Raw genomic sequence first — 72089 nt, forward strand, 5'->3', positions numbered from 1 at the left:
TACTTATAGATAACAAATTTCGCTTGAGTTCGGGAACATACCTCACATTGTAAATAAGAAGTTCACGATCATCATACAATTTAAATCTGACCGTATCAATACCTTGAACCTTACTTGTTTTACACCAAGGAGAACTATTCCACCTTGCATAATCTTCAAAGTTTCAAAGTATTATATTCTTGGACACATGTGATAAGAGCAACCTGAGTCAATTATCCAACTATCTTTAATTTCCAAACTCAATACTACTAGTACATCGGCAACCTCATAACTTTCCTCACCCAAGGCAACTGCAACTAGAACATAATCTCCATTGATCTTTCTCTCAGGACAATCTCTTTTAAAGTGACTAATTTTCTGACAATTAAAACATTTTACCTTTGACTTGTCAGACCTCTTTGATTTAGACATCCATTTCTGCTCGCCTCCTCCTCTTGACACATTTAAGCCTTCACCGCTATCTTCAATCTTCAAATCTTTCGACTTTGAAAATTCTTTGGATTTCACCGCTGTCTGGACTTCATCCAAAGTAATAGTAACTTCCTTACCATAAAGAAGGGCATCCTTAAAGTGCTCAAAGGATTTGGGTAATGAACTCAAGAAGATCAAAGCCTTGTCTTCATCATCAATATTCACATCAATAATCTTGTGAAATTTTGTAAGCTGTTAAACTATGGATTTGTACCACACCATTCATAATGAATAGATTTGTGTTTCAGACATAACCTGTGAGGCAAAGACTTAGTCATATATAATAATTCAAGTTTTTCCCACATAGCAACCGCAGTTTTCTCCATGGCGACTTCTCTTAGAACTTTATCCCCGAGACACAATATAATGGCACTCTTGACCCTATCCACCATCTCGGTCTTCTGTAGTTGTGTAAGCCTTGCAGGCATCAATGCTTCACTCTTCAAAGCATTGATACACTTCTCTTGAATTAAAATTGCTTACATATTAATTTTCCACAACCCGAAGTCGTTGTTACCGAAAAATGTCTTGATCTCCCATCCAACCATGGTTCTCACTTGTAAACAATACCTTTTTGCTCCATGTTCACCGCACCAATTATTGTGAATCTTGTTGTGAATTACGACAAAATTCAATATCAGTTTGTGAGACAAAGAATAGTAGCAACCAAAATAAATGTTCTACAATAATAATAATTCGTACACAGTTAATATAATAGAATAAGGCGAGAAAAAGACCAAGGTTTGTTTATCCAGTTCGATCAAATGATCAACTCTAGGGAGAGAGTAGCTCCCCAATTCACTATACTCAGAAAGTTGTTACAAGATATTACATATGAGTTACAAGAAAATAGACTTCAAGATTCTCAATTTAAGAATCACTCAAACCCAAGGTGTTTAGAAGTATTTCCTGATTCCCTTAGATAACTCCAAAGGTTTTCCAAAAACCTTTGTCTTTCTAAATTTTCCCTTGAAATTCCCTAAATCCTTATTCTCTCTTGTTGATATAAGCTCTAAGATTGTCACATTATAATAACAGAAGAGATACATATTTATAATAGCCAAAATCCAACAAATCCATAAAAAATCCCAAAACATATCTCCTTAATTGTTAAAATAAAAGATATTATTATACTTTTATAATATCCATCAAATATTATAAATATCTTATAATATCTCTTAAACTATTATAAATATATATCTTATAATATTTTTTGGAATATTATGAATATCTTATAATATCTTTTTATATTAACTTATATGATCTCCAAATTATAAAATATTCTAAACATTAATAAATGAATCAATGAACCGAACCGATTGAACCCGATATTCATAAATCGCTCGAACAAGATTACTTTTCAGCTTTATGATTTTTGACAATCTCAAAATATATTTTCTTTCTCTTCATCAACAAAGGTTTTAAGACACACTTCAGCAAGTCAAGAATCATATTTTTAGTAGGGTTAAATGTACAAAGCCCCTCTGTAATATTAGCGAGTTTTGATTTTAGTCTCTGATAAAGTTTTTTTTTTAAAACCCCCCTTATAATATCCAGATTCTCTTAGATATACCCATGTTTGCCACATTGCAGAAAATATTCCCTCTAATGACTTGCATGGCAATCCATGTGACATTTTAAAATCCACGTGGATTTATATTTTATTTATTTATTTGTTTTTCAATTATTCAAATAAAGAAATGAAAAATGTATTCATTTAAAAAATTTGAGAGAGCCAAGTTTCTAACTTGGGAGCCCAAGGTTGTACTATGAACACCCACTCCGCTGGGTTGTAACACAATTGTGTTATACTGATTCAAATTAATTAATAATATTCAGTAAATGCTTTAGTTTATATTACTATTACTAAATGTATTAACTTCATGGATATCGGGTTCAATCGGTTCGGTTCATTGCTTCATGTAGAGTTGATTTACTAGCGATTTGGAGATGTACAAACTTTCAAGTTTCACCCATAACCCTAATGTCGTCGTCTCCTTTGATACCTGTCAAAGAACCTTATCATCAAGGCTCAATAGAATTGCGTTGTGGGTTTTCTCGATCATGGTCGTCTTTTCTTTTTCCGTTAATGCAACGTCCATAGTTGCCGCTCCCTTCAACGCTTCCAAGCAACTCTGCTGGACTAGTAGGACTTTCATCTTCAAGTGCCACAGATCGAGATTACAAGTGTTACAAGAATAACAAATAACACTCTCACCGTAAATCAGGATTTGTCGTATGCAATGATAAGAGACTAGTATGCTATTTATAATAAATCTAACATATTAAACTAATGAGCTTTTTCACAAATAATCATTACAAGTTAACTTAGGGTACAAACTAACTTAAACAATTGGACATAACAAACAGACCTAATTTAAAATACTAATAACCATAGCATTTCGATACCCACATACTAGAACACACCTCGACTACAGTATGTAGGTCTTAGATAACAACATGCGAACAAGCTTCGACATCATACATATTCTCTGTTGAACCAAAAACTACTCTTCAACCTAATAGAGTTTGATTCAATTCTCACATACACATAAAAAAATCATCAACCTAGTTAATAATAAAAGACATGATAACCAAATAGACTAGTTAAAAATACATTCAAATAACAGTCTTCCCAAAAAAAAAAATAGATTCGAATATACTTGTAGTATAACTAAAAAAGACAACAACTCGCATATTCAAAAATCAAAATGGCAATCAACTCTTTTCTTGTCTAAGTACAACAGAATACAGCCAAAAATCAAATGAAACAAAGACATGGGACTATGAAACCAGTGTCTAAGATATTGATGTACAATTGAACGGTGAAGGTTGAGTCACCAACAAACCAAACAATAAGAAGAAGACACAACATTCATGCAACTCATGTGCATCACATTCAATACTGTACTCTGTAGGAGCCAGCCAGCATAAGAATGTAGCATCATGCATTTGTTTGTTTCCTACAAAATGTTAAATCACATTCTTCCATGATAACCCTAAAAATGCCTAAATATGCCATGCATATTTCCCTCTCACTATCAACCTTATCTTACACCGATTTATGTCGCTTCATATAATAAAACCATATAGAAAAATTTGTATTTTATACCCTACACATAATCATTTCACCCCATAGTTTTTCATAAGGAAAATTAAAATTAAAATTTATTTACTTTCTATACCTTTTTGCTTATTTATTGGATTTTCTAAAAACTCAATATTTGAGTTTTTTTCGGAATTATAGAAAAAATCAACTAGCAAATTGTTTTTGACATTTTTTATTTTTTAATATAAAAGTAATTGATCTTTTACAGAGAGTTCAACCACTTATAAATAATATTGTATTTTATAGGTCTATGAGTATAACTTTTAAAATAATTAATTTTGCCATAAAAAAAAGTAGTGCAGTGTATTACTCGTTTATCTTCTATTTTATATACATTTTATTATAATGAAATAGAGTATATTAAGTGTTTGAAATGTGTATTTTTTATTCAAATATTAACACTCAAATTTTGGTTTCTCAAAAAAAAAACCTTGACATTCCAACAAACTCAACTTTAAATTTGTCGGTAGTACTTTATTACCAGAAAAATTATGAACAATGTAATGTTAAATTTGATTTTTATCTATATAAATTAACACTTAAAAATAAATAAAATATTTGTTTTTTTTACGAAAATAAAATATTTGTTAAAAACTACAAATAATTGAATTTACAATCGGTCGAACTCCTCTCAATCAAATCAAATGAAGATTAGATGAATACAGACAAATATAAAAAAAAATGTAGTTAATTTTTCTAAAGTCCACAAAATTTTACGAATATCATGGGAGTGGTAGCTTCTGTCAAAGTATATTGTAACTTAATTTGACCGACTCTTTTTCACAAGAGTTTTTTTTAGAGTTCGGCTTGAAGCATACTTGAGCTTTTATAGAATCAGCCCAATCAACCTTCAACAAACTTGAAGTTTTTACAGTGGACCAGTTCATAAACCTTCTAACAACAAACAAAGTCTTTACACAAGCTTAATTCCAGAACACTCACCATCCCAAAAAGATTTCAAGTTTGGCCTTTAAACCTTTAAATCCTTTACAAAGATATTTCACAAGAGAATCACACTCTTGAATAAAACAGATTAAACACAACACAAGTACAACTAAACTATTATAAGGACTTTTTGCCTTTTAGGACTATGACAATTTTAGGACTAATATTAATGTCTAAAACTTTCATGAAGACATAGTAGTTTAGATCGAAGTAATAAATGGTTAAAAATGCATATTATTTTGTTGTAGAAAAGCGTTTAGGTCACATTATTTCAGCTTAATTGAAATTTTTGTTTATGTATCGCGTCCACCCGATTTCACTTGGCCTATGTTGAACACATGAAGTAGTGCAGAAATTATAAGGAAAAAGGTTTGGATTGAAAGGCTGGCAAAACATTTGTATTGAATGTGAATCTCAAATAACAATGATATACCTAAATAAAGAAGAATTAATTTCATGGGACATCAGAAATAAACGATTTAACAACAAAAATCTTCAGCTAAACCTAGCATACACACATATATACCATGAAGGAAACATGTGCATAAACAAACTAGCCAATCATAGTAATGCAGTAGTATATTTATGGCATAATAAGTTCTCAAGTCCCTTAACTTAATTTAATGTTTTGCTTTGATCCCTTAACTAAAAAGCGTTAAAAAATAGTCCCTTAACTGACATTATGTTACTTGAAATGGTCCCTTTCGTTAGTTTTGCTGAAAAAACGTAAGTATTGATTACGTGGCATGACAGATAGGTAAATAGTAAAATATTGACCATGGATTCCACTAAGCATGAACAAAACTACATGTTACCTTTCATGGAAGATGAATCCATACCTAGAGCTGAAGCACTAAGGAACAATTTGGAATCAGAAGATGACAACACTGTCTCATCTTTTTCAAAAGAACAAAACTTTAAAATCCCACTAAGTTTCTTAAAATAGAATCTCTCACTAGTATTTTTTGTTATTTAACCAGTTTTTGATTTTTATAATACAAAAGAACATAAGAACAAAAGTAGGAAGTTTCAATGATATTTCTACAGATAATCAAACTAAGGAAAACATTCAAACACATCTCACTCTCCAAGACTCAGCAGATTCAATGATAACAACCAGAAACATTCGTCAAGTACTATTCTCAAAGACCAAACCACACATCAAGGACAAAAAATCTTTCCCAAAATGCAAGAAAATAGCACCTGAAATTCGAGTCCATGGATCAACAAGAATCAACAGACAACAACAATTAGAAACAAGCAACAAGTTCTTTCATTATTCAACCCTCTTCATCAACTACTAAAGTTAATGATATCAAAACCAAAACTAGGAGGTACACACTCTACAACCATAGAACCAGCGATGAATCTAATTCTAAGGGTTCCATCATCGCCGCCACCAGAGCCTCCAAAGTCGAAGAAACATAATATAAGTATATCACAACCATTCTAAACCGTACTGGAACATACATAACAACAATAACAAACCTTTAACATTTTCAATGGTTCTCTTTAACACATCCATTAGACCCTTCAATTTTTCACCATCTTGAACTCTACCCAACACCAAATTCCATCGTTTTAATTCCCAACAATAATAAAAACAACAACTTTACACAGAAAAATCATCTAGGTCCACGTTGTAAAAATAACTATTTGATTTAGTCGATGCGAGGTTTTAGAAGACATTGACGGGTTAATAGAAATGAAAGACGTGATGGATAAGATTAATAAAAAAAGGTGAAAATTTGGTGGCGAAGATTAAAGGGGAGCTATTAGATATGTTAGTGAATGAAACATTAATCGTTTTGGTGGGATATAATCGTTAAGAACGGCGTCATTTTGTGATGGTGATAGTAGAAGACAAGGAGACCTGAAACAGAGAGGGTGCACTCTCACTAAAACTTTGCCTTAATATCCTTTTTTTAATTTTAAATCAATATAAAATAAAAAAAAATTCAGGTCAGATGTTAAATGTCCAACAAAACAAAACTTAACATTTTTTCATGAAAAATTAACAGAATAGACCATTTCACGGAACTGAAATGTTAGTTAAGAGACTATTTTGTAACGTTTTTTAGTTAAGCGATCAAGGTAAAACATTAAATTAAGTAAAAGAATTAAGGAGTGATTTGATCTTCCAAACTTTAAATTCGCTTTATTTTCGAATTTTGGCTCTCGCTTGTGATATCCTCCTTTGATTCTCAATTTATTTATATTTTGTTTGTTTTTCCTCTCTTTGCTTTCAATTTCTTCTTTTTAATAGGCTAGGTCTAGCCCTGTTTTATACAATTTTTTTTTATATAAATTAGTGGTTGACTGCTAAATAAAAATCATTAAAGTTATCTCTAATTCATTTTTAATATTATATATTTTTGTTAATTTTTGAATTTTTATGATAAAATAAATCATGAAAGATTTCTAAACTTTGGTTGTTAAAAAATATCAATAGTATAACATATTATTATTTTTTCAAAATATTACTTGCAAGCTATTAATTTTTGGCACCTTTACATAAGATCCCTACTCTATATTTACATATAATTAAAATATTAATTAATTAGTTTTTAAAATACCATATAATTTCAGATATTTCAACAATTTTTATGATACACAAATATTAATATTAATATTAATATTAATGCTAGTAATGCGTGTATTGTGTGATATTGTAGTAACTCGTTGATTATTTTTATATTGACCAAGACAAAAATTAATAATACACTTTGTCATAAGATCAATGATATTTATTAATTAAATACATAAAGTATTGGTTGATAGGTGAGTTTTGATACATTATATAAATGCACAAAATGATCTTTTCGATTTGCCAAATGATAGTATTCTATTTATTTATATTAGTAATATTAAATATACTAGTGTTGTACTGAATGGGAAAGGCTAGGTATGGTGGACCACAAAGAATCATGAACACAAATAGAGGTAGATTCTTGTGGTGGGGGCAGTGAGCAGTAACAATTGTATATGGGACTGACTATGTATCACGAGAACCGTCCATTTATGCGTGTGTTTTGCCTCATTTGGAGGAGTCTCTATTGATGGGAATTAGTGGCGATTCTGAGCACATTTCAACACATGGTTTGATTTTTTGAAGAGTATGCAGAACTTAGGGGTGGCAAAACGGATGGTTCGTCGGTTCAACCCGCGCATCCGCTAAAAATTGGTGGGTTAGGTTGACATTTTAAATCCGCCGTCAGCCATAGTCCGTCCTGCCAAAATCCGCCACACGCCATAGCCCGCCCCGCCAAAGCCCGCCGCCCGCCATCTCCCGTCAAAATTCGCCGCCCGCCAAAATCTGCCACTCCGTCATAATCCGCTATTTTTTAAATTAACTCTACTAATTCTAATTCTTGATGGTTTTATTTTATATATTTATTTGTGAATATATGTAATATTTTTAAGTAAAATTTGGTAAAAAATATTTTATAAAAAATTGTTCTAAAAACTTTGTGAAAAATTCAATTAAAATGTAAAAAAATATATTGAAAAAAATGAAAAAATAATAAATAAAAAAATAGGCGGACAAACCCGCCAATCTGCTACCTTGGCGGGGCGGGCTAAGTTTTTATGCCCATTTCAATTTGTGGGCTTGTCCGCCCCGCTCTTTTTTTTGTTGGTAATATGACCCCGCCCCGTCCACTTTGCCACCCCTATCCAGGACCTAAGATATGTGGCATGAGAGAGGGATAAAAAGGCGAAGAGGTTGTCTGCTCCGTAAAAATTCTTACCATAATGGTAAATTTGTTGATAAAATTATAGATGAAATTTAAATTTAACATTTAATTTATCAAGACTAAAGATGAATAAGATAAATAGTAAAATAAATCGTGGTCCACCGCACCACGGCTCACATGTCATTCTTTTTGCTGTTTTTATACTTTCTGCAATTTTGGATTTTAAAAATTTCGAAATGTGATTTTCTTCTTTTCATTACTTAAGATTTTAAGGGATACTTCTACAATTTTTTCAGGTTAACTTTAAACCATATTGGTGTTTATTTACCCGTCAACCACATTGACTTTAAACCGTAGTGATGTCGTTTTACCCATCAACCACTTTGTTTTTCTATACCATGTTGAAATCATTATTCAACAACCTTGATCTTGTCACTTGCATCCAGTTTCTTTCGACCACTTTTTCTTGCTTAAGTATTCTAACAAGCTTTAAGTATGAGGTTTCAACCATATTTGACTTCACCTGCTTTCAAATGTCTTCCTAAAAATCTTTGTTTATGTGTTTTGCAACTCTTCAACCACATTTAAATCATATCTACCAAGGCGACAAAATTATATCTTTAAGATGATACAATATTCCTTCTTACTTTATCATGAGTCAAATGATAAACAAAAACCCCTATAATAGTTTTTTTACTACTACTAGTATCCATAACAGGAACCTCCACCTCAATCAAAGTATTTCTGCCATAGTTTTTGAAATTTTCATTTCTAATTCTTTAATTTTCCTCCAATTCCAAGACTCGTTGAATGTAATACATTTTTCAAATTGTAAAATTTAATCCTCTGGTTTCAACTTCTCACCTTTTGGATAGCCATAAAGATCTAATTCACAACCTCACCATTAATATGAATTAGTTTGATTTGATCAATAAACACAAATTTTGAGGACATTCAAAATCGAGTAGTTAGCAGGTTTCCTACTTCAAACCTCCACAAGTTTCTGGAAGTTTATTTATGTGTATGGACATATACCAACTAGGTAAGCCGCTTTGGCACTAACCTTACCCAGAAAATCAATGACAACTCAACGGTCAAATGCGCTTTTTATACCTTGTCTCTTGCAAACTCATTCAATTGTTCTAAAACAACCTCGAGACATCTATCATGTATTTATCTCAAACCACATAGCTTGGTCTTGATTCCAAAGTATTCATTAGCCGATAATGAATAAACAACAATGTAACCTTCTAAAATATAACCCACATATTTTAAAATCTTTAACCATGATCACTTCACCATGTGAAATCTTTAACTCCTCGTGTTCAACTCTAATGCAATAACCTAGATCATAAATATGTTAATGAATTAAAAAAAATTCTAACCAATGGAACATACCTCCCATTGTACGGGAGGAATTCACATTCATTAAAAAAAATCAAGTTTGACCATACCAACACCATGAACCTTGAAAGCTTTATTGTCGCCAAGGCTAGCTACTCCACCTTCCTCCAACGTCAAAGTCTCAAAGTATACTTTTCTTGATCACAAATGATAAGAACAACTTGAGTCCATGATCTAACTCTCGCTAGTCTCCAAACTCGATACCACTATTACACCAACACTTTCTTAACTATCATTCTCTAAGACAATAACAATCTGACAAGAATCTTCATTTTCCTCCTTCTGGAGACAATCCTTTATTAAGTGATCGAATTCTTTACAAATAAAGTATTTTAACCTTAAATTATCAAACCTCTTGAATTTGAAAATCCTTTTATGCTCCTTCTCTTAAGACACTCAACTTTAGACCTTTATAGACCTTTATCATCCGCCACCACAGTTTCATCATCCGTTGTAGACCTTTATGTTGCTTTCGACTTTCTACAACTTTAGCTTCTGACAGTTTCAAAATTTGATTTCTTTCTATTCATTATTTAAAGTTTTAAGACATACTTATAAAATTATTGATCGAGTGATTCTAATTTCATGACATATATATTTAGTATACCCTAGGACGTGTGTATGAGATGACTCATTTTAGACTAATGACTTGTTTCGTGTGAGATTAATCTTATTGAAGTCAAAACCGTACGATAAAAGTTAGCAGTTTTTTAATTCACTTTTCTTTTTAAAAACTCAATATTTAACCAAATAATCAACTAATCCGTAGATCAATTTCATCAATAATCTACTAGTAGGGGGACCCAATTAGACAAACCAAACTTTAATTCATCTCTAAGCATGTCACATTTATACTGATTAATTACTAAAAAGAATTATAATTATAGTAAAATGGAAACACTTTAAGTATGATGTTAACAAGATATATGAAACTCAATCAACCTATCCTATAATCATTAACTTTGTTTACAAATTTTGCAACATGACAAATAACTTCCACATACATCCAAACCCCGCCATCAAATGTCAGATGTAAGCATCCTTAAATTACATCATAAGAACCAGTAATTTTTTCTTACATAACATAAAACTACCAATACCCCTCTTTCTAACAACACTTATTATTTTTGACTGAAAGTTGTAACACTTTGTTACATTTTTACAACACATGGAAGCAAATATCAACCGCAAAAGTTCACATCAAATGAAAATGACATGTCTTGTTGTGTAATGAGAATCCCATTGCAACCTTGGACTTTTGTGAATGAATCATTTCATCAACTATGTTCCCAAAGGCAAACAAATATCAAATTAAAATAATATTTTTTTTTATGAATTTGAGGTTTCTGATTTCTGATTTTTCTCAATAAAGGCAACACCATTTCCTTCATCACTACTCAATAATTAGTTTTAGATTCACATTCTTCTCTTTATTTCTTTGGTTTTCACATTTTAGTTTACCTTAGCATTGATTCTCTCTTATTCTGTTGTGTGAGTTTGAACAAACTCAGAAAAAGCTTAGTTTTTTGAGGTTACTACAATGGCTTCTGGTTGTGTGAGCTTGAAAACCAACACCCATTTTCTAAATTCTAAAAAAGGTTCTTTTTTTGGAGAAAGAGTCAATGGAAGCTTGAAAAACAGTTCATGGGTCATAGCACAGAAGAAGATCAAACCTGCTGCTTTTTCTGCTATTCTTACTTCAGATGACCCCAAAGGTTCCCTGGTAAACGCAATTTCATTCTTGGTTTCAACTTTTGCTTCCAATTCTGAAAAAAAATTGATTTTTTTTAATCTTGTTTATGCTACATTTTTGTTTGGTGTATGATTATGATTATGAGTGTGTTTTTGAGTTTCAGAATTTGCAAGTGCCTTCATTTCTGAGACTAAGGGCTGATCCAAAGAATGTGATTTCCATTGTGTTGGGAGGAGGGCCTGGAACACATCTCTATCCCCTTACCAAACGAGCTGCAACACCTGCGGTGAGTGAGTTTTATGATGTGAATTGTTGTTTGGATTCTAACATTTTGGTGTTTTCTGATGTTTGTGATGATGGTTTGTTTGCTGTGTTTGTTTTGAAGGTTCCTGTTGGAGGATGCTATAGGCTTATAGATATTCCAATGAGTAACTGCATCAATAGTGGGATCAACAAGATATTTGTGCTGACTCAGTTCAACTCTGCTTCGTTAAATCGTCACATCGCTCGAACCTATTTCGGAAATGGTGTCAACTTTGGTGATGGATTTGTGGAGGTAATCATGCATCACCATCATGAAAATGGATGGAAATTAGTTTTCTGTTGCCTTTATTTTATTAAATATTCATGCAATAATTTTGGATGGAACAATCTTTGACGAGACTTTACTAATCTTTCGGCCTAACTCCATAGAGAAATACCGATCCGATGAAGGAGATTCTTGTTGATGAATTTCAAGTTTGTTTCTATTTATGATCCATGCAGACTAATTTAAATCCATCTAAATGTCCAAATAGGTTCTGGCGGCGACACAAACACCAGGAGAAGCTGGAAAGAAGTGGTTTCAAGGAACTGCGGATGCTGTGAGACAATTTACCTGGATATTTGAGGTAGACAAATGATTTTTGTTGTTGTTGTATATACATGTCGATAGGTAATAGATTATTTATTGTAATCGATTCTTTTGTTCTCATTTTTGAGCTTGTTGATAAGTAATAGATTCTTTGTCGTAGGATGCCAAGAATATAAACGTCGAGAATGTATTGATCTTGGCGGGAGATCATTTATACCGAATGGATTACATGGACCTTTTGCAGGTATACGGTGTTATTATTTTGAGTGGATTGTTTTTTCATTTGATGTTATAAAGTTTTCTGATATATCTATATATTGACAGAGTCACGTTGATAGAAATGCCGATATTACAGTTTCATGTGCCGCTGTTGGTGACAAGTGAGTATTATTATACTTTGTTTCATTCTAGAATGAGTGAATAAAAGAAACAACCAATTCAATAGAAACAAAATTAAAATTTTCATCGCCTGCTTTTCAGCCGTGCATCGGATTATGGATTGGTCAAGGTAGACGACAGAGGCAACATCATCCAATTTTCAGAAAAACCGAAAGGCCCTGATCTGAAAGCAATGGTAATTCCAAACATATAACATAATGTTTGCACCTTCTTTTTGAAGAGACAAAAAAATAAATTGATCATTCTCATTTTGCAGCAAGTTGATACTTCTCGTCTTGGCTTGTCACCACAAGATGCATCGAAGTCACCATATATTGCCTCTATGGGAGTTTATGTATTCAAGAAAGATGTTTTACTCAAGCTTCTGAAATGGAGGTATCCTACAGCTAATGACTTCGGTTCTGAAATCATTCCTTCAGCTATAAAAGAACACAATGTCCAAGTAAGAGGATTTCCAATACATTTGCTTACAAAAAATTTATCTGCAATCTATGACAATGGTAGCAATGAAAAAATCTATGCTTTTTTTGCAGGCATATTATTTCGGAGACTATTGGGAAGATATTGGAACGATAAAATCCTTCTATGATGCTAACCTCGCTCTTACTGAAGAGGTAAATTCAAGAAATCGTTAGTGTTCTTGTTCAGTTTAGTTGATTCAAACTAAAATCTGTTATATGTTACTCTCTCGCAGAGTCCAAAGTTTGAGTTTTATGATCCAAAGACACCGATTTTCACATCTCCAGGATTCCTACCACCAACAAAGTTTGACAACTCTCGAGTACGATAATCTATCTATCTTGTAATATGCTAATAACTCGTCGTAACATTATGTCTTTCTTATTCTGTCTGTGTTGCTTTGGTTTTGGTAGGTTGTGGATGCCATTATCTCCCATGGATGTTTCCTGAGAGATTGTACAATCCAACACTCCATTGTCGGTGAAAGATCGCGTTTAGATTATGGCGTTGAGCTTCAGGTAATTAAACTACCACCATATATATTCTAGACTCGTTAGATGGTTCCTCCTAACTAACAACAAAATCACTTTTTACAGGACACTGTAATGATGGGAGCGGACTATTACCAAACTGAATCCGAAATCGCTTCTCTACTTGCAGAAGGGAAGGTCCCGATTGGCATCGGAAGGAATACCAAAATCAAGTAATGGTCCTGATTAGCATTTTTGCGTAGCAAATCTATTTACTATTCTGAACTCTCATTGTTTGTTATTTATTATCTTTGTTAAAGGAACTGCATTATTGACAAAAATGCAAAGATCGGGAAAGATGTCGTCATCGCAAACAAAGACGTAAGCATAAATATAAGTTAGTAGTTTTCTTGTACATAATACATTTGTTCACGCTTGCTTATAAACTCGAATGTTTTATCTGTAGGGCGTTCAAGAAGCGGATAGATCGGAAGATGGTTTCTACATCCGATCAGGAATCACCATCATAATGGAGAAAGCGACGATAGAAGACGGAACTGTCATATAAACAATGGTTAGTAGTTATTTCACGAGCTGGTTTCGATAAAGCGCCGGAAGAAGCATTGCAAGGAACATTTCATCCCATGTTTTGGGATCGGTACGAAATGCTATGTTGAATAGAGAAAGCTGCATGTGTAAAATAGGAGCTCTCCCACTAGATGTAGAAATAGAAATGAATAAATGATGAAAGTGAAGATGCAGAAAAGTAAAATAAATTGAAGGGTTGAGTTTGTGAGCTATCAAGTTTCCATATTCTCTCCTTTGCAACTGTAAAAGACACCTTTTAAATTAGTGTATCAGTAAATTATTATTTTGAATGGTGGAAATAAGCATTCTAGTTACTTGTTTCTTCAAGTAACATAGACATATAATATTACTCGGCGAATTCAAAATGCATATTCTATATAAACTAATTTGGATTTCTAAGCTGCTTCTTGGAGTCGTTGGATCAAGATTGCACAGTACAGTTAAAATTAGAGTTGTCTGAGTTTGTTCCAACAACTCCAGATACGCACACCAGAACCAAGCCACGTGCCTATCTTAAGCCTTCGGATCCGATCCAACAGCTTCCCGCAATCCAAGTTGCGCCTATAGGAAGCGGTTTTCAACCACCAGTCATATATAAGCTCAATTACGTGCCATTATATGTACATTTTCATTCATCCTTGCAAGTTACACTTTTTCGACTTTACTAACATGTGCTTTAGAGTGTTAACCTTGCAAGTACATCCTACGCTCCAAGACTTACACCGCCGTATTAGAGAGCTTCTACAACTATCATCTGCACATCATCGATCTTTTTTCCACGCCTGAATGGCGGCACCGTTGTGGGAACTGTTTTTTGATTCTCGCAAAATTCCACGTCGAATTCTTTAGATCCTTTCTATTGCATCGCTACAACTGTTCTTGTCGATCGATCAGATCGGTGCGAATCTTCTCAACCAACAATGATCGCTTTGAAATCAACTAGATTGGCCGCTCATCGCAACACCAGTCATGTGACCAAAGCCGCCGAGGCAGTCCTTGCCTCCTCTTATTAGACATGATTCTTTTCTAGCTACTTCATTTAATCATTTATGGTTATTTATTAAGACATTGAAGCATTCTCTCATGATTACTATTTTTATAAAATAGACTACGCCTATGTTTGGCATTATTCAAAAGCCACGGTGTGAACGAACGGTAAGGAGAAGCTAACATTAGTAGCTTTGAAAAATCACGGTGCAAAGGACTCCAAACGTGAGGTGGCGGTGATTCACCTGCTTACCAAACACACACTACAAAACCTAAAATCTATTTGTGAGACTAGGTTTTTGGCTCCCTCCTCTTGCATGTGAATTTCTCCTTTTGTATGGGTACTATTAGTATCCATGAAAAGCATGTCATTTTCTCCTTTTGTATGCATCATTCAGTTCAACTGAATCTTTTTATGATTCATTTGTTTGTATTTTCGTTTGCTTGTATATCCATTTTTGTCATCCTATTGATACCTAACAATCCGTAAAAGAACGCAATTGTGTAGAATTGGAATATGCATCATATAAGGTACAGAGTCCTATATTGGCATAGTAAGTGTTACACATTATGGATGGGTCCTTTATTGCACCTCCACACTATTCATCAACTATGTTATGTATGATAATAATATTTCTGTTGAGCATACATTCTACTGAAACTTAGAAACCATAATTTCTTTAGGAACTTGGACTTCCACTTGAAAACCAAAATAGCATCCATCAATGCAAGTCCAAAACAAAGAAAATCCTAAAGCTATTGTCATGATTTATTTGATCTAAAGTTGGTAAATAATCATCAGGTATAAGAAGATGTTGCAATTGGAAATTAATAAAAAGTATCGCTTTATTATTTCTATACATTTACACGTATAATTAGAGTTGTCAAATAAGCCTTATATTGGAAAGTCCCATTTATTTGGCCCCATCAAAGCCCTAATAAATTAAGCCCTTATTATAAGAGACTTATTTTGGGGCCTAAAATGTTAGGCCCTTTAGATAATGCATTTTTTTTTGCCCCATTGAGAGGGCCCTATTTCATTCCAAAAACTTCTATAGACTAAAAAGAACTCTTTTTATCTTTCATTCCCGGGTGGCCCACTTTTTTACTTGTCGCACAAAATTCTATCTGCTAGGTGTTTAAGCTCATTTTAAAAAAATGCCTAAGCTCATTTTGAAAAAGTAATTTAATTAAGTAGTTATATTATATTTTTCTAGCAATTTTCATTGGCGCTGCGGTTTATCTTTTAGGTAAAAACGTTTATTTGTTCATGAAACAAACTTACTCTTGATTCGATAATACATTTGAGAAAAAAGTATTTGTTAGTTGAGAACGTGTATCTTTTTGGTTTTTATCCTGGACCAATTTAATTAATTAATTGATTATATTATATTTGACAAATATTAGAAAATGCGTATGTTTTCCAAAAATAATCCACTCTAATATTTTTTTATATTATTTAAAATTAATTAATTAAAAAACAATCCATTAAAATGACAATTCATTTTTGATTATTTAATTAAAAATGACAAGCACGCAATTTTTTACTGAGAAGTACGTAAGTTTATAGATTTTTTTTAAAATGGGAAGTTTTTTTGAAATTATATTATATTTTGTTAATTAAAAGTAAATAATATTAAATGAGTGGAGTAATTATTATTACATTAAATAAACAATGGGAAGTTTTTGAAAATAAATTTTTTTTTTCAATTTCTTTTTAAATTTTTTTTCCTAATTATGTTTTTTTAATTTTATTTGGGCCTTAGGGCCCCCTTTTGAATTTTGGGGTCTTCTAACTTTAGGCCCTATGTATTTGAGGGCTTACTATTGTTAAACTTTTTTAGGCCCTCTTAATATTGGGGCTGGGGCCCAAATTAATTGGCCCCTTAAATTGACACCTCTACGTATAATTTCCATGTACAAGTGTATCTATATCACTACAAAATTGAGTCCCATAGAAGTTCTACTAATTGTTGAGGATATTTAGAAGTGAGACTCTGATTTTAATAAGACGCCTAAACAAAAACTCAAGCCCTTCTTCAAGGTCTTGAATGCTTGACTCGGTTTTCTCTAAGTGGTTTTGCAAATCATTGATGCCTTCAAGTTTTCTAGTCTTGGTAAATATGAAAGACTGCAATGCTACATCCACTTGAGCAAATTCACTTTCATCTGTCAATTGTGAACAAGCAACTCTGTTGGACTGAATTAACTTGGAAATGGAACCCCATCTGTTTGACTTTGATTGTATAGTCCCTGAGATAAATTGCAGAATTCTTTGAAATGTAGATAGTGTAGCTACTTCAACATTTTGTAATAATTTAATCAAAGTCAGTGTTTGATGGTCTTTGTTTGTAGATAACATGTTGCAACTTTTGGTATTTCCCTTCAAATTTGTCAATGCTTTGGAGATGGCCTTTTTCACAACCTTTCTAGATGTCAAGAATTTCTTAGCCTCTGCAGTGACCTCCGATCCGCCTCCTCTTCTTCTTATGATGGATTGAAGTTCCCTTATGCACTCTTTTGTATGAATTACAGCATCTTTGGCAGCACTACACACATCTAATAGCCTTAAGGATCCATCCAATAGGTTATTTACCCAATTTTCTTGATGCTTATCATGTACAAGTGCATCTTGTGTTAGTGGAAGCTGAATCAAATTTTCAACACACTCGATCAAATCTCGCAAGCCATCAATCTTATGGAAAACTGACGATGAGGAGGAGGTTTCATCGGAAGACCTTTGTAAGGTTTCCAAATGTTGACTGCATTTAAGAATGAGGGGGTGTGGTCTAGATGGCAAGCTGATTGAGCGGCCATGGAAATTGGATTTTGTATTCATAGGAGATACTGCCATTTTTATTTTACTGCTAAAGAGAAGAAAAAGAGAAGCCTTTGTTTGAATGTTGAATTGAGTTATGGATCTGTATTTTTCCATTGGCATCTTCTCAATTTATATCAAAGGTGTCAGGCGACATAAGGAATCTCATCTTAATCACATATCAATGAGGCCAACTAATCCAGATTTGAATTTAGACATTATTGCAAAGATGTTAGAGCTTTGTCTCCTCCAAGGTATAATTCCAACTCATTTGCATTATTATAACATTTTCAATGCAAATGCTTTACCTAAAACGTGTTTTAATCATAAACATAACCATTTTCACGTGTGCAGTATTGTCAGGCATGTCTCTGTTGGAGGAACATGACTCACACCACACGTTTAAACATATGTTAACATGTGTTGAAATCCTTGATCAACTCACACACATGTACTAGATCAAAAAAGATCTGAACAAGTTATTTATAAATAGAACTGCTTGTCATCTTCCAGACACATGATCCACTTTCCATGTTCATACACTCCCATCACATGCAAGGTCCTTGGAGTTCAAAATTTGAGTTTTATTATAGATCCTTGACTTGAAATAGGGATGATATCCCATTTATATATGGCACATGCTCTCCCATCTCATGCAAGATTGACCAAATGTCATGCATTAGTTCTAAAAAAGAGGGGAGATGCTGGCACAAAAGGATGAAATTGATGACTTTAAAAAGCAGTATGCAATTCCAATTGTGGTAGCGACATGGAGGTTTTTGAAGTGAGTGTTAGGAATTTGTAAATCTACCTGGGCTTAAATCCATCATTCATCTTCGTCTTCATCCACTGCTCATCATCCTCATCTTCGTCTTCGTAATGAGGATGGATGAGTACAAGGATGGGCGATAGAAAGATCCTTAGAAGAGCCCGCTATCATAGCAAACATTTGTCTATGAAATTCTTCAAATTTCCTCTCCAACAACGTGGACCACTCATAATATATGAGAAAGTAAATTAAACACTAAAAAGTACATTATCATCAAACTACTAAAAAGGAAATTTTAAACCCAGCAGAAACAAACAAAACAAAAAGGGAACATGATCTTTAATATTTATCAACTACACCGTAATATTCAATTGTTTTTAACATTGCACAATTAAAAAAATCTATAATAAATATTATGCGGTTATGTGTCCATGTCAAATAAGCCTAAATATCTCAAAATGTATGTGAAAATAATATTCTGGAAGCAAACAGAAATGAGTAACATAGGAGAAGTCAATCTTGGAACTAGTCAAATCCAAATGTAAAACACATATAAGTTGAGCCACTTGAACCTCAGTAAACAACTTTTCTTAAGAATAAAGCATATAATGGGGAACAAACATGCAGGTTTATACATTACTATGATTCACAAGCAGCCAATAAATATTCAGCAGTGGCTTCAGAAGTGCAACTATCTACCATTTCATTTGGTGATCTAAAGGTCAAATTAGTGAATACGTGCGAATTGTAGTGTTTAAGTTATTGAAGATGATGACCAAAAAGCAGTGGCTTCAGAATTTTCCAATCTTTGTAGATTAAACTCAACTAGTCCTTTAGGGTTTATTCTACCACAACTACAATTTTCTATTCTCATAAAATACGGATAGCTGCTATAGTAGACGAGAATACAAGTAATGGTCCTAGTAGTTGATATATTCTAAATGAGAGTTGCTATGCTTACACCGTATGTATACACCGTATCAAATACACATGGCCGTATTATTATACTGTTACATTTAGTGTAAAAATAGCATTTCACATTCTAAATATATAGCAAATAACTAGAGGAGACAAAAAATCATAATTTTTAAGTTCAAATTCCACTAATTCTTGGCTACCACAGTAATGTTTGCTCAATGCTGCTTCCCAACATATCCATAAGATATAATAAAACTCAAACTGTGAACTTCAAGGGGCGTGCAGGTGATGGGAGTGCACGAACATGGATAGGGATCATGTGTCTGTAAGATGAGAAGTAGTTCTATTTATAAATAGCTTGTTAAGATCTGTTTTGATCATGTGGGTGGTGTGAGTCATGTTCCTCCAAGAGACATGCTGCAATTGTTGCATTAGGTATTATTATTATTATTATAACATTTGCATTGAAAATGTTATAATAATGCAAATGCAACAGAGTATTAGTTGGAGAGATTCCTTGGAGGAGACACATCTCTAACATTTATGTAGTAATGTTTGGATTCAAATCTTGATTAATTGGCCTCATTCATATGTGATTAAGATGAGATTCCATATGTCGCCTAACACCTATGATATATACTGAGAAGATGCCAATGAAAAATAACAGACTCAATTCCACATACAAATCAAGGCTTCTCTTTCTCTTCTTTTGAGAAAAAAATGGCAGCTTCTTACCCTTTGAACACAAAATCCCATTTCCATGCTCGCTCAATCAGCTTGCCATCTAGACCACACCCCTTATTTCTTAAATGCAGTGAACATTTGGAGACCTTATTAAAGTCTTCAAATGAAACTTTCTCCTCATCGTTACTTTTCCATAAGATCGATGGCTTGCGAGATTTGATTGAGTGTGTTGAAAATTTGATTCAGCTTCCACTCACACAAGATGCACTTGTCCATGATCATCAAGAAAATTGGGTAAATAACCTATTGGATGGATCCTTAAGGCTCTTAGATGTATGTAGTGCTGCAAAAGATGCTGTAATTCATACAAAAGAATGCACAAGAGAACTTCAATCCATCATAAGAAGAAGAGGAGACGGAGCGGACGTCACTGCAGAGGCTAAGAAATTCATGACATCTAGAAAAGTTGTGAAAAAGGCCATCTCCAAAGCCTTGACAAATTTGAAGGGAAATACCAAAAGTTGCAACATGTTATTTACTAACAAAGACCATCAAACATTGGCTTTGATTAAATTATTACAAGATGTTGAAGTAGCTACACTAACTACATTCCAGACAACACTGCAATTTATCTCAGGGACCACACCGTTAAAATCAAACAGTTGGGGCTCCATTTCCAAGCTAATACAGTCTAAAAGAGTTGCTTGCTCTCTAGTTGCAGATGAGAGTGAATTTACCCAAGTGGATGTAGCATTGCAATGTTTCCTATTTACCAAGACTGGAAAACTTGAAGCTATCAATGATCTACAAAACCATTTGTTAAAAGCAGAATGTTGCAGTCAGGACCTTGAAGAAGGACTTGAGTTTCTGTTTAGGCGTCTCATTAAAATCCGAGTCACACTTCTTAATACCCTCAATCATTAGTTGAATGTATACAAGGATCAAAATTTTGTAGTGATATAGATACACTTGTACATAGAAATTATATGTGTAAATGAATAGCAATAATAAAGGGATACTTTTTATTAATTTCCTATTGCAACATCTTCAGAAACCTGATGATTATTTACTAACTTGTACAGAAATTAAATCAAGACAATAGCTTTATGACATTGAAGCTCTTCTCTATGTTCAAAAAGCACAGCTTGACAAGTATCGACAAGAGGTAGTTTTCATGAATGCCTCTGCAAATTTGGCTCACACCATACTAAGTGAAAACTCAGGCAGTAATGATTCAAGTGAGGGTGGTTATCAACAATTTTCTGGTAGAGGACGTCAATTTTATGGTTGTGGTCGTGGTAAGTCCAATCTTGGCACTGGTAATCGTCCAACTTGTCAGCTCTACAACAAATATGGTCACTCAGTCATGGAATATTGACACAGCTTTGATGAATCCTTCGAGCCAACTCAAGTCAAGTAGCAATCAAACTCTTCTGGTGGTGCAGATCACATTCAAGGCAATGATAGTAAAAAAGTCAAGGAAATAACAATAATAATAATAATAAAGAACAAAGCTGATGGAAAAAAAAACAAGTAATCAAGGAAAAGAAATTTGAAGGACTCTTGATGAGATTCTAATGGATTGAATCGAGTCTTCGCAGAAGAGGTCTTGATGCATCAATTATCTGTAAATGATGCGTGAAATTAGTAAATGTTTCGCACGTGAGCTTACGGTGCCCTCTTCTAATTTCCCCCGTCTCTTTTACAGCGCCCTTCTATCTTTGAAATAGTTAAGCATATAATGAGTTTACATCTAAATGCAATTTGCAGATGACTTGTATACATGGCTACCGAATGCAAAATGTATATTCGAACCTTACTTCTCTTCAGCATCAATTATGTGCATAGGCAAATGAACTTTTTGGTTGGCGATGTAACGTCTTCTCCTTTTGTGGGTCTGGAACATTAGACTCATTGTTGGTTCCGATTTCCTCAAACTCTCTAATACTTCTTGGCTATTGTCCATAGCACACTTTATTCTATTCATAAATATACCAGTCATTCCAATCTCTGATCCCTCCCACCAAATATTTTGTGTTTACCTTCGTTCCCTTATTCTTTGTACATTTGTTCCATCAACCATTGGTTACTTTACCCGTTTGATGTTAAGATTAAGAATGTATCTTTACATGAGAATCTTTATGAAACCATATATATACATTGACATATTCCTCTTGGTTTTGGGTTTGACAAGAACTTCAAAAAAGTTGAGAAGCCAAACTCTTGTTCTAATTTATGGTGAACTCCATTATCTATATCTTCAATGCACGACTTTAACTTGTGCATATGAATTTGAAATTCTGAATAGAAGAAGCCTTGGAACTGATGAGAAACTACAACACTGCATCAACCTTTATAAATTCATTTGTTTCTGATTGTTGTGAATTACACTATATTCTTTTAGGACGCATCAACTTTGAAATTGCTAAGCACTGAAAAAAGTCTTATTGTGTTGGTTTTTTGAAGAAACTTTGAACTTACTTTTCATTGCTTTCAAATTTCCAAGAGCTGTTGCAATTGCTTTCCTTATTTTTCTTCTTATATGCCAAATATTTATCACCCTAAACTGTAGTTCCACTTTCCACATCTCTCTTCCTAAGAATAACTGACTGAAGTTCATGCAAAATACTTGTTGATTGCACCGTACAATCTTTACTGTATTATAAATCTCCAAGAGTCTCGTAGATCCATCTAATGGTTCATCAACCTGTTTCTCATGGCAATGCTTGTTGGGCGACTGTCATTGGAGCAGCTTATCATTGCTTTCTTGCAAATCCTACAGGCCATTCAGTGTTTAAGTTATTGAAGATGATGATGAAGAAGCTGTTGGTACGACCATGCAGAGAGCTTTGGGGTTTGTTTCTACCACAACTGCAATTTTCTCTTCTCATAAAATAAAATAGATATAGCAAATAGCTAGAGGAGACAAGTTCTACAACAGCAATGTTTGCTCAATGCTGCTTCCCAACTCATCCCCTAATATTAAACTTAGGAATCATATGAATATAGCATCTTCCATAAGATATATAATATAAAACTCTAATTGTGAACTTCAAGGGGCATGCATGTGATGGAAGTGCATGAACATGGATAGCAGATCATGTGTCTGTATGAGGAGGAGCATTTCTATTTATAAATGATTTGTTAAGATCTGTTTTGATCAATTACATGTTCATGAGTTGATCAAGGATTTCAACAGGTGTTAATATATGGATGGTGTGATTCATGTTCCTCCAACTCAGACATCCCTAATAATACTGCAGTTGTTGCTTTAGCATCACAGCACTTTAACACACATGAAAATAGTTATGTTCATAATTAAAACACATCTTAGGGGAAGCATTTGCATTGAAAATGTTATAATCATGCAAATAAGACAGAGTATGAGTTGGAGAGATTCCTTGGAGGAGACACAGCTCTAACATTTATGCAATAATGTCTCAATCCAAATCTGGATTAGTTGGCTTCATTGATATGTGGTTAAGATGAGATTCCTTTTGTCGCCTAACAACTTTGCTATAAATTGAGAAGATGCCAATGGAAAAATACAGATCCATAACTCAATTCAACATTCAAACAAAGGCTTCTCTTTTTCTTCTCTTTAGCAGTAAAAATGGCAGTATCTCCTATGAATACAAAATCCAATTTCCATGGCCGCTCAATCAGCTTGCCATCCAGACCACACCCCCTCATTCTTAAATGCAGTCAACATTTGGAAATCTTACGAAGGTCTTCCAATGAAACCTCTTCCTCATCGTCACTTTTCCATAAGATTGATGGCTTGCGAGACTTGATCGAGAGTGTTGAAAATTTGATTCAGCTTCCACTAACACAAGATGCACTTATCCATGAGCATCAAGAACATTGGGTTAATAACCTCTTGGATGGATCCTTAAGGATATTAGATGTGTGTAGTTCAGCCAAAGATGCTGTAATTCATACAAAAGAATGCACAAGGGAACTTCAATCCATCATAAGAAGAAGAGGAGGAGGAACGGAGGTCAGTGCAGAGGCTAAGAAATTCTTGACATCTAGAAAGATTGTGAAAAAGGCCATCTCCAAAGCCTTGACAAATTTGAAAGGAAATACCAAAAATTGCAACATGTTATCTACAAACAAAGACCATCAAACATTGTCTTTGATTAAATTATTACAAGATGTTGAAGTAGCTACACTTTCTACATTTCAAACAATTCTGCAATTTATCTCAGGGACTACACAATCAAAGTCAAACAACTGGGGTTCCATTTCCAAGCTAGTTCATCCCAAAAGAGTTGCTTGCTCACAATTGACAGATGAAAGTGAATTTGCTCAAGTGGATGTAGCATTGCAGTCTTTCATATTTACCAAGACTAGAAAAGTTGAAGGCATCAATGATCTGCAAAACCACTTGGAGAAAACCGAGTCATGCATTCAAGACCTTGAAGAAGGACTTGAGTTTCTGTTTAGGCGTCTTATCAAAATCAGAGTCTCACTTCTTAATATCCTTAACAGTTAGTAGAACTTTTATGGGAATCAAAATTTTGTACTGATATAGATACACTTGTACATGGAAATTATATATGTAAATATATAACAATAATAAAGCGATACTTTTTCTAAATTTCCCGTTCCAGTATCCTCTTAAACCCGATGATTATTTACTAACTTGTATACAGGGCCGGTCCAACCGATACGGAGGCCTAAGGCGAATTTTATATCGAAGGTTTTCATTTATTAATAATAATTTTGTTTTATAAAAACAATACTTTTACTTAAAAGTAAATATTTTACATTTTTAAATTACAAAATTATTTATTTATTAAATATGATAATCAATTTCTTTTATTATTTTAATTAAAATTTTAGATATTTTAATTTTAATTTTAAACTACCTGATTCAAATTTTGTAGACGACATTACTTTAAATAAAATACTAAACATTTTACAAGGAACACAAATATAAAAATATCATAAAAAATAAAACAATTAAATAAATATAAAGAATTTACATTAAAACTGAATAAAAAAATATTCGATAAATAAATTTTAATTGTTTTTCTGCAATGCTTTTTTCTTTCTATCCAAAAGAAAATTGGGGGCACAGACATATCTATGGTGAATTGATGGTGAGAATTTATACAAATTAATCAATAATATAATAATATGAGTAAATAAACAAGAAAACATTTTGTAGATAAATAGCAACACAATATGACTTCACTTGTTATATCTCCCTATTCACAAGACCTTAACAGTCGGGCTCATAATAAAGTGCAGTTAATTTCACTTCATTGTAAAGGAACAAATTAGTACTAATAGTAATGAAAATTGAATGTTATTAATTATTTTTAAACAAGATATCAAGTATAATAGGTAATAAAAAGAAATTTTTTGAGGCCCTAGGCCAATGCCTAGTTAGCCTACCCCTTAGACCGGGCCTGCTTGTATATATATCAAATCATGACAATAGCTTTATGATTTTCTTTGTTTTGGACTTCTATTAATTGATGCTATTTGGTTTTGTTAATTAAAATTTGTTGAACATACATATTGTATAAGGTGTGATAGGCCTAATATTCATGATAGAAGGATACTAAGTTACTAATTATATCGAAGCGTGGTTAGGATTGACTCCAATACTCTATGACTACTTTTTGTTATATCCATGATAGAGATGTGTTCTAGTGGAAGTCTATGTTTCTAAAGAATTTGATTTAAAAGGCCAACATATTTTCTACTAGAATATCTTCAGAGTTATGCTACTTGCAAGATATCAGATTCACCAAAGGAAAAATAGCCACCAACATTGACCAGAACCCGTGCGAGTGGAGAAAATTAAAACTCAAAATTTAGCCCATTGGATTTGTTATTTTGTTAGGTGTTCTAGTTAGTAGTTGATGTTACAGTTGATTGTTGAACCCGTGCTTTAGATATTTGATGTAACAATTGTGTGACTCAATAGAGATTATTATCATACTGTTTGACCAGCAGATTTCCATCACATTCAAAACTGAGTTAACCAAAGAACACTGGTCTCATTGTTTTGTTCAAACTGCCTGATGTTTCCTAATTTTTGAACCACTTGAGTAATTTTTGAACTGTTTTTGCTTGCTAAATATGAGAACATTCTAGCTATTATTAATAGATCTACAAGTAAGTAAATAATCATCCGGTTTAAGAGGATATTGCAACGGGAAAGTAAGAAAAAGTATTGGTTTATTATTGCTATACATTTACTCATATATCTTCATTTACAAGTGTATCTATATCACTACAAAATTTTGATCCTTGTATACATTCAACTAATTGTTGAGGGTATTTAGAAGTGAGACTCTGATTTTAATAAGACGCCTAAACAGAAACTCAAGCCCTTCTTCAAGGTCTTGAATGCATGACTCGGTTTTCTCTAAGTGGCTTTGTAAATCATTGATGCCTTCAACTTTTCTTGTCTTGGTAAATAGGAAAGACTGCAATGCTGCATCCACTTGAGCAAATTCACTCTCATCTGTCAATTGTGAACAAGCAACTCTGTTGGACTGAATTAGCTTGGAAATGGAACCCCATTTGTTTGACTTTGATTGTGTAGCTCCTGAGATAAACTGCAGGATTGTTTGAAATGTAGATAGTGTAGCTACTTCAATATCTTGTAATAGTTTAATCAAAGTCACTGTTTGATGGTCTTTGTTTGTAGATAACATGGTGCAATTTTTGGTATTTCCCTTCAAATTTGTCAAGGCTTTGGCGATGGCCTTTTTCACAACCTTTCTAGATGTCAAGAATTTCTTAGCCTCGGCAGTGACCTCCGCTCCGCCTCCTCTTCTTCTTATGATGGATTGAAGTTCCCTTGTGCACTCTTTTGTATGAATTACAGAATCTTTGGCTGCACTACAAACATCTAAGAGCCTTAAGGATCCATCCAAGAGGTTATTTACCCAATTTTCTTGTTTCTCATGGATAAGTGCATCTTGTGTTAGTGGCAGTTGAATCAAATTTTCAACATACTCGATCAAATCTCGCAAGCCATCGATCTTATGGCAAAGTAAGGATGATGAGGAAGTTTCATTTGAAGACTTTAATAAGGTCTCCAAATGATCATTGCATTTAAGAATGAGTGGGTGTGGTCTAGATGGCAAGCTGATTGAGCGACCGTGGAAATTGGATTTTGTGTTCAAATGGGAAGAAGCTGCCATTTTGTTTTTTTTAAGTGAAGAGAAAGAGAAACTTTGATTTGAATGTTGAATTGAGTATGTTATTTTCCATTGGCATCTTATCAATATATATCTTATCAACATATGGAATCTAATCTTATTTGCATATCAACGAGGCCAACTAATCGAGATTTGAATTCAGACATTATTGCATAAAAGTTAGAGCTGTGTCTCCTCCAAGGAATCTCTCCATATCATACTCCGTGCATTTGCATGATTATAAAATTTTCAACGCAAATGCTTCACCAAAAAACTGTGTTTTAATCATAAACATAATTATCTTCACGTGTGCAATACTGCTGTGATGCTAAAGCAACAACTGCAGTACTGTTAGGCATGTCTCGGTTGAAGGAACATGAATCGCACCAGCCATTTAAACCTATGTTTACATCTGTTGAAATCCTTGATCTACTCATACACATGTATTTCTCCTCATACCGACGCATAATCTGGTAACCATGTTCATTCATGCACTTCCATCACATGAATGCCCCTTGGAGTTCACAATGTGTTAATATTTGAGGTATGAGATGGGAAGCATTGAGCAAACACTTGTGGATTTAAAAATAAAATATATTCTTCTTGTCTCCTCTAGTCTTTTGTATATATAAACTACTATGACCCTCAACTTGTATTATTATAATCTCATCTATCTTTATTTTCTGTAAACAGAAAATAGCATTTGCTGTAGGAAAAAACCTCGAAATTTGCATACTTGTAGCTAGAGCTTATCCTCTCCTCCAGACCCCACAGTATCGCTAGTTGAGTCGAATTAGTAAAGATTCAAGAAGGATTGTGAAGCTTCTTTTTCATTATCTTCAATAACTCACACACTCAACTCGCTTGCAGAATTTGTTGCTGCGTTTGTTAAGTCATTATAGTCTTTGTTGTTGTTTATCACTGTCCCCAATGGACTATCAAAGCAGAGGAAATGGTCAACACTCTCAAAGCTCTTGGGATCCCAAAGAGTATATTGTGTTACAGTTTCTCATAAGATGACTTCCAAGAACCACCCCACCAACGAAGAAACCAACCGAAGAAAAGGAAAATGCAAAATGGATTATGCAACTAACTGTGTCCTATTTTAGTTTCGTTTTTTTCCCTCATTTTTTTCTCTAATCTCTCAATTGTTTTGTTTTTTTTTTCATCTTCACTAATCTCTCGTCTCTTTTATTTTTTTCATTATAATAATTTTTATATTGTTTTATACTACTATTTTTTTTGTCTAATTTAATTTTTACATATTAAGTGAAAAGTTGTTGTCAAAATATGACGAGTTTTGTTGTTATTTGATAGTGTATGAATGTCTAAATACAAATTTTTGTTGTCATCTATATGTGTACGTATGACTCAATAAAATATTTGTAAGAAATCGAACCAACCGAACCGAACCAAACCGCATTGCTTTGGTTTAATTTTGTTTGGTTTCGTAGTAAAACCAAACCGCATGATTTTTTTTCTAGCAGTTCGGATGGATTTTTTCGTCAAAACCGTCAAAACCGCACCGCGAACACCCATATTTATAAGTATCATAACTCTGGTAGAAAAGCTATTGGCCTTTTTAATCAAATTCTTTAGACACATAGACTTCCACTTATTAGGCCTTATACAACACATATGATCAACCGATTTTAATTAACAAAAAGAAAATAGCATCCATCAATACAAGTCTTGTTAATCAGGAATTGATATTATACTTTATTGTAAATTATTTACTACCGATAATAGGTTAGATAAATTAGGCAATAGAATATTTGTCAATATAATTTGTAACTACGTATAATTACGGAGACTATTATATATAGTATGGAATACAATAGAGAAAGACATCAAGCCAATTTTCCTGACATGGTATCAGAAGGTTTCGATCAAACCTGTGAATTCTTTTTGGCTGAACAGCGACACCTCACTAGGTCGCTCTCGAAATCGTTTTTCTTCGTTTCCTTTGTCTCAAAATCGTTTCTTTTATCAATCGAAAGTTTTCGGTTGCTGTCGTTAATTGTTCGGTGATTTACGATTCAGTTTCGATATTCTCGGCGAATTAGTTTTGCTATTAAAAGCGATCCTGTTCTGGCATCTTCGGCGACTCTGTTTGGTGATCGCTGCTCTCGGTGAATGTTCTTTGTTCGATTGCTCGTGATTTTTTTTTGGTTTCACAACTGCTCGTGGTTTGTTTTTTATCGCTTCACTGTTTGTGTTTGTGATTACTAGTTTGATACTATTCAAGTGTTGATAGCTTCATTGTACCTATTTCAAAAAGACTTATTGTACGGTGGAGTGAAGTTATCTTGGGGTTTCACAAAACTTATTTGCTGTACAGTGATTTTTTTTCTATTCTTTAGAGTTAAAGATTAACTGTATCATGGCTATGGAAAATGAAAAGAATTTTTGTGTCCGTTTTACCGGCAAGAATTATTCAACATGGGAATTTCAATTCAAGATGTATGTTAAAGGAAAGGGATTATGGAGTCATCTAGATGATGTTTCTAAGGCACCGACAGAGAAAAATGCTTTAGATGCGTGGGAAACTAAAGATCCTCAAATCATCACTTGGATTCTCAACAGTATTGATCCTCTTATGATCAATAATTTGCGCTCTTTTTCAACTGCTCAAGAAATATGGAATTATTTGAAACGCATTTACAACCAGGACAATTCGGCAAAAGATTTTCAATTGGAGCTAGACATAGCCAACTACAAGAGGTTTTTTAAATACTATTCTGGTTTTTTAAATCTTTGGACAGAACACTCTGCTATTATACATGCTAATGTTCCCAAGACCTCTCTCGCGGCTGTTCAAGAGGTTTACAACACAAGTGGGCGAGATCAACTTCTCATGAAACTTCGTCTTGAATTTGAGGTTGTTAGAGGTGCTTTGCTAAATAGGAATCCCGTTCCTTCTTTGGATACTTGTGTTGGTGAACTTTTCAGGGAAGAACAACGTCTGCTTACTCAAGGAACCATGTCTCATGATGCTGTCAGTTCTGAACCTGTGGCAATTGCATATGCTGCTCAAAGTAGAGGAAAGGTTCGTGATATGCGGCAAGTTCAATGTTTTCTTGTAAACAATTTGGACATCTTGCTCGCAGCTGCAGTAAGAAGTTTTGCAACTATTGCAAACAACAGGGTCATATCATCTCTGACTGTCGCACGCGTCCACCCCGACCAACACAACGTCTAGCCCAGGCATTCCATGCCACTACCAACTCTGCAGTTGGTCCTCTCAGTACTGGTGCATCTAGTGGTGGTGTTCTACAACCTGAAATGATTCAACAAATGGTACTTTCTGCTCTTTCAGCCTTGGGAATTCATGGTAAGTCTTCTAATGTTTCTCAACCGTGGTTTCTTGATTCTGGTGCATCCAACCACATGACGGGCTCCTCTAAATACTTGCATAATTTACATTTTTATAATGGTAATCAGCAAATTCAAATTGCTGATGGTAATAAACTCTCTATCACTGATGTTAGGGACATAAACTCTAACTTTCGTGATGTGCTTGTATCACCCGGACTTACTTCCAACTTATTGTTGGTTGGTCAATTGGTGGATAACAATTGTAATGTTAATTTTTCTCGTGTTGGTTGTCTTGTGCAGGAGCAGGTGTCGGGGAAGGTGATCGTGAAGGGGCCTAAAGTGGGAAGATTGTTTCCACTCCAGTTTATTTCTAATCATATATCTCTTACTTGTAATAATGTTTTGAATTCTTATGAGGATTGACATAGAAAATTAGGTCATCCAAACTCTGTTTTTTTTGTCCCATTTATTTAAAAATGGTTTCTTGGGAAATAAAAATGTTTCTAATGCCTCTATTTCATGTTATGTTTGCAAATTGGCGAAGATTAAAACACTTCCTTTTCCGTCTGGTGCTCACTGTGCTTCCACTTGTTTTGAAATGATTCATAGTGATGTATGGGGCATGTCTCCTGTAGTTTCTCATTCTCACTATAAATATTTTGTCACATTTATTGATGATTATAATTGTTTTGTTTGGATATATTTCCTTCGGTCTAAATCTGAAGTGTTTTCTATGTTTAAGAAATTTTTGACATATGTTGAAACTTAATTTCAAGCAAGTGTTAAAATTTTTCGCTCTGACTCTGGTGGTGAGTACATGTCTCATAAGTTTCAGGAATACCTTCAACAAAAAGGCATCTTGTCTCAACGATCTTGTCCCAATACCCCTCAACAAAATGGTATGGCAGAACATAAGAATCGTCACTTGCTTGATGTAACACGCACCTTGCTTCTCCAAGCTTCTGTACCATCCCGATTTTGGGTGGAGACTCTTTCTACAACTGTCTTCTTGATCAATCGTCTCCTGTCTACGGTTATTGATCTTGATTCTCCTTTCTTTCATCTTTTTAAAATTCATCCTGATTATAATGCTTTACATACTTTTTGGTGTGTGTGTTTTGTTCACTTACCTCCTTTTAAAAGACATAAGCTTGGAGCACATTCTGTTTAATGTGCATTTATGGGATATAGTCACTCTCATAAGGGATTTCTTTTTTATGATGTCACTAACCATCGTTTTCGCATTTCTAGGAATGTGACATTTTTTGATAATCAGATTATGTTTCCTTGTGTTTCTCCTGCCATGAATGATATTATTAGTCTTCCTAAATTTTCTAGTATGCCTCAATCTATAGAACGTTATAAACCATGTCATGTATATGTCAGAAAACACAGGCAGCAGGTTCCCACACCCCTTTCCGACGCTGAACCTCCACCTGATCTTGTACCGGTTGAACCACGGCGTTCTGGACGAATATCTCGAGCACCAGATAGATATTCACCAGACAAGTATGATTCCTCACATACTTCTATGACTGCTACACTCTCTAGCATATTTATTCCTACTTGTTATTCACAGGCTGTCAAAGATGTGCGTTGGATAAAAGCAATGAATGAGGAACTTCAGGCTCTTCAAGAGAACTTCACATGGGATATTGTCTCTTGTCCTACTAATGTCAAACCCATTGGCTGCAAATGGGTGTATTCTGTGAAATTGAATTCTGATGGGTCCCTCAACCGTTTCAAGGCTCGCTTGGTTGCCTTAGGAAACAAGAAGGAATATGGAATTAATTATGATGAGACATTTGCACCGGTTGCCAAAATGACAAATGTCCGCACCATAATATCTATAGATGCTTCTAATGGGTGGCCTCTTCATCAAATGGATGTGAAGAATGCTTTTCTTCATGGTGACCTGAATGAAGATATCTATATGTGTTGAAAGAATAAAGTGGTGTACTTTTCGTTTATATCGTATCCACAGGGATTATTGCGATATCACCGCCGTTCTATAGCCTATTTTGTCTTGAGTTAATGTTACTTTAGTTTCGGATTTGCAAAAGATCATTTAACAATTTTAGTAGCAAAGAGTAAATTTATGAAAGTTCTAAGTTAAAGAAAATGTATCAAGATTTGATTTCATCAACCTAAATTTGTATGTTTCCTTATAAATATATGCCTATGAACTTACTAACGATCAATATAATTACGTATCGACGTCTATATCGTCCGTGTCCGCAACGATATAGCTAGATTTACCGTATTGTTTAACCGACGATTTCTCCACCGTTTAAACAATACAAGTAACGTTTTAAAAACCGATACTTAGTAAACATCAAACGCTAAATCCATGTCTGCAACTTATAGTTTGAAAGATGATTAGTTGGGTCTAGATACAAACATTGATGTCTCAAACATTTATACCATAGAAAAGCTTTAATAAACAAACTAAACTATCTATATTGATCATCACTTGTTCATACACAATATATTTACAAGAAATACATACAAAAGGCTAGGAAGATTACATCTTATCTTGATACAAAAGAGATTTAGCTATCCATGAGAATGGTAGCTTGCTCAAGAAGGAAAGGATGAAGATCAACAAGCATCAAAGGCGATTAATCGACGATCAAAGCTTCGAATCTTCAACTCTTAGTTTGCTACAGTGTTTTGTGCTCTTGGTTCTCTCTCAAAATATCTCTCTATATGGTTTAAAGTGATCTGGCCCATAAACAAATAAACAAAGTTTCGCAGACCGCGCTTAGCGCGGTGTAGCCCGCTAAGCGCGCCATCAAAAATTGCTAAACCGCCCAACTGCGCTAAGCGGGCTCTAGACCTCGCTTAGCGCGGAACTCTCTGCCAGAACTTCCTTCTTTTCTTCAAAACCGCGCTTAGCGGGCTCAACCTCGCTTAGCGCGCTACCTCTTTTCAGCAATCTTTGGCTTTGGTCTTGGAACATCTTCAAAGCCCTTTTTCCATGGTCCAAGCTTCCAATTATCTATAAAAACTACAAAATCCAACACAGATTGCAAAGATAAGAACTATTCAACAATAATATAAATATAAGAATATATATATACCAAATGATAATAAAATACTACTATTAACCACAAAAAGACTTGAGAGTTACCAAAAATTACCTAAGATATTTACACAAATTGGTAACTAACAACTCTCCCCAACTTAAACCTTTGTTTGTCCTCAAACAAAACAAACACAACCAAGAGATTGTTAGAACAAGATTTGTTCTGATCAATTATCTTAGTTTTGATGATAACAATAATATGAATTTTGCTTAAGATAATATGGTACTCTAATCCAATGCAATTTCCTTTTCAGGAAATATATAAAGAGTATGCATAATTCAGCGCTCAGAAGCTTTGTCTCAAAGGGTTCAGCATGCAACATCAGAACATGGTCTGGCAAGACATCAGAAGATGGTCGAAGCAGAATCAGAACATGGGTCTATGGAAGCATCAGAAGAACAAGAGAACAGAAGCACTGAAGTTCTGATGGTATCACGCTCAGAAGCACTTCAAGGTCAGAAGATCAGAAGATGCTATGCACCAAGCTGTTTGACTCTGATGATATTCAAACGTTGTATTCACAAACATCAGATCAGAAGAAAGTACAAGTGGCAAGCTACGCTGACTGACAAAAGGAACGTTAAAAGCTACTAAAGGCTACGTCAGTAGACACAGCGTGAACAAGGCTCGAGGTAGTTGACAAAAGCGTATAACATTAAATGCGATGCTGTACGGAACACGCAAAGCATTAAATGCACTCAACGGTCATCTTCTCCAACGCCTATAAATATGAAGTTCTGATGAGAAGCAAGGTTAAAAAATTCTACATCTATTCTGTGAATATCAACTTGCTGAAACGCTGTTTAAATCAAAACTCAGAATCTTCATCTTCATCAAAGCTCACTACATTGCTGTTGTAATATATTAGTGAGATTAAGCTTAAACGTTAAGAGAAATATCACAGTTTGTGATTATCGCTTTTAAGAAGCAATTGTAATACTCTTAGAATTGATTACATTAAGTTGTAAGGAACTAGAGTGATCGTGTGGATCAGAATACTCTAGGAAGTCTTAGAGGTTATCTAAGCAGGTTGTAACTAGAGTGATCGTGTGGATCAGTATACTCTAGAAAAGTCTTAGAGGGTATCTAAGCAGTTGTTCCTGGAGTGATCAGTGTGTGATCAGAAGACTCTGGAAGACTTAGTTGCTGACTAAGTGGAGAACCATTGTAATCCGTGCGATTAGTGGATTAAATCCTCAGTTGAGGTAAATCATCTCTGCGGGGGTGGACTGGAGTAGTTTAGTTAACAACGAACCAGGATAAAAATAACTGTGCAATTTATTTTTATCTGTCAAGTTTTTAAAGCTACACTTATTCAAACCCCCCCTTTCTAAGTGTTTTTCTATCCTTCAATTGGCATCAGAGCGCCGGTTCTAAGGTGCAAGCACTTAACCGTGTTTAGAAAAGATTCAGGAAGAGAAAAACGCTTCAGTAAAAGATGGTTGATGAAAGTGAAAAGTCTACACCTGCATCTACATCTGGCTCTGCTGAGCAATACAACGGTAACAATGGTTATACTAGACCGCCGGTATTTGATGGTGAAAACTTTGAATACTGGAAAGATAAACTGGAAAGTTACTTTCTTGGTCTAGATGGTGATCTATGGGATCTTCTGATGGATGGTTACAAACATCCAGTAAATGCCAGAGGCGTAAAGCTGACAAGGCAAGAAATGAATGATGATCAGAAAAAGCTTTTCAGGAATCATCATAAATGCAGAACTATTTTGCTGAATGCTATCTCTCATGCTGAGTATGAGAAGATATCTAACAGGGAAACGGCCTATGACATATATGAGTCCTTGAAAATGACTCATGAAGGAAATGCTCAAGTCAAGGAGACTAAAGCTCTAGCCTTAATCCAGAAGTACGAAGCCTTCAAGATGGAGGATGATGAAGACATTGAAAAGATGTTTTCAAGATTTCAAACTCTTACTGCTGGATTGAGAGTTCTTGACAAGGGATACACCAAGGCTGATCATGTAAAGAAGATCATCAGAAGCTTACCCAGAAGATGGGGTCCTATGGTGACTGCATTCAAGATTGCAAAGAATCTGAATGAAGTTTCTCTGGAAGAGCTTATCAGTGCCTTGAGAAGTCATGAAATAGAGCTGGACGCAAATGAGCCTCAAAAGAAAGGTAAGTCTATTGCATTAAAATCCAATATCAAGAAATGCACTAACGCTTTTCAGGCTAGAGAAGAAGATCCTGAAGAATCAGAATCTGAAGAAGAAGATGAACTGTCCCTGATCTCCAGAAGGCTAAATCAACTCTGGAAGACCAAGCAAAGGAAGTTCAGAGGCTTCAGAAGTTCAAAGAAATTTGAACGTGGAGAATCTTCTGATGACAGAAGATTTGACAAGAAGAAGGTCATGTGCTATGAATGCAATGAGCCTGGACACTTCAAGAATGAATGTCCAAATCTTCAGAAGGAAAATCCCAAGAAGAAGTTTCATAAGAAGAAAGGTCTTATGGCAACCTGGGATGAGTCAGAAGATGATTCAGACTCTGAAGATGAGCAGGCCAACTGTGCGCTGATGGCGACAGAAGATGACGGATCAGAATCTACATCAGAATCAGATTCTGAAGAGGTATTTTCTGAACTTACTAGAGATGAGTTAGTTTCCGGTCTAACTGAACTTCTGGAACTCAAGTCTCAGATTAGTCTCAAATACAAAAAGCTGAAAAAGCTATTTGAATTTGAAACAAAGAAGCTTGAGTTGGAGAATTCTGAATTAAAAGAAAAAATTTTAAAATTATCCAATAATGTTGGATCTCCTTCTGATTCAGAAAAATCCACTCCTAGTCTAAACCATATTCTGAAAGAATATGAGTTAAGTTTCAGGAAGTTCTTATCTAGAAGTATTGGCAGAAGTCAGCTAGCTTCTATGATATATGTTGTGTCTGGAAACAAAAGAGTCGGCATTGGTTTTGAAGGTGAAACCCCATACAAACTTGAACCTGTTGATGAAATGAAATTCACATACAAGCCATTGTATGATCAGTTCAAGTATGGCCACTCCCATGATATTAGGCACACTTCACATGCTCAAAGTTTTCACATAACACACACCAAAAGGCATGTGACACAACCTAGGAAATATCATGAAACTCACATTAAAAATTATCATGCTGTTCCTCCTATTGCTTACAATGTTAAACCCAAGTTCAATCAGAACTTGAGAAAATCTAACAAGAAAGGACCCAAGAAAATGTGGGTACCTAAGGATAAGATTATTCCTATTGCAGATATCCTTGACTGCAAAAAGGACAAAGCACAACATGTCATGGTACCTGGACTCTGGATGCTCACGACACATGACAGGAAGAAGGTCTATGTTCCAAGACCTGGTGCTTAAGTCTGGAGGAGAAGTCAAGTTTGGAGGAGATCAGAAGGGCAAGATAATTGGCTCTGGAACTATAAAGTCTGGTAACTCTCCTTCCATTTCTAATGTACTTCTTGTAGAAGGATTAACACATAACCTCTTATCTATCAGTCAATTGAGTGACAATGGTTATGATATAATCTTTAATCAAGAGTCTTGCAAGGCTGTAAATCAGAAGGATGGCTCAATCCTATTTACAAGCAAGAGGAAGAACAACATTTATAAGACAGATCTGCAAGATCTTATGAGTCAGAAGGTGACTTGTCTTATGTCTGTTTCTGAAGAGCAGTGGGTCTGGCACAGAAGATTAGGTCATGCTAGTTTGAGAAAGATTTCTCAGATTAACAAACTGGATCTTGTCAGAGGACTCCCTAATCTGAAATTCAAATCAGATGCTCTTTGTGAAGCATGTCAGAAGGGCAAGTTCTCCAAACCTGCATTCAAGTCCAAGAATGTTGTTTCTACCTCAAGGCCATTAGAACTCTTGCACATTGATCTGTTTGGCCCAGTCAAAACAGCATCTGTCAGAGGGAAGAAATATGGATTAGTCATCGTAGATGATTATAGTCGCTGGACATGGGTAAAATTCTTGAAACACAAGGATGAGTCTCATTCAGTGTTCTTTGATTTCTGCATTCAGATTCAATCTGAAAAAGAGTGTAAAATCATAAAGGTCAGAAGTGATCATGGTGGTGAATTTGAGAACAGATCCTTTGAAGAATTCTTCAAAGAAAATGGTATTGCCCATGATTTCTCTTGTCCTAGAACTCCACAGCAAAATGGGGTTGTAGAACGAAAGAATAGGACTCTGCAAGAAATGGCCAGAACCATGATCAATGAAACCAATATGGCTAAGCATTTCTGGGCAGAAGCAATAAACACTGCATGCTATATTCAGAATAGAATCTCTATCAGACCTATTCTAAATAAGACTCCTTATGAATTGTGGAAGAATAGAAAGCCCAACATTTCATATTTCCATCCTTTTGGATGTGTATGCTTTATTCTGAACACTAAAGATCATCTTGGTAAGTTTGATTCCAAAGCACAAAAATGTTTCCTTCTTGGATATTCTGAACGCTCAAAAGGCTACAGAGTATACAATACTGAAACATTGATTGTAGAAGAATCAATCAATATCAGGTTTGATGATAAGCTTGGTTCTGAAAAACCAAAGCAGTTTGATAATTTTGCAGATTGGGATATTGATATATCAGAAGTTGTTGAGCCAAGAAGCAACGCATCAGAAGCAGAGCTTCTCAGAAGCAAAGAATCTGAAGATCAAGTATCAGCTCCTCTGGAGAATCTAAGCATATCTGAAGAACCATCTGTCAGAAGATCATCCAGACTCATCTCTGGTCATTCAGAAGATGTCATTCTTGGAAAGAAGGATGATCCAATCAGAACAAGAGCATTCCTTAAGAACAATGCAGATTGTCAATTAGGTCTTGTATCTTTGATCGAGCCAACTTCTGTTGATCATGCTCTAGAAGATCCAGACTGGATAATTGCTATGCAAGAAGAACTGAATCAGTTTACAAGGAATGATGTTTGGGATCTTGTTCCTAGACCAGATGGATTCAATATAATCGGTACAAAATGGGTCTTCAGAAACAAGCTCAGTGAGAAAGGTGAAGTGGTAAGGAACAAAGCCAGACTGGTGGCTCAGGGTTATAGTCAGCAAGAAGGGATTGACTATACAGAAACCTTTGCACCAGTGGCCAGGTTAGAATCTATTCGTCTATTAATTTCATTTGCCACTCAACATAACATCACTCTTTATCAAATGGATGTTAAGAGTGCCTTCTTAAATGGTTATATAGATGAAGAAGTTTATGTCCATCAACCTCCTGGTTTTGAAGACTCTATGTCTCCTAATCATGTTTTTAAATTAAAGAAATCATTGTATGGATTGAAACAGGCTCCCAGAGCTTGGTATGAACGCTTAAGTTCTTTCCTTCTGGATAATGGTTTCACTAGAGGAAAAGTGGACACTACCCTCTTTTGTAAAACCTTTAAAAGGGATATTTTAATTTGTCAAATATATGTAGATGATATTATTTTTGGAACATCTAATGCTACACTTGGAAAGGAGTTTGCTGAGTCTATGCAGGCTGAGTTTGAAATGAGCATGATGGGAGAACTCAAGTATTTCCTTGGAATACAAATAAATCAAACATCAGAAGGAACGTATGTTCACCAAACCAAGTATGTGAAGGAACTTCTGAAGAAGTTTAATCTTCTAGACTGCAAAGAAGCCAAAACTCCTATGCATCCAACATGCATCCTAGGTAAGGATGAGGTAAGTAAGAAGGTAGATCAGAAGTTATACAGAGGTATGATTGGATCTCTTCTATATTTGACTGCTTCTAGACCTGACATTCTGTTCAGTGTTTGTTTGTGTGCTAGATTCCAATCAGATCCTAGAGAATCTCATTTAACTGCTGTTAAGAGAATTCTAAGGTATCTGAAAGGTACTACTAATGTTGGTTTAGTTTACAGAAAATCTAAAGAATACAACTTAGTAGGATTCTGCGATGCTGATTATGCTGGAGACAGAATTGAAAGAAAAAGTACTTCAGGAAGTTGCCAATTTCTTGGAAGTCATTTGATCTCTTGGTATAGCAAGAAGCAAGCAACTATTGCTCTATCAACAACAGAAGCAGAATATGTCGCTGCTGCTGGTTGCAGTACACAGATGCTCTGGATGAAGAGTCAGCTAGAAGATTATCAGATATTTGAGAGTAACATTCCTATATTCTGTGATAATACTTCTGCTATATGTTTATCTAAGACTCCTATTCTTCATTCAAAAGCTAAACATATTGAGATTAAACATCATTTCATAAGGGACTATGTTCAGAAGGGTGTTATATCTTTAAACTTTGTTGATACAGACCATCTATGGGCTGATATCTTTACAAAACCCCTGGCTGAAGATAGGTTTAAGTTCATTCTGAAGAACATCAGTATGGATTTATGCCCAGAATGAGAAGATGAGAAGTTCTTACGTATGAGTATCTTCTGAAATGAATGTGAATTTTTTTTTAAATCAGAAGTTCTGATTGAAATCTTTTAGAAATTATGATTCGGTTATTACTAACGTTTCATTGTCTAAGTTGATTCAGAACCTCTTTTAAAGCAAAACAGCTGTAACGTTTTATCTCGGGATGGTAAACCTGTCGTTACTATTCATGGATAAGCGCGCGTGCAGTTGAAGGGACGTCGACCATAGGTAACTGTGCTAGTCACCTCATTTGTCTTTATTATCTCTCCTCACGTCACGTACCATTAAATGCTTTTCATCATTTACTCTCTTTCAGTTTTTCTTTATATTCTTCAAACACTTCTCCTCCCCTCTCATATTTTCTCTATTCACTCTATCTTTTTGCATTCATATCAAACCCTAGCTGTTCATTATCTGCAAATCCATCATGAACTCTTCATCAAGCCCAGGAAACCATGGAAAAGATCAAAACAAAAAGAGGAAAGCTGTTGAAATATTCCAGTGATTTTACATTCCAGTTATTTTATTTGTCGTTTTATTCATCTGAATCTTTTTGATATATTCTTTTTGATGTTATGACAAAAAGGGGGAGAAGATAAATGATAAATGATTTGATTAATCTATCAGTTGCTGGGTAAAGCTCCCACACATTCACTAACAAGAACTGCAAGTTCTATATGGTTTAAGTGTTTTGCAGGTATAAAGAAGTGAAGAGAATCTTCAAAGCAAACACAAGAAGCAAAACCATGGAAACTGAAGCAAGCTGAGTGCTGTCAAGCTTCAGAAATCAGAAGCACTGAAAATAGAATTTAATCCATATCTGTCTATTTGCTTTGACAAAATTCTATTTGCTCTGATACATTGTTTTAGCCTATATGGCTCTGATACATATAATGTGTTCAAATATACATTTTATGTTCTGACTCGTTCATGCTGACTTTTGTCGTTTAGTGTTTGTTCTGTAACATTTCAGGATGTAGAGATGCTCTGATGATGCTCTGGTACATTCAACAATGTTCTGATACAAATCTAGCATGAAGTGATGTTGGTAGAAATTCAAAGCTCTGAAGCTATCCGATGGAAGCAGAAATCAGAAGCTGTGAATGTTCTAAAGATCCAGAAAACTCAAGTTCTGAAGCTGTCCTAGATGGAAGCAAAAGTCAGAAGCTGTGAATGTTCAGAAGATCAAAGAAATTCAAGTTCTGAAGCTGTCCTAGATGGAAGCAGGAATCAGAAGCTGTGAGTGTTCTAGGGATCTAAGGAAATTCTAGTTCTGAAGCTGTCCAATGGAAGCAGAAGTCAGAAGCTATGAATTCTCTAAAGACAGAAGCTTATATGATCGTCTCTACCGAAATAATCAGGGAAGTCTTTTATTAAAGTTCTTCGAGTATTTATTTCAGGGGGAGATTATTTATCTCAGGGGGAGATTGTTAATCTCAGGGGGAGACATATTCATATGCTTATGATATAGCTGTGTAATTTGTCTTTTGCCGTCTGTTCTTTCTGATCGCAAATTCATATCATTTATATATGTTTTTGTCATCATCAAAAAGGGGGAGATTGTTAGAACAAGATTTGTTCTGATCAATTATCTTAGTTTTGATGATAACAATAATATGAATTTTGCTTAAGATAATATGGTACTCTAATCCAATGCAATTTCCTTTTCAGGAAATATATAAAGAGTATGCATAATTCAGCGCTCAGAAGCTTTGTCTCAAAGGGTTCAGCATGCAACATCAGAACATGGTCTGGCAAGACATCAGAAGATGGTCGAAGCAGAATCAGAACATGGGTCTATGGAAGCATCAGAAGAACAAGAGAACAGAAGCACTGAAGTTCTGATGGTATCACGCTCAGAAGCACTTCAAGGTCAGAAGATCAGAAGATGCTATGCACCAAGCTGTTTGACTCTGATGATATTCAAACGTTGTATTCACAAACATCAGATCAGAAGAAAGTACAAGTGGCAAGCTACGCTGACTGACAAAAGGAACGTTAAAAGCTACTAAAGGCTACGTCAGTAGACACAGCGTGAACAAGGCTCGAGGTAGTTGACAAAAGCGTATAACATTAAATGCGATGCTGTACGGAACACGCAAAGCATTAAATGCACTCAACGGTCATCTTCTCCAACGCCTATAAATATGAAGTTCTGATGAGAAGCAAGGTTAAAAAATTCTACATCTATTCTGTGAATATCAACTTGCTGAAACGCTGTTCAAATCAAAACTCAGAATCTTCATCTTCATCAAAGCTCACTACATTGCTGTTGTAATATATTAGTGAGATTAAGCTTAAACGTTAAGAGAAATATCACAGTTTGTGATTATCGCTTTTAAGAAGCAATTGTAATACTCTTAGAATTGATTACATTAAGTTGTAAGGAACTAGAGTGATCGTGTGGATCAGAATACTCTAGGAAGTCTTAGAGGTTATCTAAGCAGGTTGTAACTAGAGTGATCGTGTGGATCAGTATACTCTAGAAAAGTCTTAGAGGGTATCTAAGCAGTTGTTCCTGGAGTGATCAGTGTGTGATCAGAAGACTCTGGAAGACTTAGTTGCTGACTAAGTGGAAAACCATTGTAATCCGTGCGATTAGTGGATTAAATCCTCAGTTGAGGTAAATCATCTCTGCGGGGGTGGACTGGAGTAGTTTAGTTAACAACGAACCAGGATAAAAATAACTGTGCAATTTATTTTTATCTGTCAAGTTTTTAAAGCTACACTTATTCAAACCCCCCCTTTCTAAGTGTTTTTCTATCCTTCAGAGATCACAAGCTAAGACAAGAACAATTGGGTGGTTCAAATTCCATAAGCACACAAGTAACATCTTACCTTTACTAAAATAACACCATGATGCAGATACTAATACTAAATACATATTTGATGTCAACAATTCCTAAAACAAAATAAGTTCAAGATTGAATCACAACCTACACACTTCTCTAGTAAGAGACAAAATTGAGGATCCTAACACTCACACAACAATGCCGCCAACATCCAGAATCAATTATGCATTCATCTACACAACATTTATATAAAAAGCGTAAAAGCAAGAATCACAAAGACTTTAGGGTTGAAACTTGGCTTGGTTAACAAGGAAGTGTCATTTCTCAAGGCAATTGAAACGAAAGGGTCAATTCCTCAGAGAGCATTCAAATCACGATTATATCCACACATCCTTATCAACCGATCACACAATTTTATTGCTCAAGAGTTCATCACTTTAATATAAAAGACACTAGCTATATACAAAGCTCTTTTCTTTTCCTTTTTATTTTTCTGTTTTTTTTTCTTTTTCTCTCTTGAGCAATCATTTATTTTCTTCTCCCCACCAATACAACCAAGATAATTTTTTTATTCTCCCCAACTTGAATATTACCACCACATAATCACGAATGCTCCCTATTCTAAGGCGAAAAGGAATCCATCCTAACCACGTTTCATGGTGCTTTTCAAGGTTAAAAGAAAGTCATCAAGATTCAAATCAAAAATCGGCAATTATAAGGCATGACATGATACCGATTGAATCTTGGCAAAACGGCTCAAAATGGTTAGCAAATACTCACACACTTACCGGGTAGGTTATATTTGGAAGAGAAGTTATACTCGTAATGCGAAACAAAATGCTTTGATCACTTTCATGCTTTACACAATTAAATAAAAACGCAAGATTAAACATAATAAACACGAGTTAAACGCACATTGTTGGTAACCACAAAATAATATATATATATATATATATATGTACAATGGCAAGGCTCCTCACACTAGTTTTAAAACTAAAATGATTCATTATTGAACTATATTTGTTAAAGAAAATATGACATCTAATTTGTACAATTACAAGCATCTAATTCATGGTATATTAAAGAAACGGTAGAAATGTACCTTGTACGTACTAATTTCACATTATATCATCACCGCCCCAATTGGTTGTAAAAGCTTGCTTCATCAAGGAAGCACTTTCACAAGAACAACAACAAACATTTAAACACAATTGCAAAAGTATATAGAAATATAAAGCAATTAAACTAAAAACTTAATAAATTAAAAACCAACACCAAAAGGTCTCAAAATATCCAAAAGGCATAGTAATGCCTAAGATCCAAAATACCTCATCCTTTAGAAGGATGGAACAAAACATAACAATGCTTAAGTCAAAATAAAATAAAATAAAATAAAACTAGCACTAAAAGCATCAACCAAAAAGAACTACTCATCCTCATCCTGGAGATTTTCTTCCACATTCTCATCCTCGCCACCTTCCTCCTCCTCAGGAAATGGACTGACCTCAGGCCAATTAGCATAATCCACCAAGTCTTGGCGAGAACTCCACGGATGAGCCACATGGGGCTCCATCATCTGCAACCTCAGCTGAGACATAGAATCATGCATAAACATTAATGCTCTCTGATGCGCCATATGAAATGCCAAGTTCTCCTCTCTATCAGGATCACTACGACGGCGAGCAGGGCGAGCAGCAGCAACAGGAACAGCAGTCAACCTGGATAAACAATAACGCTCAATAAAAATATCATCAATAAAAGTGTCAATAGACACAAGACCCTCAGAAGGAATCTGCACTCTAGCTTTCTTGCACAGATTCATGATCAAACCCGGGAATATCAACTTGCAGGGAGCACGATCACCATGGTGAGTTCCACTCAAAGGCACCCTCTTCAGCTCATTCACAATAATGCGAGTAATATCAATCGACTCATGCTCTATCATACGAGCAAGCAAAGCAGCAGACTCAGCAGGCAAAGAAGAAGTGTGACTCCTAGGCCTCAAATTATGAAGGACCACTGACATGAGAATCTGAGCATTAGTAGTCAACACTTTTCTAGAGAACTTCTGGGGCTGCCCTGACGGATTAAGATCATAAGAATGCCCACTCATACACAAAACCTCCCTCAGATGCTCCCAATCAAAATTCCCCCGTGCCAATTGTACATGATAACCACACAGCTCACCATCCTCAAAAGGCAATTGAGTTCCAAGAAATTCACGGATAGCCTGACGAGAAAAATCGATTTCCTTACCACGCACCCAAGTTTTGAACTCATAGGACACACCTTCAACCGGAAATTCCTCTTTTGGCACGGCATTAGCATAAAACTCTCTTACAATCTCCAAATGAAACTTAGGTGCAGGCTCACAGAGTTTAAGCCAACCATACTCCTCAAGGGTGTTATAACACCACCCATAGGTTCCCTCAGGATTGATTCTCACAATTCGCTCTGGCCACCATGTCCTAACCTCTAGCTTCTTGTACCTCTCCTCTTGGACATGACTCTTAAAACGGTTTTGATTAAACGGAATAGCCCTAGGTGCTTGGGAAGAACTGCCACCTTCAGTTCCGGTCTTTCGCTTCTTAGAGCCTAAGAATTTTGGTCCCATCTGAAATAATTAAAGAAATGGCAACACAAAAACCAACATGTTAACACAATAAATAACAAAAATAAACAGCCACAGTAAGAATCAAAGCAAAAGATCACTCCCCCTGCATCAAACAAAAACAGGCAGAAGAGGGAGTTTTTCTGAAATCCCCAGACCGCGCTAAGCGGGCTCTACGATTTGCAGAAAAAAATTCCCTGCGAACCAGGGTTGCAGCCAAAAATTTCCAGCACCCAAAATTGATTCTAAACATGTACCAAGTACTAGAAATCAGAATCTACACTAAGTTTTCAACACACAAACCCTAACCACAAAATTTCTATTCCTAATCTACAATTAAACCTAAATATATAAAACAAGCATAAAGAAGTAGCAAAGGAAATGGAGAAATTACCTTGGTGATGATGAAGAAGAAGAAAAAGCAAGGACTTTGATTACTAAGCAACACAAAAATGGAGAAGCAAAGAGAGAAAATACTTAGGAGAGCAAAATGAGGGAAATGAGGCAACAAGACCTCAAAACCCTATTTTCTCCATTCAGAAACGCGCTGGGCTGGGTCAAAAACAAAGGCCCAAAATTGCAAAAAAAAAATTTCCCTGAAAACCAACCCACGCTAAGCGGGGTCTTAAGCGCGCTAAACGCGCAACTCTCTGGAACTAAGGGTTCAAAAACCTTCAAAGCGCGCTAAGCGGGCTAGGAGCGCGCTTAGCGCCTGTGACAGAACTCAGAAAAATTTTTCTTCTACCAGCAAGTGCAACTTTACCGGTAGACTAATTTTGGCTCGACCAGAACGCAAAAAACATAAACGGTAAAAAACACATAAAACAAGCTGAATATTTACAAATTGGGGTGCCTCCCAATAAGCGCTTTGTTTAACGTCGGTCAGCTCGACGGTCAAAGGCAATCAAGGATCACCAAACGATAAAACACAAGTTTCACGGTTAAAATCACTTCCTCGATAAACCTTCAACCTCTGACCATTAACTACCCATTCTTGCTTTGATTTTTGGTCCTCTATCACATTAGCCCCATGGCTTCTAACCTCTTTGACCAAAAATGGTCCGGACCATTTCGACTTCAACTTTCCCGGAAAAAGTCTTAACCGGGAATTAAAGAGTAACACCAATTGTCCTACCTTAAAATCTTTCATTCTAATCTTACTATCATGATAGAATTTGGTCTTTTCTTTGTAGATAGAATTAGACTTGTAGGCATGCATTCTCATTTCTTCCAACTCATGAAGTTGGATTTTTCTTTGGTCACCACACAACTTGTGGTCAAAATTCAAAAGTTTCAAGGCCCAATATGCCTTATGTTCTAGTTCTATGGGAAGGTGACAACTTTTACCATACACCATTTGGAATGGTGTAAGACCGATCGGTGCTTTGAAAGAGGTCCGATACGCCCACAAGGTTTCATCTAATTTCATCGACCAATCCTTCCTAGAGCTAGACACAGTTTTTTCAAGAATTCTCTTAATTTCTCTATTGGTCCTCTCAACTTGCCCATTAGTTTGTGGATGATATGGAGTAGCCACCTTGTGCTTGACTCCATATTGCTCCAACACTTTTTCAAGCGGGGCATTACAGAAATGAGATCCACCATCACTAATTAACACTCTTGGCGTGCCAAACCGCGAAAATATATTTTTCTTCAAAAATTTTATCACGGTCTTACCATCCGCTTTGGGTGAAGCAATCGCTTCCACCCACTTAGACACGTAATCCACAGCTACCAAGATGTATTCATTTGACATAGAGGAAGGGAATGGTCCAACAAAATCAATGCCCCAACAATCAAATACTTCTACTTCTATAATACTTTGGAGGGGCATTTCCTCTCTTTTCCCTATTCCACCAGTTCTTTGACAACTGTCGCATGAGGCAACATGGTGGTAAGCATATTTGAACAAAGTAGGCCACCAAAATCCCGATTGAAGGACTTTTGTGGCCGTCCGTAAACCATTGAAATGACCACCATAAGGCGAATTGTGGCAATGCCACAAAATGCTTTTTGTCTCCTCATCCGCGACACATCTTCTCAAAAGAATGTCACTACTCAACTTAAACAAGTGAGGATCATCCCAAACATAAAAATTAGCATCGTTCAAAAACTTTTTTCTTTGATTCCAAGTTAGATCCTCTGGTATCCAACCAGATGCTTTGTGATTAGCCATATCTGCGAACCAGGGTCTAACTTCTTGTACCATGTACAGTTTTTCATCAGGGAATTCTTCCCTCACTTCTTTTTCATTGTTTGTCACCTCGGTATTCACTAACCGAGATAAATGATCCGCAATCAAATTTTATGTACCTTTCTTATCTCTTACTTCAAGATCAAATTCTTGAAGCAAAAGAATCCACCGAATAAGCCTCTGTTTTGAATCAGGCTTGGTGAGAAGATATTTGATTGCGGCATGATCAGTATAACACACCACTTTAGAACCAATGAGGTAAGAACGAAACTTTTCCAATGCAAATACAATTGCGAGCAATTATTTTTCTGTAGTGGCATAGTTAACCTGTGCTTCATTTAAAACTTTGCTCGCATAATGTATAGCATGAAATTGTTTGTTCTTCCTTTGGCCTAAGACCGCACCAACCGCATAGTCACTAGCATCGCACATGAGTTCAAACTCAAGCGACCAATTAGGAGCGACAATTATGGGTGTGGTGGTCAAATTCTCTTTGAGTTCTAAGAAAGCTTTTAGACATGATTCATCAAAATTAAATTCCATACCTTTGTTGAGAAAATTACTCAAAGGCTTTGCAACCTTGGAGAAATCCTTGATGAATCTTCTATAGAACCCAGCATGTCCCAGAAAGCTCCTTAGGCCTTTCACATTCACCGGAGGGGGAAGCTTTTCAATAACCTCGATTTTTGCCGGATCGACCTCAAGCCCCTTTGAAGATACCTTGTGGCCATGAACAATCCCATCTGTTACCATGAAAGTGCACTTCTCCCAGTTGAGAACCAGATTTGTTTCAATACATCTTTCCATCACCACATCAAGGTTTTTCAAGCACAAGTCAAATGACGACCCGTACACAGAAAAATCATCCATGAACACCTCGATGCTTTTCTCGATCAAATCTGAGAAGATAGCTTGCATGCACCTTTGAAATGTTGCGGGAGCATTACATAGTCCAAATGGCATTCTTCGGTATGCAAAAACGCCAAAAGGACATGTAAAGGCCGTTTTCTCGTGGTCCGCCGGATTCACTGATATTTGATTGTATCCCGAATAACCATCCAAGAAACAATAGAAATTTCTTCCGGCTAACCTTTCTAACATTTGATCCATAAAGGGTAATGGAAAGTGATCTTTTCTTGTTGCTTGGTTCAACCTCCTATAATCAATACACATACGCCACCCGGTCACCGCTCTCGAAGGAATCAACTCGTTCTTCTCATTTCTCAGAACCGTCAATCCACCCTTCTTAGGAACCACATGCACCGGACTCACCCATTCGCTATCGGAGATGGGATAAATCATCCCCGCCTCTAATAACTTCACAACCTCTTTTCTAACAACTTCTTTCATCGTTGGATTTAATCGCCTTTGAGGTTGTGCCACGGGCCGAAAATCATCTTCTAACATAATCTTATGCATACAATAGGCCGGACTAATACCCTTCAAGTCGGATAAAACCCATCCTATTGCTTCTTGATTCTTTGTCAATACTTCCTTCAATCGATGCTCTTCCTTGCTAGACAAACCGTTATTAATGATAATCGGCTTAGTAGAATTGTCACCGAGAAACACGTATTTCAAGTGAGATGGTAACAGATTCAACTCCACCTTTTGCTCTTCAACTTTAGGTTCATCCTTCAACTCTTCAATTTGAGTTTCAAATGGATTCATCTCATCACAAGCCTCTAAATTTCTCAAGCAATCTTCAATTTCTTTCTCTTGATCTTTGGTGAGAACTTCAAGAGCTTCCATTAAAGTCTTCTCAAGAGGATTCGACAAGTGCATTTGATTCTCCACTTTCATAATAGCCCTTTCGGTAGCATCGATTCTAAAACAATCATCATCATCACTCGGATGCTTGATGGCTTCAAAGAGATCAAGACATAACTCTTCATCTTGGTACCTTAATTTCATTAAGCCATCATCAATATCTATCATCATTCGGGCCGTCTTCATAAAAGGCCTTCCTAAGATCAATGGTATATCAGGATCTTCTTCCATGTCTATGACAACAAAATCAACAGGAAACCAAAATTTGTCAACCTTGACAAGCAAGTCTTCCGCAACTCCATGAGGATGAGCTGTGGATTTATCCGCTAATGATAACGTCATTCTAGTCGGCTTCAAGTCATTAATTCCCAACCTTCTCACCATAGACAATGGGATCAAATTAATGCTAGAACCGGTATCCACCAATCCTTTGCCTATTTGAACATTTCCAATAGACACCGGCAAGGTTACCCGTCCAGGATCATTTGATTTAATCGGTGTAGTGCGTTGAATTAACGCATTACAACAAGAGCTCACCGTTACTACCTCCGGATCCAAGAATCTTCTCTTCTTAGTGATGATGTCTTTGATAAACTTAGAGTACATCGGCATTTGCTCTAATGCTTCGGAAAAAGGAACATTGATTTGCAACTTGCTAAAGATGTCCAGGAACCGAGCATAATGCTTTGCATCTTCTTTCTTTGACGGACCGGGAGGGTAAGGTAATTTCTTCACTTGTATAGAATCATCCACCTTCTTCTTCCCCTTCTGTCATACCCCAAAATTTGCCCATACCATTTCCTATATGCAATTTCAAAATCAAGACATAAAATTCCAAATATCTCCAAATGGGCCCATACTTCTTTGATCCAAACATGATTCTAATCTTATTAGAAGACTCATGGCCCAATCCCATGCCATTTTATTATTTATTTATTTATCTTGGTTTTTAATTCATTTTAAAACTCAATTTAATTAATTAAATAATAGAAAATCAAAGATTTGATTTTTAGGTCTATTATGTGATGAGAATATCAGGATAATTAAGTCAGATTCTGTGATTAAAAATATTGGGAAGAGAATATTGAAATTGGACAAAAAAAAATAGAAAGATTGGAGGCATATTTCAATCAATTCTTCACAATTTGCAAAACAAGATTCAAGTAGATTCTATCCACATTTGTTTACCCTAATTCCTGTAACTATAAGTATGCAACTTGGACAACGCATTAGGGGACTTTTTCGGACACGATTTCTGCAGCCAAATACCACAACCGAAGCACCAAAAACTTCAAGAAATCTCAGAATTCGTTTTCCAATTTGTAGGATGATTCAAGGGTTCTTGTTGGTCGATTCACGTTCTTAAAGCACAAGGGAAGCTTCCAGGATTGATTTCGAGTCTCGAAGCATCACAAGTTGCCACCAATAGCTCACGGTTTGATCAAATGTTCTTTAACTCGATTTCGCCTTTTGATGCATTCATGATGTGATTTTATTGCATATTACTGTTTATATTGATGCTGTGCTTGATTCTGGATATTTAATCGCGTTTTTGTGCATGTTTTTTATGGATCTCCATGTTAGGGTTTGTGAGTTATGAGAGAGGGCTTTCTGATTTGATACGAATTAGAGCTTAATAACGGTGCTGTTGGATTTGCGCGGACAGGACGAATCCAAATATGGTTTTTATTTTGATTATCATGCGCTCATGAGTGTGTTCACAGTTAACAGGTGTAATAAACGTGGCCTTTTACACCTAATCCGTGAAAAGCGCTGTAAAAAGCTTTCCTGCAGGTTACAACGAAGAAGACGACGCTGTGGCACTCGCTGATTGGCCCAATTTGAATCCTCCAGCCAGCGCGCGTTTTTCAGGATATGGAACTCTTCGTTTTGTTATATATCACGCGTTCCGCTCCAATAACAGCGAATGAGCCTTGTCCCAGCGGAGAAGCAGTGCGTCCAAGATTTCCTATACTCAAGGGTGTGAGTTCGATCCCCACCTCTAGCAATATTTTGTGAGATTTCTTTGCAGGTTTGCATCCCATGTTCCAGTACACCCAGTCAGACACGCACGCTATGCACCCTCGTTCAGGCACCGTCAGATCTCCATACCATCTGATCCTACGCTCCCAGCATGCAGGTGCATCGTGAACATGGAAAGCCTCGCCACACACAATCCTAAGTTAAGTATTTTTTTTAAATTTTTTTTCATTTGTTATTATATAAACCGATTTTCATCTATACATATACATATATATTGTTTTGTTTTTTTCTTTTCTATAACCTTATATATGTATATATAAAACCTCTTTCATGTTTTTTAATAAATCTTTTATTTTGTTTTATTCATTATAATTATTTTAATTTATTTTATTTTAATTATTAAAATTAGTTTTTTATATGCTTATCTAAAATTCTTTATTAAAATCCTATTTATTTTGAGATTGTTCTCTTTCCCGATTAATTTATTTTCTTTTCCTCGATTTAATTAATTAGGTTGCGAAACCAATAATTAATTAAATCAATTTGTCACTTTATTTAATTTCGTACCCTAATCAGGGTTCACGAAGATCATGCCCTACACTGAATGTTTTCTTTTCTGTGCTTTTTTCAGGGGTAGCAACATGATTTCTCCCTATCACGCGTCTTCAGAAAACCCGAAGTTAAGTAATTTTATTTAGTTTAATTTAAATTATATTTGCTTTATCTTTTAAATTAGGGTTTCATCCTCAAAAGTCAATGGACTCTTCCTACATTCACTTTCCTTTGCCTTTGTCAAACTTTTTCAGGGTTAGCAACAGGATTTTGCCTCCGACTACAAACCATATCAGATCAAATCAAAAGCTAAGTCCAATTTCATACTTATTTTAAATATTCATTCTACTTTATTTTGTTTCTCTCATCAAATTAGGGTCAACCTTAATTGTCGTTGAATTAGCCATACACTCACTGTATTTTATTCTTCTGTCAATTCTCAGATGGTCAGAGTCAATGCTTCAGGCTACCTCCGACTATCAACCTTCGTCAATCGAAGCTAAGTTTCTTTTACCCTTTTTTCTTTTATTGTTATTTTATTGATTAGGGTTAACCATGATTGCTTCTGAACCGATAATGCACTCACTCCCTCTTCTGTTTATTCTTTCTTTTCCAATTTTTCAGGATTTGTCAAATTGCCAAAGCCACGAGTTTGGTAACCCTAAACCCTAACTGTTTAATTATTACTTATGTCAAACCCTATTAAGGGATCCGCTGGTTACAATTTCCCTCCCCCGTATTATTGTTTCTTGCCTTATATTATCTGCGTGGTTAGTAAAATAGGGAGTGGCAACCATGAATTGAATTTAGAATCGCTAATTTACAAGATAATATAATTGAATATAATCACGTGATTGGTGCACACACGCGCGCTTTTGGGTAACCTCTTTGTTGCCTGTTGCCTTGTTGCCTGTTTCCTTGTGTTTTTTTGCAGAATAAGCCAAGTCCCTCGAATACGAGGATACCTCAGCCATGTTGCCTCGATAAAAAGGTCACGACTCTAAATGATGCTGCCTTCGATACACAAATGACCTCGACCCTCGGAAGTTGCCTACGGAAAAAGGCTGAGGTATTTTCTGGCTGCCTACGAATAAGGCTTATTCTGATCCTTACCTTAGACTACCTGCCCTCCTATGGCATGGGACAGTCTTATGGCAAAGGATGTTTCTATGACCCTTCAACCTCCAAACGAAAGGCTTCCTGCCCTCTTATGGCAAGGATAGACTCTTTCATTCTGAAAGGCTAAAAAGAGACCTATCATCTGAGTTTAAGGTAATTGCTCCTAATTGCCTTGCAATGCTCAAACTTTCATTATATTCTTTCTCATAATTTTTCAAAAGGGCTACGCTCATTTACGAGTTAAAGTCCCTATCTCTTTCATCTACTTTTTCTAAAAAACAAACGAGCAAGCAAAGCAATTAAGAGCCCATGGAAAACCATGGATGCAAAGGGTGCCTTACACCTTCCCTTTGCATAAATTACCCCCCGAACTTAGATTTCTTTAAAAAGGTTTTTTTTCTGTTTCTTTTTGCCTTTCCAAACCTGTTTGGATAAAATAAAAGTCGGTGGCGACTCTTGCTTACCGCGACATTTCGATCGATAAAAAGTCAGTTCACCGTATTACACCTTCTCACTCACACTCAATTTTTTCTCTCTTTTTCTACAACTTTCTCAAGAGTTTCTTTTTCCAATAATTATTTCTCTTTCTCATTTTCAACTAAATCACCCTAAACATTTTTTTCTACTTCAATCTTCCTATTTTTTTCACTTTCAACAATTTCTTCCTCAACTATCTCTCCTTGTAACTCGGTGAACTGACTTTTTATAATCGAAAATGTGCGGATAGCAAGAGTCGCCACCGACTTTTATTTTATCCAAATTAAATCAGAAAGGCTAAAAGAAACAGAAAAAACCTTTTAAAGAAAACTGAGTTCGGGGGGTAATTATGCAAAGGGAAGGTGTAAGGCACCCTTTGCATCCATGGTTTTCCATGGGCTCTTAATTGCTTTGCTCTTTTTGTTTCAGAAATGTAGAAGAAAAAGAATAGGGACTTTAGCTCGTAAATGAGCGTAGCCCTTTTGAAGGTTTATGAGAAAGAATATGAAAAATAGTTTTAGCCAGAGCAAGGCAGTTAAGAGCAATTACCTTAAACTTATATGATAGGTCTCTTTTAGCCTTTCAGGAGGAAAGGGTCTATCATTGCCATAAGAGGGCAGGAAGCCTTTCATTTGGAGGTTGAAGGGTCGTCGAAGCATCCTTTGCCATAAGACTGTCCCATGCCATAGAAGGGCAGGTAGTCTAAGGTAAGGATCAGAATAAGCCTTATTCGTAGGCAACCAGAAGATACCTCAGCCTTTTCATAGGCAACTTCCGAGGGTCGAGGTCATATTTGTGTATCGAAGGCAGCATCATTTAGGGTCGTATGACCTTTATTTATCGAGGCAGCATGGCTGAGGTATCCTCGTATTCGAGGGACATGGCTTATTCTGCAAAAAACACAAAGGCAACAGGCAACAGGCAACAAGGCAACAGAGAGGCTACCCCAAAAGAGTGCGTGTGTGCAACAATCACGTGGTTAATTCGAAGTATATTATCTTATAGTTTAATGACTCTAAGTTGATTCAAAGTTGCACGCCCTAATATTACTAACCACACAGTTTATTATAAAGCAGTAACAATAGCAATAAAGGGAAGGGGAAAATGAAACCAGCGGATCCCAATAGGGTTTGACATAAGTAATAATAAAACAGAAAAGATTTAGGGTTACCAATGACGTAGCTTTGGCATTTGACAAACCCTGAAAAGGTGGGAAAAATGGCAAACAAAAACAGGGTGAGTGCGTTATCAGTTCAGAGGCAAATGCTATTAACTCTAAAAAATAAAGATATAAAGAAAATTAAAATAAGCAAAATAAATAGACACTTAGCTTCGAATTTGATCTGATATGGTTGGCGGGAAGCCTCAGGGTTAACCCTGAAAAAGGCAAAGGCAGAAAGTATGAAGGCGAGACAAACCCTAGCTTTTAAAAGAAAACAAAATAGACTTTAATTTTAAATGAATACTTAGCTTCGTGTTGGGCGAGGCGCGTAGTCGGAAGGCGCTTGAAAAGTCGACCCTGAAAAAAGCATGGAAAAGAAATACATCAGTGTAGGGCAGATTCTTGTAAACCCTAATTAGGGTACGAATTTAAATAAGAAAATGCAAACGATTTAATTAATTATTGGTCTTGCGACCTAATTAATTAAATCGGGATAAGAAAATTAAATCAAGAGTAAAAATAATTTTTATGGGATTTTTTTGGAATTTAAATAAAATAATTATGATTTTTAAAGATTTAAATGTAATTTAAAATAAGTAAATAAAGTGATTAAATAAATATTAATAAAAGGAAAACAAGTATATATGAATTTAGTAATTTAAATAAATAAATAAATTAAATAATAAAATAAACATATAAAAGATCTTTATAAAAATTTTATATAATTTTTATATAGTTTTTATACATAAAAATAAATTTAATTGAAAAAAACAAAGTATATATATATTAAAACAAAAAATAAAAAGGCTGTATAATTAAAATTAAAAAAAATTCAAAAAAACTCAACTTCTGATCCGGTGTGACTGCGCGCGCGTGACTATGATGGATCTGCGCCCTTCAGATGCGTTGGATTGAATGGGATGGTGATCTGATGGATGGCAGGTGGAGGCGCATCGCATACGCGTGGATCATGACGCACCTGATCCCTTTTTGAACAAAACTTCTGCGCGCCACTCGCCCAACTAATAGCACGATGACACGCGGTCATCTTCATCATTGGGAAGTTGCAGAAAGCCTTTTACAGCGCTTCTTTTGGCAACGCTATAAAAGGTCAAAACCTTTTACACCTGCAGTTTTACGAATACGGGCAAACAAGCATGGAATTTTGTCGCGAGGCCACCATTGAACTCGTCCAAATCTCGTGAACTCAATTATGGCCTTAATTTATCTTAACAGTACCTGTATAGAAAAACCCTAAACGAAACCACAAAACCCTAACAATGGCTAATCTTGATTCTACCGGTTAAACACGAATTAAACAACCCAGAAACCATCACAATATCATAGAGATCATAAATATGCAATCAATTTGTATGTAATATGCTTAAAACATAGAATTCGAAGCAAGTCTTTTAGAGATCAAACTGTGGCTTCTAGGTGACGGTTCTGGACGTGCTGATGTCGTGCAATTGTTCCAATAGGTTCAGAATACTTCAGTGAATCTTCTTGGATGCTTGTAATGGCCTGAATCACACTCTAACTCCAAAATCGTTCTTGACTTGTTCTTGAAGTTTTAAGAATAAAACTATGGCTCTAGGAGGCAGACAATCGTTCCCTAATGCTCTGAATGAGTTCTCCACTTATAGTAGTGCAAATTAGGTTAACAAATTTGCCTTGAATCTTTTTAAATCTTTGTTTGCCATTTAAGAAAATTTGATTGAAAATTTTGTAAAATATATTTCTAAATTTGTCCAAACTCAATCTTTTCTTCACACACTTGCTTTGCACGAATTTGTAGTGTTTATTGGGTATTTTGATGATTAATGATGATTGAAATTTGGAGGAAAATCAAATCTTTGATTTTTTCTTTGAATTTTTTATTTATGTTAATTTTTAAATGAATAAAAATCCATATAAAATTAAATAAATGTTAAAATTCGTGGCATTTGAACTTGGGGCCTTGGGTAACTTGTGGATCAAGCTTGGATCATAATAACTTGGGCCTCTTTGTAAAAATCTTCAAATTCTTTCACATTTTTCCCTCCAAAATAGCTCAACTTTGACAAAGCCTATCTCTCTCAATTTTTGAGATATGGAAGTGTTCTAGGACTTTTTAGAAACCTTAGAGAGTCCTCTAACCAGTGTCTTTGGTCTCATATCAAAATTATTTTCCATGCTAATTTTATGTCCTTTTGAAAAAAGTGTCTTTTTGTTGACTTTTGAAAAGGACCTATAATGTTTTGGTCCATATCTCTCAAATGAAGCATTTTTAGACTTGGCATGTGAGACACAATTTTTTAGAGAATCAAATTTCCTTCAAAATGAGCTTTGAATGGAAAATTTTGGATGTTCCATGTGAGAGTTATGATTGGTCAAAGTTCAGTTGACTTTTCCTATACAAAACCCTAATTTAGAAACTTCTTGATTTGTTGATTTTTGTTCTTTCCTTGATGAACCATGATCAATTCTTGATCAAATGGTGAATGATACTTCAATATGAGGATCTTGACAAAAAATCAGGAGTTTTGACTTTGTTTTGGCCATAGTTGACTTTTAGGTTAACTTAGTTGACTGTTGACTTTCTGAACAATAAAGTGACCAATTCTTTGAAATGAGCCTTGATACTTGTCATAGGGATAATGTGAGATGTGTTGAGCCATATGAGATGCTTTGGAGTCATTGATTCAGTGATTTTCCTTTGAATGAACCAAACCCTTAATTCAGAGCCTTTGTATGGGAGAGAGTGTCTATGAGCTTTATGTACTGATTTGTATTGGAATGAGGAAAAATGTATGGGCAAATTTTGGGGTATGACAGCTGCCCCTGTTCAATTGTCTTAAACCTGAAGATGTAGAGTGGTTTGTATGCCAGTCGGTATCTGAAGGTGGAAGATGATTGAACACTAGAATACCAAGAAATTTGCCTTTGTCGGGGATGGGCTTGAGGATGCCATCCAGTAAATCATGTATTTATGTTTGGAGTGCTTGAGAAGTAGTTGTTTGATCGTTGATCGTTACAGAACTGCTTTTAGATTTTGAAAAGTTGACTGTTTAAGGAACCGTCTGAGATATCGACCTAAATCTGAAGGTAGATTGTTAAGGAACCGTCCAAGGTATCGACTTAACTTCAAAGGTAGATCATCAAGGAACCGTCCAAGGTGTCGATTTAGATCTAAAGGCAGATTGTTAAGGAACCGTCCAAGGCATCGACTTAACTCTAAAGGTGGATCATTAAGGAACCGTCCAAGGTATCGACTTAACTCCAAAGGTAGATCATTAAGGAACCGTCCAAGGTATCGACTTAGATCTGAAGGTAGATTGTTAAGTAACCGTCCAAGGTATCGACTTAACTTTGAAGGTGGATCATTAAGGAACCATCCAAGGTATCGACTTAACTCCAAAGGTAGACCATTAAGGAACCGTCCAAGGTATCGACTTAGATCTGAAGGTAGATTGTTAAGGAACCGTCCAAGGTATCGACTTAACTCTGAAGGTGGATCATTAAGGAACCGTCCAAGGTATCGACTTAACTCCAAAGGTGGATCATTAAGGAACCGTCCAAGGTATCGACTTAACTCCAAAGGTAGATCATTAAGGAACCGTCCAAGGTATCGACTTAGATCTGAAAGGTTTTGAAAATGTTTATTTGACAGCAGCAGTAACCTGAAAAGGGTAAAGTTAGTTTTTTTATGCCATGTCATGATGCATGTAATGCGTTTATGTGACGGGATTCTCAAAATAAATGAGAACCTTGCACGTTATGTACGCACTTGTCGCGATGCATTTATGTATTATGTATGAATATGTATGCACTTGTATGAATATGTTTATGTCATGTGATATGTGAATATGATTTATGTTGTCTTGATTGAGAAAATAAATCTCTGTATCCTTGTGATTTTATTGTCCGATCTTGTCTTGAAGATGCTCAGCTGGGGATTTATGATTTCTGCTTGGGGACGATCAGTAACTTGATGTTCCCTGACTGGGGATAAAGACATTAATAAACCATGTTGGTGAAGAGCAAAGTGTTGGAGAAATGACAGTGTTGAAGATGTAAACTTTGTTGGGGATCCATATCTTTGTCGGGACGAGAACTTTTGAAGATATCTTCTTAATGATTACTCTGTGGGGATATGATCTTATGAACCTGCCTCTGTGGGGAGATGTGGGTGTCTTGAAAGTTGCCCCCAGTATCATAGTAACTAACTACTTGATTCAGGACATGCCACTGAGTATTGATCAAGATATTGAACTGGACTTGCATAGATTTGCCCCCGTTAGCAGGAGCTTTGGAAAGATTCGCCTCGCGAGGACCTTATGAGATGTTCACTATGGGCGATATGCCCCCAGTAATCATAGGCTCATGACAATGTCTCACGTTGATTGGGGAGTAGCTTTAGATATACTTGGATGCATGCCCCTGATTGTTCGAGCATCCATGAGAGATTCTCGGAATCTTGACTTGATTGCCCCAGATTGATTGGACAAACATGTTATGCCCCTTGTATACGTAAGAGACATGACTTCTTGGAGTAATATTGTCTGTCGGGATAACTTTCATTCATTAGTTGTACCCTGTGCAAATTCTTTCTGTTGCTAACATTTGAAATTATGTAGCAGAATATGTTTAATAATGAATTCATGAGATGCAATGCATACGTCTGTCTTGAGTTTTTTTTTTTGGAAAACGTTAAAACACGAGACGTAAAAACATGATATTTGTAAAAAACATGATATTTGTAACAACGTGATATTTGTAAAAAGGAAATATCAACTCAGCATTTTTGGTAAACCTTATGGAGTCAGGATACCTTTTTGGTGACAGTATGCTTTCGAACTAACCATGCTTCAATTAGGACTTTCAAGGGTTGTAACGTGGCTTGGTTCACGGTTTAAGAAGCAAAGGATAAAGGCTCAAAGTTTATTTATAACCACCCCTCTTCGTGATGATCTTCAGTCCTAAACTCAGTTAATCCAACTTATGCATTCAGGTTCCAAGAGATTTCTGGATTTGCACCTTTGATAATGATGATGGTTCACAAACAAAGAGAACTTTTGAGATGGCAGTCACTTATTCCTTTTGGTAGTCACAGCTTTGAGTTGTTCAAGAATTTATTGACTTCTTTTTTCATCTTTTTGATATCCCTAACTTTTGCCTGAACTGTCTCTTTTGAGCTTACAGTCAGCGGGACGCCTTGATTTTTTCCTAAGTCTTCTTTTTGATTTTTGACTTAGCAGGCTTTTCTTCGTATATATGTTTTTTCCATTTCTTTCTTTCTTTTTTTTTTGAAAGATATTGACTGCCTTGTTTGATGATTGATGAACCGTCATTGTCTTTTGATTGACATCTCCAACACTTCTTTGATGTGTGCGGATGAACGCTTGCGATTGAAACCTTTGTTGAAAGGTGTACTGAATGATTCTCTTAAAATAGAATGCACAACCAAATTAACTGAGAACTACCCTGCCCCAGGTTATGATCAAGGGTTTTAATTAGTACAAGAAAGAAACTTCTACTTCTTAGGCTCAAAGGGGTTGACGAGGAATTAACATCCTTATATCTCTACTGTTTAGGAATTGAAACAATGCCTGTACATCGTCAGCATAGTCTGTTCAAAAGCATATTGTATGAGGTTGCGGTATCGTTTTCGTCATCCTCCCTTAAAAGGTACACAGCTTTAGCAGGAGTTGAATATCACAAAACATATGCAAAGTAAAGACATAATTTAAAATGAGTAATAGCGAAATAATTAATTCAAGACAAACATATGCAATGCACTGATGATGATTATTAAAATATATAATGTCTATCATAATTCAAGTGTTTAAACCAATAGAATAGAAATTGCAAATGAAAGTAAAGCTAATGATTAAAATTTCATCCTTCTAGCCATCCATAGCATTAGCAATCTTGTTGTGATTAGGCATGGGAGCAGTGATCACATTAGGAGTTGCAGGGGGGTCGAATTCAATTTCGCCAGCGTCGATCATATCTTGGATCTTGTTCTTCAACGGCCAACAATTCTCTGTGTCATGTCCAGGACTATTAGAATGATATGCACACCTCGCATTGGGCTTGTAACTAGGAGCGGAGGTGTTAGGATTCTTAGGAGGATCCCTCAGGGTGATCAAATTTTCCTTTAGCAGATGTTTTAAAGCTTGAGCTAGCGACATATTGATCTTTGTGAATTGACGTCTGGGTGTATCTTGTTTGTTTTGACGACCTTGTTGAGGCGTCGGTGTGGAGCTCAGAATTGCCCCAATAGATTGATCATGATTTATCCTTTTCTGCCCATACACAGCATTGGAATCTGACCTCCCATTGAAATGCTTCTTTGTAGTGCTTGAGGATGTAGCCACTTGAATCTTACCACTTCGAATGCCACTCTCGACACGTTCCCCAATCAGTATGAGTTCAGTGAATCCAGATGATGAACTTCCCAACAAATGACTATAGAAAGGACCAGTCAGTGTACTCATAAACATATCGACCAATTCTCTGTCGGCTAATGAGGGTTTGACTCTTCCAGCTAGATCTTTCCATTTCTGAGCATACTCCTTGAAACTTTCCTCGGGTCCCATAGACATGCTTTGTAGTTGCATGCGAGTTGGTGCAAGATCGGAATTGTATCGATATTGTTGGTAGAAAGTACCCATCAAATCCTCCCAGGTACGGATATTAGCACTTTCCAATTGATAGTACCATTCGAGTTGAGTTCCAAATAAGCTTTCTTGGAAGAAGTGGATCCATAGCTTCTTATCGGTAGTATGAGCTTGAATCTTTCTTACATAGGAGCTCAAGTGCAGTTTAGGACAAGAGACTCCATCGTATTTTGCAAAAGTTGGAATCTTGAATTTCGGAGGTATAACAACTCCAGAGACGAGTCCTAGATCTTCAAAATCCAGTCCAGGTACCTTCTGAATTTCTATGCCTTTCATACGTTCCTCCAGCAACTTATATTTGTCATCAGGATGTTCATCCTCATGGTGGTAGTCCTCTTCTTCTTCAGAGGGTTTGGCAGAATCATGGTTACTTTTTGCCTCAGTTTTGATACTAGCATCATCATCTTGCTCATCTTCGTCACTGTCTTCAGAGGTTTCAGCATCTCTGAGTTGCAAGATTGGTCTAAGCTTTTTCACCTTAGTCTTCTTACCCTTCTTCTTCTTCTTTTTAGTCAGCATGGCTTTCAGCTCTTCTTGCCCCTTGGAAAAATTCAGAATTAAGGCTTGCAACTCAGTGTTTTGAGCTTGGAGATCCTTAACTGATTGTTCGAGATCCATGATGCTGAAATAAACAGCGAGGAAGGATGAGAAACCCATCATAGGAAACCTGTTATGCGATGTTATGAATGCAAATGAAATGTTTTCAAGGATCTTTAGGTATTTAGTTAGCAACATTAGAATATGATTTGGTCGTGTCTTTGTCTGAAGAAATCTGGCTTTCGTCTTTGAACGTCTTTCTTTGAGAATCAAGCTCACCATATCGAGTGGGTCATCGCCTCTGATTCGGGATACTTCTGAATTTGAAAGGTACATGGCTAGAGGAAAATAAATCCTCTTGCCCCTTGATAGGTACTGAGTCTTTGAATTGGTAGGTGTGTGGCCAGAGGAAAATAAATCCTCTTGCCCCTAGATAGGAATTCAGTCCTTGATAAGAGCACCTGAAATTATGCGCCCTAAATTCCTAAGATCCTTGAAAGGGTTAGTTAATCATGTTATGCTTATGATGTCATGATGTCATGATGTTATGCGAATGAAGTTTGTTAGGCATAGTGTGAGATTGTAAGGAGAAACAAGTCCTTTTAACAAAACCTGCAAGGAAACGACGGTTAGTAACAAACACAATCAAGTCACGCAAGTCACACAATTTTTGGCTTAAGGCTTGCATGGAGTCTGATCAGGTGTCCTTCCCCAGGGTATTTCTATGGATAAGGAGTTTTCCGCAACGGGTTCTACCAAGTGACTCAGAATTGTCAGCCCCCTCTAAAGCACCCTCGAACATGGTACATGCATACCAAGCAATGATACTTTAGGAAGAAACCTATCTGAGCTGTAGTATCGGGTAGCAACCATAACTTGGCATGCACCAAGAATAGCCCTCCCACTACGTTCCTAAAAGTCAGGATGGGTTAAAGGTGACTAAAGGTCCTTGAGCTCCGACGCACCCAAAGATACATGCATAAACCTCTCTCATGCAAAAGAGGTACACAATAACCAGTGGAGGCCTAACTCAAGCGTGAACTTCATTTTGACCAACCCCAAGCATGCACAAGGGGGGTCTCCATGACTATGCCACTCCTAATCTTAAGTGTTCTTGAATTCGGGAATAGGATTCGTCCTTCAATTTTCCCAAAACAGCCCTAAAAAAATAAAACAAGCAAAACAAACAATAGAAAACATTTAAAGTGAATCCTAAACTTTTAAGGTAACCCCTCTTTTATCGAATTTTTATCCCCAACAGAGTCGCCAGTTCTGTAACTCGGTGAACTGACTTTTTATAATCGAAAATGTGCGGATAGCAAGAGTCGCCACCGACTTTTATTTTATCCAAATTAAATCAGAAAGGCTAAAAGAAACAGAAAAAAACCTTTTAAAGAAAACTGAGTTCGGGGGGTAATTATGCAAAGGGAAGGTGTAAGGCACCCTTTGCATCCATGGTTTTCCATGGGCTCTTAAATGCTTTGCTCTTTTTGTTTCAGAAATGTAGAAGAAAAAGAATAGGGACTTTAGCTCGTAAATGAGCGTAGCCCTTTTGAAGGTTTATGAGAAAGAATATGAAAAATAGTTTTAGCCAGAGCAAGGCAGTTAAGAGCAATTACCTTAAACTTATATGATAGGTCTCTTTTAGCCTTTCAGGAGGAAAGGGTCTATCCTTGCCATAAGAGGGCAGGAAGCCTTTCATTTGGAGGTTAAAGGGTCGTCGAAGCATCCTTTGCCATAAGACTGTCCCATGCCATAGAAGGGCAGGTAGTCTAAGGTAAGGATCAGAATAAGCCTTATTCGTAGGCAACCAGAAGATACCTCAGCCTTTTCGTAGGCAACTTCCGAGGGTCGAGGTCATATTTGTATATCGAAGGCAACATCATTTAGGGTCGTATGACCTTTATTTATCGAGGAAGCATGGCTGAGGTATCCTCGTATTCGAGGGACATGGCTTATTCTGCAAAAAACACAAAGGCAACAGGCAACAGGAAACAAGGCAACAGAGAGGCTACCCCAAAAGAGTGCGTGTGTGCAACAATCACGTGGTTAATTCGAAGTATATTATCTTATAGTTTAATGACTCTAAGTTGATTCAAAGTTGCACGCCCTAATATTACTAACCACACAGTTTATTATAAAGCAGTAACAATAGCAATATAGGGAAGGGGAAAATGAAACCAGCGGATCCCAATAGGGTTTGACATAAGTAATAATAAAACAGAAAAGATTTAGGGTTACCAATGACGTAGCTTTGGCATTTGACAAACCCTGAAAAGGTGGGAAAAATGGAAAACAAAAACAGGGTGAGTGCGTTATCAGTTCAGAGGCAAATGCTATTAACTCTAAAAAATAAAGATATAAAGAAAATTAAAATAAGCAAAATAAATAGACACTTAGCTGCGAATTTGATCTGATATGGTTGGCGGGAAGCCTCAGGGTTAACCCTGAAAAAGGCAAAGGCAGAAAGTATGAAGGCGAGACAAACCCTAGCTTTTAAAAGAAAACAAAATAGACTTTAATTTTAAATGAATACTTAGCTTCGTGTTGGGCGAGGCGCGTAGTCGGAAGGCGCTTGAAAAGTCGACCCTGAAAAAAGCATGGAAAAGAAATACATCAGTGTAGGGCAGATTCTTGTAAACCCTAATTAGGGTACGAATTTAAATAAGAAAATGCAAACGATTTAATTAATTATTGGTCTTGCGACCTAATTAATTAAATCGGGATAAGAAAATTAAATCAAGAGTAAAAATAATTTTTATGGGATTTTTTTGGAATTTAAATAAAATAATTATGATTTTTAAAGATTTAAATGTAAATTAAAATAAGTAAATAAAGTGATTAAATAAATATTAATAAAAGGAAAACAAGTATATATGAATTTAGTAATTTAAATAAATAAATAAATTAAATAATAAAATAAACATATAAAAGATCTTTATAAAATTTTTATATAATTTTTATATAGTTTTTATACATAAAAATAAATTTAATTGAAAAAAACAAAGTATATATATATATTAAAACAAAAAATAAAAAGGCTGTATAATTAAAATTAAAAAAATTCAAAAAAACTCAACTTCTGATCTGGTGTGACTGCGCGCGCGTGACTTTGATGGATCTGCGCCCTTCAGATGCGTTGGATTGAATGGGATGGTGATCTGATGGATGGCAGGTGGAGGCGCATCGCATACGCGTGGATCATGACGCACCTGATCCCTTTTTGAACAAAACTTCTGCGCGCCACTCGCCCAACCAATAGCACGATGACACGCGGTCATCTTCATCCTTGGGAAGTTGCAGAAAGCCTTTTACAGCGCCTCTTTTGGCAACGCTATAAAAGGTCAAAACCTTTTACACCTGCAGTTTTACGAATACGGGCAAACAAGCATGGAATTTTGTCGCGAGGCCACCATTGAACTCGTCCAAATCTCGTGAACTCAATTATGGCCTTAATTTATCTTAACAGTACCTGTATAGAAAAACCTAAACGAAACCACAAAACCCTAACAATGGCTAATCTTGATTCTACCGGTAAAACACGAATTAAACAACCCAGAAACCATCACAATATCATAGAGATCATAAATATGCAATCAATTTGTATGTAATATGCTTAAAACATAGACTTCGAAGCAAGTCTTTTAAAGATCAAACCGTGGCTTTTAGGTGACGGTTCTGGACGTGCTGATGTCGTGCAATTGTTCCAATAGGTTCAGAATACTTCAGTGAATCTTCTTGGATGCTTGTAATAGCCTGAATCACACTCTAACTCCAAAATCATTCTTGACTTGTTTTTGAAGTTTTAAGAATAAAACTATGGCTCTAGGAGGCAGACAATCGTCCCCTAATGCTCTGAATGAGTTCTCCACTTATAGTAGTGCAAATTAGGTTAACAAATTTGCCTTGAATCTTTTTAAATCTTTGTTTGCCATTTAAGAAAATTTGATTGAAAATTTTGGAAAATATATTTCTAAATTTGTCCAAACTCAATCTTTTCTTCACACACTTGCTTTGCACGAATTTGTAGTGTTTATTGGGTATTTTGATGATTAATGATGATTGAAATTTGGAGGAAAATCAAATCTTTGATTTTTTCTTTGAATTTTTTATTTATGTTAATTTTTAAATGAATAAAAATCCATATAAAATTAAATAAATGTTAAAATTCGTGGCATTTGAACTTGGGGCCTTGGGTAACTTGTGGATCAAGCTTGGATCATAATAACTTGGGCCTCTTTGTAAAAATCTTCAAATTCTTTCACATTTTTCCCTCCAAAATAGCTCAACTTTGACAAAGCCTATCTCTCTCAATTTTTGAGATATGGAAGTGTTCTAGGACTTTTTAGAAACCTTAGAGAGTCCTCTAACCAGTGTCTTTGGTCTCATATCAAAATTATTTTCCATGCTAATTTTATGTCCTTTTGAAAAAAGTGTCTTTTTGTTGACTTTTGAAAAGGACCTATAATGTTTTGGTCCATATCTCTCAAATGAAGCATTTTTAGACTTAGCATGTGAGACACAATTTTTTAGAGAATCAAATTTCCTTCAAAATGAGCTTTGAATGGAAAATTTTGGATGTTCCATGTGAGAGTTATGATTGGTCAAAGTTCAGTTGACTTTTCCTATACAAAACCCTAATTTAGAAACTTCTTGATTTATTGATTTTTGTTCTTTCCTTGATGAACCATGATCAATTCTTGATCAAATGGTGAATGATACTTCAATATGAGGATCTTGACAAAAAATCAGGAGTTTTGACTTTGTTTTGGCCATAGTTGACTTTTAGGTTAACTTAGTTGACTGTTGACTTTCTGAACAACTGAGTGACCAATTCTTTGAAATGAGCCTTGATACTTGTCATAGGGATAATGTGAGATGTGTTGAGCCATATGAGATGCTTTGGAGTCATTGATTCAGTGATTTTCCTTTGAATGAACCAAACCCTTAATTCAGAGCCTTTGTATGGGAGAGAGTGTCTATGAGCTTTATGTACTGATTTGTATTGGAATGAGGAAAATGTATGGGCAAATTTTGGGGTATAACACTCCTACACCCATATCAATATTTCTACCGCTACGAGTTAGAATTGACTTACAATGCTCACGAGGATTTTCTTGTGTAGTAGCCGGAAAAGGACCTTTGTTTTGATCGGCAAGTTGCTTTGACAATTGCCCGACTTGAGTTTCAAGGTTCTTTATTGCGGAATCCGTACTCTTTTGGCTTGCAATTGGCAATTGCATGAATTGGCTAAGAGTGTCCTCGATTGAAAGCTTTGTTTGTTGAGGTTGTTGATTGTAACCACCTTGATAAGGATTTTGACGATTCGATGGACCCGCATCCGGCCTCCATCCTTGTTGATAACGTTGATTACCTCTTTGTTGGTAACCTTGGTTATTGTTGTAAGGTTGTTGTTGTTGTCTCCCACCATATCCTTGATTAGGATTAGACACATAATTCACCTCTTCACCCGGTGGAGGACAAAAACCAGTTTGATGGTCACCCCTACACAATTCACAACACATCACCTGTTGATTTTTAGAAGGGATCCCATGTATCTCTTTGATTTTTTGAGGGATTTTTGACATTTGTTGAGTGAGCAATTCTACTTGTTGTGTCAATAACTTGTTTTGAGCAAGTATTGCATCACTAGTATTCAATTCAAGAACTCCTGGTTTTCTTTGCGATGCACTACGGTTGTGTTGCCCTTGATGATCATTCAAAGCCATCCTATCAATGATAGCAATTGCTTCAGCAGCTGTTTTTGACATCAACGAACCACCCACGGTAGCATCTAAAAGAGTTTTTGGTTGAGGTTGGAGTCCATTCCTAAAGATATGGATTTGAGACAATTCATCAAACCCATGACCTTTGCATTTTCTAACCATGGACTTGAACCTCTCCCATGCTTCATTGAGAGATTCACTCGGACCTTGGGAGAACACCGCTATAGAAGTTTTCGCTTCCATGAACCTATTGTGAGGAAAGAACCGATCCAAAAACTTCTCTTCTAACTCGTTCCAATTTGTCATGACATTGTTTGGTTGATCAAGGTATCATTCCTTAGCTTTTCCTATCAAGGAATGAGGAAATAGTCTCCTAAAAACTTGTTCTTCTTCGGCCTCCGGAGCACCTATGGTTCCGGCGATCTCATAGAACTTTGTTAAATGAGTAAAAGGATCCTCGTGATCTGCTCCTGTGAAAGGATTCTGATAAAGTAATTGAAGTAACCCCGTTTTCATCTCGGAGTTCCTTCCATTGGCTATTAACACAAGGCCCTTGAGGTGGAGGAGGTGGAATTTCTCCAGCCATTTCTCCTTCAACAAAGTTTTCAACCGGTGTTGAAGAAGAAGATGCTTCTTGTTGTTGTCTTCTTTCCCTAGCTAGTTGTCTCCGTCTACGAGTTTTGCTATTCTCTCTACGAGCAGTCCTCTCAATCTCAGGATCAAAAAGGAGTTGATCTGCAGGTATACGTCCTCGCATAAACTGTAATCTGAAAAACTAACCAAGCAAATTAACAAACACAAGGAAAATAAATTTAGAAACAAGAGATTAATTATAAGACTCAATACAAAACAAACTATTGCAATGCTTGCAATATCTAAACAACAATCCCCGGCAACGGCGCCATTTTGTTGAAAGAATAAAGTGGTGTACTTTTCGTTTATATCGTATCCACAGGGATTATTGCGATATCACCGCCGTTCTATAGCCTATTTTGTGTTGAGTTAATGTTACTTTAGTTTTGGATTTGCAAAAGATCATTTAACAATTTTAGTAGCAAAGAGTAAATTTATGAAAGTTCTAAGTTAAAGAAAATGTATCAAGATTTGATTTCATCAACCTAAATTTGTATGTTTCCTTATAAATATATGCCTATGAACTTGCTAACGATCAATATAATTACGTATCGACGTCTATATCGTCCGTGTCCGCAACGATATAGCTAGATTTACCGTATTGTTTAACCGACGATTTCTCCACCGTTTAAACAATACAAGTAACGTTTTAAAAACCGATACTTAGTAAACATCAAATGCTAAATCCATGTCTGCAACTTATAGTTTGAAAGATGATTAGTTAGGTCCAGATACAAACATTGATGTCTCAAACATTTATACCATAGAAAAGCTTTAATAAACAAACTAAACCATCTATATTGATCATCACTTGTTCATACACAATATATTCACAAGAAATACATACAAAAGGCTAGGAAGATTACATCTTATCTTGATACAAAAGAGATTTAGCTATCCATGAGAATGGTAGCTTGCTCAAGAAGGAAAGGATGAAGATCAACAAGCATCAAAGGCGATTAATCGACGATCAAAGCTTCGAATCTTCAACTCTTAGTTTGCTACAGTGTTTTGTGCTCTTGGTTCTCTCTCAAAATATCTCTCTATATGGTTTAAAGTGATCTGGCCCATAAACAAATAAACAAAGTTTCGCAGACCGCGCTTAGCGCGGTGTAGCCCGCTAAGCGCGCCATCAAAAATTGCTAAACCGCCCAACCGCGCTAAGCGGGCTCCAGACGCTTAGCGCGAAACTCTCTGCCAGAACTTCCTTCTTTTCTTCAAAACCGCGCTTAGCGGGCTCAACCTCGCTTAGCGCGCTACCTCTTTTCAGCAATCTTTGGCTTTGGTCTTGGAACATCTTCAAAGCCCTTTTTCCATGGTCCAAGCTTCCAATTATCTATAAAAACTACAAAATCCAACACAGATTGCAAAGATAAGAACTATTCAACAATAATATAAATATAAGAATATATATATATACCAAATGATAATAAAATACTACTATTAACCACAAAAAGACTTGAGAGTTACCAAAAATTACCTAAGATATTTACACAAATTGGTAACTAACAATATGACACCTCCTCAAGGTTTGTTTTCTTCATCCAAGGGTGTTTGCAAGCTTAAGCGCTCCTTATATGGTTTGAAACAAGCACCCAGAGCATGGTATGAGAAATTCCGCTCCACTCTACTTGGGTTCTCCTTTACTCATAGTCAGTATGATTCCACATGCCTCATTTCACATGAAATATCTTGGTAATCTACATTATTTTCTTGGTCTTGAGGTTCATTCTACGTCTAAGGGAACCTTCCTCCATCAGCACAAGTATGCCACAAATTTGATTTCTATGGCTGGTCTTGAATCAGCTAATCCAGTGGATACCCCTCTTGAGGTTAATGTTAAATATCATCATGATGATGGCGATCTTTTATTTGATCCTTTAGTGTATCGAAAACTTGTGGGTAGCCTTAATTACTTGACTATTACTCGTCCTGACATATCTTTTGTTGTCCAGCAAGTTAGTCAGTTCATGCATTCTCCTCGGCATCTTCGTTTGGCCGCGGTTCGTCGTATAATTCGCTATTTGAAAGGAACCTCTCATCGTGGTCTATTTTTTCCAACCGGAATAGCTCCCAAATTGAGTGCTTATAGTGATGCCGATTGGGCAGAGTGTCCGGACACTCGTCGATCTGTCACTGGTTGGTGCATGTTTCTTGGTTCTTCGTTGATCTTGTGGAAAAGTAAGAAGCAAGCAAGAGTCTCTAAATCCTCTACTGAATCTGAGTATCGCGCCATGTCCGCGGCTTGCTCGGAAATTATTTGACTACGTGGTCTTTTGGCTGAACTTGGATTTCCTCAAACAGAGCCTACATCACTTTATGCCGACAATACAAGTGTCATCCAGATTGTTGCAAATCCCGTATTTCATGAACGCACCAAACATATCGAAGTCGATTGTCATTCAATCTGTGATGCCTATGGTGACCGACTTATAACACTTCCTCACGTCAGTACTCAGCTTCTGGTTGCAAATATTCTTACGAAAGCTGTTCCGCGCCCACGCCATCAGTTTCTTGCTAGCAAATTGATGCTTATTGACCAACCGCATCAATTTGAGGGGGGATGTTAATCAGGAATTGATATTATACTTTATTGTAAATTATTTACTTCCGGTAATAGGTTAGATAAATTAGGCAATAGAATATTTGTCAATATAATTTGTAACTACGTATAATTACGGAGACTATTATATATAGTATGGAATACAAAAGAGAAAGGGATCAAGCCAATTTTCCTGACAAGTCCAAAACAAAGAGAATACTTAATCTATTGTCAGGATTCATAGATCTACAAGTTAGTAAATATTAAATAATCATCCGGTTTAAGAGGATATTGCAACAGGAAAATTATGAAAAGTATCAGTTTATGATTGTTATAATTTCATGTACAAGTGTATCTATATCACTACAAAATTTTGATCCTCATAAATCCTCTACTAATTGTTGAGGATATTAAGAATTGAGACTCTGATTTTAATAAGACGCCTAAATAGAAACTCAAGCCCTTCTTCAAGGTCTTGAATGCAAGATTCTTTTTTCTCCAAGTTGTTTTGTAAATCATTGATAGCTTCAAGTTTTCCAGTCTTGGTAAATAAGAAAGACTGCAATGCTACATCCATTTGAGAAAACTCACTCTCATCTGTCAATTGTGAACAAGTAACTCTTTTTGGTTGAATTGAATTAGCTTTGAAATGGAACCCCAACTGTTTGACTTTGACTGTGTGGTCCCTGAGATAAACTGCAGTGTTGTTTGGAATGTAGAAAGTGTAGCTACTTCAACATCTTGGAATAAGTTAATCAAAGCCAGTGTTTGATGGTCTTTGTTTGCAGATAAATTGTTGCAATTTTTGGTATTTCCCTTCATATTTGTCGATGCTTTGGAGATGGCCTTTTTCACAACCTTTCTAGATGTCAAGAATTTCTTAGCCTCTGCACTGACCTCCGTTCCGCCTCCTCTTCTTCTTATGACGGATTGAAGTTCCCTTGTGCATTCTTTCGTATGAATTACAGCATCTTTCGCTGCACTGCACACATCTAATTGCCTTAAGGATCCATCCAATAGGTTATTTACCCAATTTTCTTGATGCTCATGGACAAGTGCTTCTTGTGTTAGTGGAAGCTGAATCAATATTTCAACA

The 72089-nt window shown here is 35.8% G+C and overlaps 6 protein-coding genes and 1 pseudogene across 7 annotated transcripts; 4 read left to right on the forward strand and 3 right to left on the reverse strand.

The window, feature by feature from the left end:
• Positions 1-10940: 10940 nt before the first annotated feature.
• LOC131660396 (glucose-1-phosphate adenylyltransferase large subunit 1-like) lies at positions 10941-14376 on the forward strand. Of its 2 annotated transcripts, none has more exons than XM_058929642.1 (14): positions 10941-11347; positions 11475-11603; positions 11703-11873; positions 12115-12207; positions 12331-12414; positions 12495-12550; positions 12651-12744; positions 12826-13011; positions 13103-13183; positions 13264-13350; positions 13442-13546; positions 13625-13731; positions 13819-13879; positions 13965-14376. In XM_058929642.1, the coding sequence occupies exons 1-14, from the start codon at positions 11165-11167 to the stop codon at positions 14064-14066; spliced, it is 1539 nt and encodes a 512-aa protein (XP_058785625.1). In that variant the 5' UTR covers positions 10941-11164; the 3' UTR covers positions 14067-14376. The 2 variants fall into 2 exon arrangements, with proteins under 2 accessions (XP_058785625.1, XP_058785626.1); XM_058929643.1 differs by having other exon boundaries at positions 10956-11347; positions 11481-11603.
• A 2292-nt stretch (positions 14377-16668) lies between these two features.
• On the reverse strand, positions 16669-18873 carry LOC131654977 (uncharacterized). The gene is made up of 2 exons (XM_058924894.1): positions 18703-18873; positions 16669-18541 (listed from the first exon to the last, which is right to left on the reverse strand). The coding sequence occupies exon 2, from the start codon at positions 18012-18014 to the stop codon at positions 17040-17042; it is 975 nt and encodes a 324-aa protein (XP_058780877.1). The 5' UTR covers positions 18015-18541; positions 18703-18873; the 3' UTR covers positions 16669-17039.
• Positions 18874-20298: 1425 nt separating this feature from the next.
• On the forward strand, positions 20299-21268 carry LOC131654978 (uncharacterized). Its single transcript, XM_058924896.1, has one exon. It carries the CDS (start codon positions 20299-20301, stop codon positions 21184-21186), a length of 888 nt encoding a protein of 295 aa, XP_058780879.1. The 3' UTR covers positions 21187-21268.
• Positions 21269-23875: 2607 nt separating this feature from the next.
• On the forward strand, positions 23876-24845 carry LOC131654979 (uncharacterized). The gene has a single exon (XM_058924897.1). The coding sequence runs from the start codon at positions 23876-23878 to the stop codon at positions 24758-24760; it is 885 nt and encodes a 294-aa protein (XP_058780880.1). The 3' UTR covers positions 24761-24845.
• Positions 24846-26519: 1674 nt separating this feature from the next.
• LOC131657604 (uncharacterized) lies at positions 26520-27434 on the reverse strand. The gene has a single exon (XM_058926983.1). It carries the CDS (start codon positions 27432-27434, stop codon positions 26547-26549), a length of 888 nt encoding a protein of 295 aa, XP_058782966.1. The 3' UTR covers positions 26520-26546.
• A 42675-nt stretch (positions 27435-70109) lies between these two features.
• Positions 70110-70715, forward strand: LOC131657606 (uncharacterized mitochondrial protein AtMg00810-like). Its single transcript, XM_058926984.1, has one exon. The coding sequence runs from the start codon at positions 70110-70112 to the stop codon at positions 70713-70715; it is 606 nt and encodes a 201-aa protein (XP_058782967.1).
• Positions 70716-71204: 489 nt separating this feature from the next.
• Positions 71205-72089, reverse strand: part of LOC131654980 (uncharacterized) — a 1110-nt pseudogene continuing 225 nt past the window's right edge.

Source organism: Vicia villosa, linkage group LG3, assembly GCF_029867415.1.
Source record: "Vicia villosa cultivar HV-30 ecotype Madison, WI linkage group LG3, Vvil1.0, whole genome shotgun sequence".
Classification (NCBI taxonomy): Eukaryota; Viridiplantae; Streptophyta; class Magnoliopsida; order Fabales; family Fabaceae; genus Vicia; species Vicia villosa.

Bases quoted from the DNA above. Each gene is read 5' to 3' on its own strand.
- LOC131660396 (XM_058929642.1), top strand. From the start codon at position 11,165: ATGGCTTCTGGTTGTGTGAGCTTGAAAACCAACACCCATTTTCTAAAT. The intron at 11,348-11,474 runs GTAAACGCAATT...TGTGTTTTTGAG, and splicing joins ATGACCCCAAAGGTTCCCTG to TTTCAGAATTTGCAAGTGCC. The intron at 11,604-11,702 runs GTGAGTGAGTTT...TTTGTTTTGAAG, and splicing joins AACGAGCTGCAACACCTGCG to GTTCCTGTTGGAGGATGCTA.
- LOC131654977 (XM_058924894.1), bottom strand. From the start codon at position 18,014: ATGCCAATGGAAAAATACAGATCCATAACTCAATTCAACATTCAAACA.
- LOC131654978 (XM_058924896.1), top strand. From the start codon at position 20,299: ATGGCAGCTTCTTACCCTTTGAACACAAAATCCCATTTCCATGCTCGC.
- LOC131654979 (XM_058924897.1), top strand. From the start codon at position 23,876: ATGGCAGTATCTCCTATGAATACAAAATCCAATTTCCATGGCCGCTCA.
- LOC131657604 (XM_058926983.1), bottom strand. From the start codon at position 27,434: ATGGCAGCTTCTTCCCATTTGAACACAAAATCCAATTTCCACGGTCGC.
- LOC131657606 (XM_058926984.1), top strand. From the start codon at position 70,110: ATGATTCCACATGCCTCATTTCACATGAAATATCTTGGTAATCTACAT.